At 48.6% G+C, this 72,089-nt stretch overlaps 2 non-coding genes across 2 annotated transcripts; both read left to right on the top strand.

Moving 5' to 3' along the window:
* The first annotated feature begins 52,927 nt into the window (after positions 1-52,927).
* Trnas-aga (transfer RNA serine (anticodon AGA)) lies at positions 52,928-53,001 on the top strand. The gene has a single exon. It is a non-coding gene; the product is annotated as a tRNA-Ser (tRNA).
* A 1,498-nt stretch (positions 53,002-54,499) lies between these two features.
* Positions 54,500-54,573, top strand: Trnas-aga (transfer RNA serine (anticodon AGA)). The gene has a single exon. It is a non-coding gene; the product is annotated as a tRNA-Ser (tRNA).
* The last annotated feature ends 17,516 nt before the right edge of the window (positions 54,574-72,089 follow it).

Genomic DNA, 72,089 nt, shown 5'->3' with positions numbered 1-72,089 from the left:
CCTACAGAGACAGAGCAGCCACACTAGGAGAGCGGCCTAAGCCGTAGGCGAAATGTGCTCATTCGCTTTGGAGCCACGTCGAACTATAAATAAGGCTGTCACTAGCGTGAGCGTTGCGTGACCTTTGTGTAAAGTCGGAAAAGTCGGCTGCATGGGTGATTGCCAAGTTTGGGGAGCGTTTCGTAGTATGATCAGTGCAGTGGAGACGCGGAAAATTGTTGTGTCCCAATGTTTTGCAGTTGGACGACAAGAGTTTTACACAGTAGCAAAGAGCGAGGCACTGAGTTGGCATGAACAATGGAGAGCACAGTGGGGCTCGAGATGTGCTTGTTACCTCAGGTGCTGTGTGATTGTCGACAAGGAGTGAAAAGGACCAATTTGTGACCGCCCTTTCAATTCAAAACAGACGGAATTTGCATTCGTAATACCAGAGCATCGAAACTACTTGGAACTCTTGTGTATATGAACGTGTCCGCGCCTTTGTACTCTGGTACCTTCGCCGCTACAAACCAACCAACCATCGTGTCTGTGCACATCAGAGTCGCAAAGAATGGAGAATAGCCAGGCTTAGTCGTGTGTGTAGCCGTAGCTCAGATGGCAGATCGTTCGCTTAGCGTGTGGAAGGTCTCGGGTTCAAGACCCGGCTTCTCCATGTTTTTTGGTCAGTGCATGGTAAGTGTTGGTCGCGGCGAACATAAAGGCACGCAAGAAGTTGCAAAACCAGCGTCACAGACTGATATGATGTATACTGTCATAAGGAGAGCAAGGTGTAAGTGTGGGGACCGGCTGTTATCGTGGTGTCATCGAGTGCAGACCTGTCTTAGGTATGACGGCTTAACGTCATTGAAGTCTAGAGAGTGGACAACACGTTCGTCTTACTCAGAGCGGTGTCCGAACTCTATTTTCGACGTTATGCGTGCCACTTTCATTGTGGCCAACTACGATTCGATACAGATTGCACGAAACCTGAAAGACACCCTCACTGATACATAGAGAGTAGTGTTTGTCTGCGGAATATTGGGAGTGCAAGGGTCTGTGACGTTGATATGGCTGTATGTAGCACTACTAGTCAACGGGGGGTGGGCGTAGCTCAGATGGCAGTTGCGAGTCAGCCGCCGAGCGGGACGGACGTGTGGCGGAGCTGGACGTCTGGCTGTAGTAAACACAGGCTGAGTCGCTGCGTTTGAGGTTAGTGGTGCTGCTAAGCCGCTATTCGTGTTGCACTTGTATTCATGAAGTTCTAGAATGAATAGGTCGAATTATTTGAGGAAAGACACAATCAAGTTTACTTTCGATCGAAATTTCGTTCGACCTAAAGCATTTGAAATTAAAGCATGGTTTATCGAAAAAGTATTGATTAACGGTGATGATGTTGTCGGAGTTTATCTCTCGTTTGTGACAAATGCTGTGTATCTGAAGATGAAAAGTCCAGAATTATGTAGTTCCATTGTGGATCGTTGCGGAGGTAGCGTGAAGTTTAATCATTCTGATGGGAATGTGAGTGACGTTGCTGTTAGTCATGCTGGGTACGGGATTCGTACGATCAGAGTGTTTGAGCTCCCTTTTGAAATTCCGCCCGAAGAACTTAATGTTGCCCTTCGGCCTTATGGCAGAATTATTTCCAATGTGGCAGAAAGGTGGTCTGAAGCTCATATGTTTCCTGTCTTGAACGGCGTAAGGCAAATTAAGATTGAATTACAGAAGCATGTCCCCTCTTATCTTAATATTTGTGGGTATCGTGCTTTGATTATCTATGATGGGCAACCGCGGACTTGCGCTTTATGCAATTCCACGGAACACATTCGTGCAGAATGTTCACGGAGGCGTGTCCCGCAGTTACCGCGTGACGAGATGCCGAGTTCCGGCCCTGTTGTTGGTATGAAGTTGTCATACGCTGCCGCTGCTGACTTCCGCAGCCGAGGCGAGTCGGTGCCGCCTGTGCGCGGGGAGCCTGCTGCCTCGCGGGCGGTTGTCGATGATACTCCGGCTTCAAGCTCTAGATTTGCGGATGGTTTGCCGATCAGCTCCGCGCCCCTCGAATCTATGCCGACGCCAACTTTTTCCAACTCTCCCACTGTGGTTGCTCGTTCTTCCGCGGACTCGGCCGAAGATCCCCAAATACCCGCAACGGAGGTTTCCTTGCGTCGTCAGGATTCCCACCAACGTGAGGATATTGCCACTAGCTTCCGAGGAGTGGACGCTCCAGGCATCCACTCTGCGGGAACTATGAACGAAGATAGCAATCTGGACATTGGTTTCACGTTGGCGCCCACAGAAGACACTTGCGTCAAGGAAACCACAACGAGCGATAGTGTAGAATTGAAGACTGGGTTGCTACCAGTGGGAGCCATGGAAAAAGATGCGCCTCCTTCTGCCGTTGTGGAATGCGATACGCAGACTTTTGTCCGAAAAAAGGAACAGGCGACGTCAGACGTATCATCCGGTACTTCTCCTGACAGGTCGCAAACTTCATCTCCTGCTAGATCGCCGAAGAGATCTTCGAAGAAAGGCAAGAAGAGGAGATTGGCACACAAAGCAGCAGAGAGTTTAGCTCCTGCATTGCGGGAAAAGTTAAAACATTTAAGGGATAATGAACGACTACGAGAACAATGCCCAGTAGCACGAGTTAACGAGTGTACTGAAGCGGAGATGAGTCGTGCCGATGCAGATGATCTTCAACAACAACCTCGCGCACCGCTTGGCGTCGCAGGTTTGCAGACCGGCACTACTATGGATTTAGACCGAACTGTCTCAGGAAAAGGACTTGATTGGGCCGATGCCCAAGAAGATCGCACCGACCACGGAATGGAGATGGACCTGACACATGCTAGTGGCATTTAATTTTTTTTTTTTTAATGTCTATTTTTCTTTCTGACAGACAGAATGGAATGGTACAGACGTGACTCTGCATGGGGTATACTTCATTAGCCAATTTCTTTTACCTGCACCTATGCCAACGGAACTGACATATAATGTGACCACGATCAATATAAATCGGATTCGCAGTGAAACGAAAGTCTCTTCTTTAAAAGATTTCCTTTACCAGTCGGATACTGATATAGCCCTCCTACAGGAATTTAATGTCCACAACTTTTATGTCCCAGGTTTTCAAGAGATTTTAAATATTGCACCGGAAGCCACATGTGGGACTGCGATCCTTGTCAAAGATGGTATTGATGTGAAGGATATCTGTCTGTTAGAAAATGGGAGGGGCATCAGTTGTAAAATTTTTACTACTACTGTTTTAAATGTATATGTCCCCTCTGGTAACAACGCTAGAGATGATAGGGCTAATTTTTTTAAGAACGATATGGTCTATTTACTTAAGGGGAATCCGGCGGAAGCTTTAATCGGTGGTGACTTTAATTGTGTACTTCACAAAAAGGATCAGCGACCAAATTTTAACTTCTCCAGGGAACTGGCGGCTTTGGTGACAAACATGAAGTGGACAGACGTGTGGGAAAGCAAATACCCCACGTTAGTCAAATTTACGTACATCAGTAGTCGCTCGCAAAGCAGAATAGACAGAATATACGTCACAGCAAACCTGGAAAATAAAATCAGTGGTATCGAAGTAATTCCCACTACCTTTTCGGACCATCTCGCAGTGAAATGCAGCATTCGGTTTCAGAAGCAAGGAACGTATTGGGGTCGCCCCTTATGGAAGCTGAATACCCATATGTTGTTCGAGGGTGCCCTATCAAGAACAGTAGCGGAGGTATGGCAGGCTGCTCTACGTATGCGCCATAAATACAGTTCTCGCCTTGCGTGGTGGACCTCATGTGCTAAAAAGAAATTGAGATCATCCCTAATAGCTTACGGGAGGGAGCGAGCGATGTGGTCTCGCAATACCGTTGAATTTTACTATACATGCTTAAGGGAACTATCAGCTCAGCAGATGACTGATGAGGTTTTCATTGAAATAAAGAAGATCAAGGCTCACCTCATAAGTCTCAAGCGACAACAGCTGGAGGGTTTAAAAATTAAATCTCGTGTCCCGACAACGGCGGAGGACGAAAACGCATCGCTGTACCACTTACTCGAACATGAAAGAAATAGAAGACGAGCGTTTATTGCTTGTCTTAGAGTGGGCGATAACCGGGTGCTGACGGAACACTCTGACATTTTAAATGCAGTTTATGGATTTTATCGTACGTTATATACTGATACCCGGTATAATCTAGACTGTGCGAACGATTTGCTACGAACTACAGGTATCGACAACGTTATCAATGACGAGGACAATGTGTCCCTTACCACTGCGATCACATGTGAGGAGGTGTTTGATATACTTAAATATTCGCCTACCCGTAAGTCCCCAGGGCCTGATGGCTTGCCTGTAGAGTTTTATTGTAAATTTTGGCCTCTCATCGGTAATCAATTCACAGAAGTGATAAATGAAGTGTTGCAAGGTGTTACTGTTCCACGCGAGTTCAAAGAAAGCGTAACTGTGCTAATACCAAAGGGAAGGAACGCGGCAGTTAAAGATCTCAATCAATTGAGACCAATATGTTTGATGAACTCGGATTATAAAATAATTGCACGTGTACTGAAGGAAAGACTGAGACCTCTAATGGAGAAGATCATAGGTGACCACCAAACCTGTCTCTCGGGGCGGAATATTTTTAAAACTGTTTGTGAATATAGGGATGTCTCTGCAATTTTTGCAACGTCATCCTCACCAGGAGGCCTTGCCTTTATCGACTTCTCAAAGGCTTTTGACAGGGTCAACCACTTATTTTTGTTCAGAACGTTGACCTATGTGGGTTTTAGTCAACATTTTGTGCAAGTTTTAATTAACATTGTTGAAGGCATCCAAACACAAGTGTCTGTAAATGGGCATTTCACTCCACCCATTGAAATTCGCAACGGCGTCCCGCAGGGAAGTCCTTTGTCAATGCTCCTGTATGTTGTTGCACTGGAGCCTTTACTAAGGAGACTCGATGTCGATCTTGAGGGCATCACGATATCTGGCGTTAACAACGTCACCAATGCATATGCTGATGACGTTGGAGTGGTTATTCGTAGTAACGAAGATTTAGAGAAATTAACTACGAATATTCAGATCTTTTGTGAAGCTACAGGCGCTAGGGTTAACGAGGTGAAGAGTTCGTTTTTAAATCTTAAAGGTCTTCAAGATGTCCGTTTGGAATGGGCACGCTCCGTCGATCGTCACACCGCTCTGGGTGTCACCTTTTACCGATGTCCGCTTCAGACCATGACCTACAATTGGAAGAAAGTACTGGATACAATCAGAGGAGCCACAATACTCAATCAGACCAGACATCTGAACATTAAACAACGAATCAGAATAATTAATTGGTCCATTTTATCAAAAGCTATATATATAGGTCAAATATTGCCAGTTTCGAAACCCATTGCCAAACGTATAATGAGTATCATTTGCCGATTTATATGGACAGGGAATATTTTTAGAGTAGCAGTCGATACAGTTACGTTACCTTCCGCTGAAGGTGGCCTAGGTTTAACAGATATATGGCGGAAGACTACGGCGTTATATATAAAGAGGACCCTACAAATTATAGAAAAACATCCACATAGTATTACAGCCAGGCTGTATCGACTCCTACAGCCAGAAAATTTACGTCCACCCATAAATATAGGCGGAATTAATTATAAATTGAAATATATTCGCCAGTTCTTTTTAGAGATTAGCTACATGGACAGTATTGTCACGAATCCACAATCAAGGAATTGCAGGAAATTAATGGAACTCTTACCAACGAAAGAACATGTCAACAAAATGGAGTGCAGATATCCCGACAAAGACTGGAAAAGAATTTGGAAAAATATTAGTAATCGTGAACTGTCTTCCGACATTCAGGCAACCTGGTACCGAGTTGTTAATAACGTAGTTTCCACTAACGAAAAGTTGCACTCCATTGGTCTTAGTGACACGATTGTGTGCACCCGATGTGACGCAGTTGACACATTGATCCACCGCTTTCTCTGTGGCGGATACGCCGAAATATGGAGGGGACTCCAACGGCGGGTAGCCTTTATAACCAGAACTGTTAGTACTGAGATCAATGTTGAAAAATTACTCTTCCCCGATGGTGTTTTCTTCCCTGTCCAGAAAACCAATGCTGTGTTGTGGTTGTTTGGCAATTATGTACATTACGTTATATCTGAACACGGCAATGACCGTGTTGTAGAATACGAATTATACGAACGAGCAAAATATTATCAGATATGTACGCGCAGGGACCACAAAAAAACTTTTGGTAACATGTTACACATTCTGTTTCAGAGACAAGGGATTGGATAAACATCTTAATAGCCCTCGTCTACGAAAAATGTAGTCACAGGCCAAAGTAGGGGATCGCTGTTGAGGGTGAAGTACGGTGGGGACTTCGTGTGCCCCAGGGCCGCTACGGTAGCCGTGAAGGCCTCGGACAGAACCCCGAAACGGCACTGCGGCTTCACACTTACTGCTGGATGAACCCCATATCTCCGGCAACTACTTTCATCTATGATGATTTTCCAGGATCTCGGTAATATCGGAAGGTGGTTTCGTTGCACACAATGCAGTGGAAGCTTCTTGCACGTGTTCCTCAGTTACAATCTTTCTATTTTTGTTTAATTTTTTTCAGTATGAAGCAAGAGTGACAATTATTAATTCCCAAGAAGCCTTAATTTTTCAATTTTCAGTTCTACGGAGGAGAAGCCTCACATGGCGAAGAAGCCAAACATCATTTCATTTCCCTAACTGTCACAGTAAATTTGAAAAAAAATCAGTCGATATAGCATAGAAGCTCGCCGAAGAAGGCATAAAAGGAGAGCGAATGGATGGGCTGTGTGGGGAGAAGGGAGGCCCAAAGAAAAAGAAAAAAAAAAAAAAAAAAAAGATGGTAGAGCGCTCGCTTAGCGTGTGAGAGGTACTGGGATCGATACCCAGCGCCTCCAGAATTTTTAACACACCTACATGCGCACCTTGCCATGCAAGTGGAATAATTCCCAACCAGCAGAGGTGTCTAGGCAGATACAAACGAACGATTAGCATCCACAATTGGCGAGCGTGATTTTATTCGTGCGCAGGAAGCACCCTCCTCCCACAACTACACTTAACTTAGATACAGTACAAATGTTCCCATAAGATTCTCAAGCGTACGTCGGAAAGATCTGCCTTGCGCCGAGTTCACGTAAATCCCACTGCACGTTCCAATTCTTTGCGTGCAGTCGCCTGCTACTGGTGTTGCTGGTTGTGACTGCTGATAACAGATGCCGTAGCAATCAATTCATGGAGTGAGTTGTATGTTTTGCGATAGTATGTCTCTGACAAGCAAGCACAGGTGATATAGGTGCGAACACAGGAAGCTTGCAGCCCCTCGCTGCCTGCAGACACAGAGCAGCCACACTAGGAGAGCGGCCTAAGCCGTAGGCGAAATGTGCTCATTCGCTTTGGAGCCACGTCGAACTATAAATAAGGCTGTCACTAGCGTGAGCGTTGCGTGACCTTTGTATAAAGTCGGAAAAGTCGGCTGCATGGGTGATTGCCAAGTTTGGGGAGCGTTTCGTAGTATGATCAGTGCAGTGGAGACGCGGAAACTTGTTGTGTCCCAATGTTTTGCAGTTGGACGACAAGAGTTTTACACAGTAGCAATGAGCGAGGCACTGAGTTGGCATGAACAATGGAGAGCACAATGGGGCTCGAGATGTGCTTGTTACCTCAGGTGCTGTGTGATTGTCGACAAGGAGTGAAAAGGACCAATTTGTGACCGCCCTTTCAATTCAAAACAGACGGAATTTGCATTCGTAATACCAGAGCATCGAAACTACTTGGAACTCTTGTGTATATGAACGTGTCCGCGCCTTTGTACTCTGGTACCTTCGCCGCTACAAACCAACCAACCATCGTGTCTGTGCACATCAGAGTCGCAAAGAATGGAGAATAGCCAGGCTTAGTCGTGTGTGTAGCCGTAGCTCAGATGGCAGATCGTTCGCTTAGCGTGTGGAAGGTCTCGGGTTCAAGACCCGGCTCCTCCATGTTTTTTGGTCAGTGCATGGTAAGTGTTGGTCGCAGCGAACATAAAGGCACGCAAGAAGTTGCAAAACCAGCGTCACAGACTGATATGATGTATACTGTCATAAGGAGAGCAAGGTGTAAGTGTGGGGACCGGCTGTTATCGTGGTGTCATCGAGTGCAGACCTGTCTTAGGTATGACGGCTTAACGTCATTGAAGTCTAGAGAGTGGACAACACGTTCGTCTTACTCAGAGCGGTGTCCGAACTCTATTTTCGACGTTATGCGTGCCACTTTCATTGTGGCCAACTACGATTCGATACAGATTGCACGAAACCTGAAAGACACCCTCACTGATACATAGAGAGTAGTGTTTGTCTGCGGAATATTGGGAGTGCAAGGGTCTGTGACGTTGATATGGCTGTATGTAGCACTACTAGTCAACGGGGGGTGGGCGTAGTTCAGATGGTAGAGCGCTCGCTTAGCGTGTGAGAGGTACTGGGATCGATACCCAGCGCCTCCAGAATTTTTAACACACTTACATGCGCACCTTGCCATGCAAGTGGAATAATTCCCAACCAGCAGAGGTGTCTAGGCAGATACAAGCGAACGATTAGCATCCACAATTGGCGAGCGTGATTTTAACCGTGCGCAGGAAGCACCCTCCGCCCCCAACTACACTTAATTTAGATACAGTACAAATGTTCCCATAAGATTCTCAAGCCTACGTCGGAAAGATCTGCCTTGCGCCGGGTTCACGTCAATCCCACTGCACGTTCCCATTCTTTGCGTGCAGTCGCCTGCTACTGGTGTTGCTGGTTGTGACTGCTGATAACAGAAGCCGTAGCAATCAATTCATGGAGTGAGTTGTATGTTTTGCGATAGTCTGTCTCTGACAAGCAAGCACAGGTGATATAGGTGCGAACACAGGAAGCTTGCAGCCCCTCGCTGCCTGCAGACACAGAGCAGCCACACTAGGAGAGCGGCCTAAGCCGTAGGCGAAATGTGCTCATTCGCTTTGGAGCCACGTCGAACTATAAATAAGGCTGTCACTAGCGTGAGCGTCGTGTAAAGTCGGAAAAGTCGGCTGCATGGGTGATTGCCAAGTTTGGGGAGCGTTTCGTAGTATGATCAGTGCAGTGGAGACGCGGAAACTTGTTGTGTCCCAGTGTTTTGCAGTTGGACGACAAGAGTTTTACACAGTAGCAAAGAGCGAGGCACTGAGTTGGCATGAACAATGGAGAGCACAATGGGGCTCGAGATGTGCTTGTTACCTCAGGTGCTGTGTGATTGTCGACAAGGAGTGAAAAGGACCAATTTGTGACCGCCCTATCAATTCAAAACAGACGGAATTTGCATTCGTAATACCAGAGCATCGAAACTACTTGGAACTCTTGTGTATATGAACGTGCCCGCGCCTTTGTACTCTGGTACCTTCGCCGCTACAAACCAACCAACCATCGTGTCTGTGCACATCAGAGTCGCAAAGAATGGAGAATAGCCAGGCTTAGTCGTTTGTGTAGCCGTAGCTCAGATGGCAGATCGTTCGCTTAGCGTGTGGAAGGTCTCGGGTTCAAGACCCGGCTCCTCCATGTTTTTTGGTCAGTGCATGGTAAGTGTTGGTCGCGGCGAACATAAAGGCACGCAAGAAGTTGCAAAACCAGCGTCACAGACTGATATGATGTATACTGTCATAAGGAGAGCAAGGTGTAAGTGTGGGGACCGGCTGTTATCGTGGTGTCATCGAGTGCAGACCTGTATTAGGTATGACGGCTTAACGTCATTGAAGTCTAGAGAGTGGACAACACGTTCGTCTTACTCAGAGCGGTGTCCGAACTCTATTTTCGACGTTATGCGTGCCACTTTCATTGTGGCCAACTACGATTCGATACAGATTGCACGAAACCTGAAAGACACCCTCACTGATACATAGAGAGTAGTGTTTGTCTGCGGAATATTGGGAGTGCAAGGGTCTGTGACGTTGATATGGCTGTATGTAGCACTAGTAGTGAACGGCGGGGTGGGTGTAGCTCAGATGGTAGAGCGCTCGCTTAGCGTGTGAGAGGTACTGGGATCGATACCCAGCGCCTCCAGAACTTTTAACACACCTACATGCGCACCTTGCCATGCAAGTGGAATAATTCCCAACCAGCAGAGGTGTCTAGGCAGATACAAGCGAACGATTAGCATCCACAATTGGCGAGCGTGATTTTATTCGTGCGCAGGAAGCACCCTCCTCCCACAACTACACTTAACTTAGATACAGTACAAATGTTCCCATAAGATTCTCAAGCCTACGTCGGAAAGATCTGCCTTGCGCCGAGTTCACGTAAATCCCACTGCACGTTCCCATTCTTTGCGTGCAGTCGCCTGCTACTGGTGTTGCTGGTTGTGACTGCTGATAACAGATGCCGTAGCAATCAATTCATGGAGTGAGTTGTATGTTTTGCGATAGTCTGTCTCTGACAAGCAAGCACAGGTGATATAGGTGCGAACACAGGAAGCTTGCAGCCCCTCGCTGCCTGCAGAGACAGAGCAGCCACACTAGGAGAGCGGCCTAAGCCGTAGGCGAAATGTGCTCATTCGCTTTGGAGCCACGTCGAACTATAAATAAGGCTGTCACTAGCGTGAGCGTCGTGTAAAGTCGGAAAAGTCGGCTGCATGGGTGATTGCCAAGTTTGGGGAGCGTTTCGTAGTATGATCAGTGCAGTGGAGACGCGGAAACTTGTTGTGTCCCAGTGTTTTGCAGTTGGACGACAAGAGTTTTACACAGTAGCAAAGAGCGAGGCACTGAGTTGGCATGAACAATGGAGAGCACAATGGGGCTCGAGATGTGCTTGTTACCTCAGGTGCTGTGTGATTGTCGACAAGGAGTGAAAAGCACCAATTTGTGACCGCCCTTTCAATTCAAAACAGACGGAATTTGCATTCGTAATACCAGAGCATCGAAACTACTTGGAACTCTTGTGTATATGAACGTGTCCGCGCCTTTGTACTCTGGTACCTTCGCCGCTACAAACCAACCAACCATCGTGTCTGTGCACATCAGAGTCGCAAAGAATGGAGAATAGCCAGGCTTAGTCGTGTGTGTAGCCGTAGCTCAGACGGCAGATCGTTCGCTTAGCGTGTGGAAGGTCTCGGGTTCAAGACCCGGCTCCTCCATGTTTTTTGGTCAGTGTATGGTAAGTGTTGGTCGCGGCGAACATAAAGGCACGCAAGAAGTTGCAAAACCAGCGTCACAGACTGATATGATGTATACTGTCATAAGGAGAGCAAGGTGTAAGTGTGGGGACCGGCTGTTATCGTGGTGTCATCGAGTGCAGACCTGTCTTAGGTATGACGGCTTAACGTCATTGAAGTCTAGAGAGTGGACAACACGTTCGTCTTACTCAGAGCGGTGTCCGAACTCTATTTTCGACGTTATGCGTGCCACTTTCATTGTGGCCAACTACGATTCGATACAGATTGCACGAAACCTGAAAGACACCCTCACTGATACATAGAGAGTAGTGTTTGTCTGCGGAATATTGGGAGTGCAAGGGTCTGTGACGTTGATATGGCTGTATGTAGCACTACTAGTCAACGGGGGGTGGGCGTAGCTCAGATGGTAGAGCGCTCGCTTAGCGTGTGAGAGGTACTGGGATCGATACCCAGCGCCTCCAGAATTTTTAACACACCTACATGCGCACCTTGCCATGCAAGTGGAATAATCCCCAACCAGCAGAGGTGTCTAGGCAGATACAAGCGAACGATTAGCATCCACAATTGGCGAGCGTGATTTTATTCGTGCGCAGGAAGCACCCTCCGCCCACAAATACACTTAATTTAGATACAGTACAAATGTTCCCATAAGATTCTCAAGCCTACGTCGGAAAGATCTGCCTTGCGCCGAGTTCACGTAAATCCCACTGCACGTTCCCATTCTTTGCGTGCAGTCGCCTGCTACTGGTGTTGCTGGTTGTGACTGCTGATAACAGATGCCGTAGCAATCAATTCATGGAGTGAGTTGTATGTTTTGCGATAGTCTGTCTCTGACAAGCAAGCACAGGTGATATAGGTGCGAACACAGGAAGCTTGCAGCCCCTCGCTGCCTGCAGACACAGAGCAGCCACACTAGGAGAGCGGCCTAAGCCGTAGGCGAAATGTGCTCATTCGCTTTGGAGCCACGTCGAACTATAAATAAGGCTGTCACTAGCGTGAGCGTCGTGTAAAGTCGGAAAAGTCGGCTGCATGGGTGATTGCCAAGTTTGGGGAGCGTTTCGTAGTATGATCAGTGCAGTGGAGACGCGGAAACTTGTTGTGTGCCAGTGTTTTGCAGTTGGACGACAAGAGTTTTACACAGTAGCAAAGAGCGAGGCACTGAGTTGGCATGAACAATGGAGAGCACAATGGGGCTCGAGATGTGCTTGTTACCTCAGGTGCTGTGTGATTGTCGACAAGGAGTGAAAAGGACCAATTTGTGACCGCCCTTTCAATTCAAAACAGACGGAATTTGCATTCGTAATACCAGAGCATCGAAACTACTTGGAACTCTTGTGTATATGAACGTGCCCGCGCCTTTGTACTCTGGTACCTTCGCCGCTACAAACCAACCAACTATCGTGTCTGTGCACATCAGAGTCGCAAAGAATGGAGAATAGCCAGGCTTAGCCGTGTGTGTAGCCGTAGCTCAGATGGCAGATCGTTCGCTTAGCGTGTGGAAGGTCTCGGGTTCAAGACCCGGCTCCTCCATGTTTTTTGGTCAGTGCATGGTAAGTGTTGGTCGCGGCGAACATAAAGGCACGCAAGAAGTTGCAAAACCAGCGTCACAGACTGATATGATGTATACTGTCATAAGGAGAGCAAGGTGTAAGTGTGGGGACCGGCTGTTATCGTGGTGTCATCGAGTGCAGACCTGTCTTAGGTATGACGGCTTAACGTCATTGAAGTCTAGAGAGTGGACAACACGTTCGTCTTACTCAGAGCGGTGTCCGAACTCTATTTTCGACGTTATGCGTGCCACTTTCATTGTGGCCAACTACGATTCGATACAGATTGCACGAAACCTGAAAGACACCCTCACTGATACATAGAGAGTAGTGTTTGTCTGCGGAATATTGGGAGTGCAAGGGTCTGTGACGTTGATATGGCTGTATGTAGCACTAATAGTCAACGGGGGGGTGGGCGTAGCTCGGATGGTAGAGCGCTCGCTTAGCGTGTGAGAGGTACTGGGATCGATACCCAGCGCCTCCAGAATTTTTAACACACCTACATGTGCACCTTGCCATGCAAGTGGAATAATTCCCAACCAGCAGAGGTGTCTAGGCAGATACAAGCGAACGATTAGCATCCACAATTAGCGAGCGTGATTTTCTTCGTGCGCAGGAAGCACCCTCCTCCCACACCTACACTTAACTTAGATACAGTACAAATGTTCCCATAAGATTCTCAAGCCTACGTCGGAAAGATCTGCCTTGCGCCGAGTTCACGTAAATCCCACTGCACGTTCCCATTCTTTGCGTGCAGTCGGCTGCTACTGGTGTTGCTGGTTGTGACTGCTGATAACAGATGCCGTAGCAATCAATTCATGGAGTGAGTTGTATGTTTTGCGATAGTCTGTCTCTGACAAGCAAGCACAGGTGATATAGGTGCGAACACAGGAAGCTTGCAGCCCCTCGCTGCCTGCACACAGAGCAGCCACACTAGGAGAGTGGCCTAAGCCGTAGGCGATATGTGCTCATTCGCTTTGGCGCGACGTCGAACTATAAATAAGGCTGTCACTAGCGTGAGCGTCGTGTAAAGTCGGAAAAGTCGGCTGCATGGGTGATTGCCAAGTTTGGGGAGCGTTTCGTAGTATGATCAGTGCAGTGGAGACGCGGAAACTTGTTGTGTCCCAGTGTTTTGCAGTTGGACGACAAGAGTTTTACACAGTAGCAAAGAACGAGGCACTGAGTTGGCATGAACAATGGAGAGCACAATGGGGCTCGAGATGTGCTTGTTACCTCAGGTGCTGCGTGATTGTCGACAAGGAGTGAAGAGGACCAATTTGTGACCGCCCTTTCAATTCAAAACAGACGGAATTTGCATTCGTAATACCAGAGCATCGAAACTACTTGGAACTCTATTGTATATGAACGTGTCCGCGCCTTTGTACTCTGGTACCTTCGCCGATACAAACCAACCAACCATCGTGTCTGTGCACATCAGAGTCGCAAAGAATGGAGAATAGCCAGGCTTAGTCGTGTGTGTAGCCGTAGCTCAGATGGCAGATCGTTCGCTTATCGTGTGGAAGGTCTCGGGTTCAAGACCCGGCTCCTCCATGTTTTTTGGTCAGTGCATGGTAAGTGTTGGTCGCGGCGAACATAAAGGCACGCAAGAAGTTGCAAAACCAGCGTCACAGACTGATATGATGTATACTGTCATAAGGAGAGCAAGGTGTAAGTGTGGGGACCGGCTGTTATCGTGGTGTCATCGAGTGCAGACCTGTCTTAGGTATGACGGCTTAACGTCATTGAAGTCTAGAGAGTGGACAACACGTTCGTCTTACTCAGAGCGGTGTCCGAACTCTATTTTCCACGTTATGCGTGCCACTTTCATTGTGGCCAACTACGATTCGATACAGATTGCACGAAACCTGAAAGACACCCTCACTGATACATAGAGAGTAGTGTTTGTCTGCGGAATATTGGGAGTGCAAGGGTCTGTGACGTTGATATAGCTGTATGTAGCACTACTAGTCAACGTGGGAGGGTGGGCGTAGCTCAGATGGTAGAGCACTCGCTTAGCGTGTGAGAGGTACTGGGATCGATACCCAACGCCTCCAGAATTTTTAACACACCTACATGCGCACCTTGCCATGCAAATGGAATAATTCCCAACCAGCAGAGGTGTCTAGGCAGATAAAAGCGAACGATTAGCATCCACAATTGGCGAGCGTGATTTTATTCGTGTGCAGGAAGCACCCTCCTCCCACAACTACACTTAACTTAGATACAGTACAAATGTTCCCATAAGATTCTCAAGCCTACGTCGGAAAGATCTGCCTTGCGCCGAGTTCACGTAAATCCCACTGCACGTTCCCATTCTTTGCGTGCAGTCGGCTGCTACTGGTGTTGCTGGTTGTGACTGCTGATAACAGGTGCCGTAGCAATCAATTCATGGAGTGAGTTGTATGTTTTGCGATAGTCTGTCTCTGACAAGCAAGCACAGGTGATATAGGCGCGAACACAGGAAGCTTGCAGCCCCTCGCTGCCTGCAGACACAGAGCAGCCACACTAGGAGAGCGGCCTAAGCCGTAGGCGAAATGTGCTCATTCGCTTTGGCGCGACGTCGAACTATAAATAAGGCTGTCACTAGCGTGAGCGTCGTGTAAAGTCGGAAAAGTCGGCTGCATGGGTGATTGCCAAGTTTGGGGAGCGTTTCGTAGTATGATGAGTGCAGTGGAGACGCGGAAACTTGTTGTGTCCCAGTGTTTTGCAGTTGGACGACAAGAGTTTTACACAGTAGCAAAGAGCGAGGCACTGAGTTGGCATGAACAATGGAGAGCACAATGGGGCTCGAGATGTGCTTGTTACCTCAGGTGCTGTGTGATTGTCGACAAGGAGTGAAAAGGACCAATTTGTGACCGCCCTTCCAATTCAAAACAGACGGAATTTGCATTCGTAATACCAGAGCATCGAAACTACTTGAAACTCTTGTGTATATGAACGTGTCCGCGCCTTTGTACTCTGGTACCTTCGCCGCTACAAACCAACCAACCATCGTGTCTGTGCACATCAGAGTCGCAAAGAATGGAGAATAGCCAGGCTTAGTCGTGTGTGTAGCCGTAGCTCAGATGGCAGATCGTTCGCTTAGCGTGTCGAAGGTCTCGGGTTCAAGACCCGGCTCCTCCATGTTTTTTGGTCAGTGCATGGTAAGTGTTGGTCGCGGCGAACATAAAGGCACGCGAGAAGTTGCAAAACAGCGTCACAGACTGATATGATGTATACTGTCATAAGGAGAGCAAGGTGTAAGTGTGGGGACCGGCTGTTATCGTGGTGTCATCGAGTGCAGACCTGTCTTAGGTATGACGGCTTAACGTCATTGAAGTCTAGAGAGTGGACAACACGTTCGTCTTACTCAGAGCGGTGTCCGAACTCTATTTTCGACGTTATGCGTGCCACTTTCATTGTGGCCAACTACGATTCGATACAGATTGCACGAAACCTGAAAGACACCCTCACTGATACATAGAGAGTGGTGTTTGTCTGCGGAATATTGGGAGTGCAAGGGTCTGTGACGTTGATATGGCTGTATGTAGCACTACAAGTCAACGGGGGGGTGGGCGTAGCTCAGATGGTAGAGCGCTCGCTTAGCGTGTGAGAGGTACTGGGATCGATACCCAGCGCCTCCAGAATTTTTAACACACCTACATGCGCACCTTGCCATGCAAGTGGAATAATTCCCAACCAGCAGAGGTGTCTAGGCAGATACAAGCGAACGATTAGCATCCACAATTGGAGAGCGTGATTTTCTTCGTGCACAGGAAGCACCCTCCTCCCACACCTACACTTAACTTAGATACAGTACAAATGTTCCCATAAGATTCTCAAGCCTACGTCGGAAAGATCTGCCTTGCGCCGAGTTCACGTAAATCCCACTGCACGTTCCCATTCTTTGCGTGCAGTCGCCTGCTACTGGTGTTGCTGGTTGTGACTGCTGATAACAGATGCCGTAGCGATCAATTCGTGGAGTGAGTTGTATGTTTTGCGATAGTCTGTCTCTGACAAGCAAGCACAGGTGATATAGGTGCGAACACAGGAAGCTTGCAGCCCCTCGCTGCCTGCAGACACAGAGCAGCCACACTAGGAGAGCGGCCTAAGCCGTAGGCGAAATGTGCTCATTCGCTTTGGCGCGACGTCGAACTATAAATAAGGCTGTCACTAGCGTGAGCGTCGTGTAAAGTCGGAAAAGTCGGCTGCATGGGTGATTGCCAAGTTTGGGGAGCGTTTCGTAGTATGATCAGTGCAGTGGAGACGCGGAAACTTGTTGTGTCCCAGTGTTTTGCAGTTGGACGACAAGAGTTTTACACAGTAGCAAAGAGCGAGGCACTGAGTTGGCATGAACAATGGAGGGCACAATGGGGCTCGAGATGTGCTTGTTACCTCAGGTGCTGTGTGATTGTCGACAAGGAGTGAAAAGGACCAATTTGTGACCGCCCTTTCAATTCAAAACAGACGGAATTTGCATTCGTAATACCAGTGCATCGAAACTACTTGGAACTCTTGTGTATATGAACGTGTCCGCGCCTTTGTACTCTGGTACCTTCGCCGCTACAAACCAACCAACCATCGTGTCTGTGCACATCAGAGTCGCAAAGAATGGAGAATAGCCAGGCTTAGTCGTGTGTGTAGCCGTAGCTCAGATGGCAGATCGTTCGCTTAGCGTGTGGAAGGTCTCGGGTTCAAGACCCGGCTCCTCCATGTTTTTTGGTCAGTGCATGGTAAGTGTTGGTCGCGGCGAACATAAAGGCACGCAAGAAGTTGCAAAACCAGCGTCACAGACTGATATGATGTATACTGTCATAAGGAGAGCAAGGTGTAAGTGTGGGGACCGGCTGTTATCGTGGTGTCATCGAGTGCAGACCTGTCTTAGGTATGACGGCTTAACGTCATTGAAGTCTAGAGAGTGGACAACACGTTCGTCTTACTCAGAGCGGTGTCCGAACTCTATTTTCGACGTTATGCGTGCCACTTTCATTGTGGCCAACTACGATTCGATACAGATTGCACGAAACCTGAAAGACACCCTCACTGATACATAGAGAGTAGTGTTTGTCTGCGGAATATTGGGAGTGCAAGGGTCTGTGACGTTGATATGGCTGTATGTAGCACTACAAGTCAACGGGGGGGTGGGCGTAGCTCAGATGGTAGAGCGCTCGCTTAGCGTGTGAGAGGTACTGGGATCGATACCCAGCGCCTCCAGAATTTTTAACACACCTACATGCGCACCTTGCCATGCAAATGGAATAATTCCCAACCAGCAGAGGTGTCTAGGCAGATACAAGCGAACGATTAGCATCCACAATTGGCGAGCGTGATTTTATTCGTGTGCAGGAAGCACCCTCCTCCCACAACTACACTTAACTTAGATACAGTACAAATGTTCCCATAAGATTCTCAAGCCTACGTCGGAAAGATCTGCCTTGCGCCGAGTTCACGTAAATCCCACTGCACGTTCCCATTCTTTGCGTGCAGTCGCCTGCTACTGGTGTTGCTGGTTGTGACTGCTGATAACAGATGCCGTAGCGATCAATTCGTGGAGTGAGTTGTATGTTTTGCGATAGTCTGTCTCTGACAAGCAAGCACAGGTGATATAGGTGCGAACACAGGAAGCTTGCAGCCCCTCGCTGCCTGCAGACACAGAGCAGCCACACTAGGAGAGCGGCCTAAGCCGTAGGCGAAATGTGCTCATTCGCTTTGGCGCGACGTCGAACTATAAATAGGGCTGTCACTAGCGTGAGCGTCGTGTAAAGTCGGAAAAGTCGGCTGCATGGGTGATTGCCAAGTTTGGGGAGCGTTTCGTAGTATGATCAGTGCAGTGGAGACGCGGAAACTTGTTGTGTCCCAGTGTTTTGCAGTTGGACGACAAGAGTTTTACACAGTAGCAAAGAGCGAGGCACTGAGTTGGCATGAACAATGGAGAGCACAATGGGGCTCGAGATGTGCTTGTTACCTCAGGTGCTGTGTGATTGTCGACAAGGAGTGAAAAGGACCAATTTGTGACCGCCCTTTCAATTCAAAACAGACGGAATTTGCATTCGTAATACCAGTGCATCGAAACTACTTGGAACTCTTGTGTATATGAACGTGTCCGCGCCTTTGTACTCTGGTACCTTCGCCGCTACAAACCAACCAACCATCGTGTCTGTGCACATCAGAGTCGCAAAGAATGGAGAATAGCCAGGCTTAGCCGTGTGTGTAGCCGTAGCTCAGATGGCAGATCGTTCGCTTAGCGTGTGGAAGGTCTCGGGTTCAAGACCCGGCTCCTCCATGTTTTTTGGTCAGTGCATGGTAAGTGTTGGTCGCGGCGAACATAAAGGCACGCAAGAAGTTGCAAAACCAGCGTCACAGACTGATATGATGTATACTGTCATAAGGAGAGCAAGGTGTAAGTGTGGGGACCGGCTGTTATCGTGGTGTCATCGAGTGCAGACCTGTCTTATTTTCGACGTTATGCGTGCCACTTTCATTGTGGCCAACTACGATTCGATACAGATTGCACGAAACCTGAAAGACACCCTCACTGATACATAGAGAGTAGTGTTTGTCTGCGGAATATTGGGAGTGCAAGGGTCTGTGACGTTGATATGGCTGTATGAAGCACTAATAGTCAACAGGGGGTTGGGCGTAGCTCAGATGGTAGAGCGCTCGCTTAGCGTGTGAGAGGTACTGGGATCGATACCCAGCGCCTCCAGAATTTTTAAAACACCTACATGCGCACCTTGCCATGCAAGTGGAATAATTCCCAACCAGCAGAGGTGTCTAGGCAGATACAAGCGAACGATTAGCATCCACAATTGGTGAGCGTGATTTTCTTCGTGCACAGGAAGCACCCTCCTCCCACACCTACACTTAACTTAGATACAGTACAAATGTTCCCATAAGATTCTCAAGCCTACGTCGGAAAGATCTGCCTTGCGCCGAGTTCACGTAAATCCCACTGCACGTTCCCATTCTTTGCGTGCAGTCGGCTGCTACTGGTGTTGCTGGTTGTGACTGCTGATAACAGATGCCGTAGCAATCAATTCATGGAGTGAGTTGTATGTTTTGCGATAGTCTGTCTCTGACAAGCAAGCACAGGTGATATAGGTGCGAACACAGGAAGCTTGCAGCCCCTCGCTGCCTGCACACAGAGCAGCCACACTAGGAGAGTGGCCTAAGCCGTAGGCGAAATGTGCTCATTCGCTTTGGCGCGACGTCGAACTATAAATAAGGCTGTCACTAGCGTGAGCGTCGTGTAAAGTCGGAAAAGTCGGCTGCATGGGTGATTGCCAAGTTTGGGGAGCGTTTCGTAGTATGATCAGTGCAGTGGAGACGCGGAAACTTGTTGTGTCCCAGTGTTTTGCAGTTGGACGACAAGAGTTTTACACAGTAGCAAAGAACGAGGCACTGAGTTGGCATGAACAATGGAGAGCACAATGGGGCTCGAGATGTGCTTGTTACCTCAGGTGCTGCGTGATTGTCGACAAGGAGTGAAAAGGACCAATTTGTGACCGCCCTTTCAATTCAAAACAGACGGAATTTGCATTCGTAATACCAGAGCATCGAAACTACTTGGAACTCTATTGTATATGAACGTGTCCGCGCCTTTGTACTCTGGTACCTTCGCCGCTACAAACCAACCAACCATCGTGTCTGTGCACATCAGAGTCGCAAAGAATGGAGAATAGCCAGGCTTAGTCGTGTGTGTAGCCGTAGCTCAGATGGCAGATCGTTCGCTTATCGTGTGGAAGGTCTCGGGTTCAAGACCCGGCTCCTCCATGTTTTTTGGTCAGTGCATGGTAAGTGTTGGTCGCGGCGAACATAAAGGCACGCAAGAAGTTGCAAAACCAGCGTCACAGACTGATATGATGTATACTGTCATAAGGAGAGCAAGGTGTAAGTGTGGGGACCGGCTGTTATCGTGGTGTCATCGAGTGCAGACCTGTCTTATTTTCGACGTTATGCGTGCCACTTTCATTGTGGCCAACTACGATTCGATACAGATTGCACGAAACCTGAAAGACACCCTCACTGATACACAGAGAGTAGTGTTTGTCTGCGGAATATTGGGAGTGCAAGGGTCTGTGACGTTGATATGGCTGTATGAAGCACTACTAGTCAACAGGGGGTTGGACGTAGCTCAGATGGTAGACCGCTCGCTTAGCGTGTGAGAGGTACTGGGATCGATACCCAGCGCCTCCAGAATTTTTAAAACACCTACATGCGCACCTTGCCATGCAAGTGGAATAATTCCCAACCAGCAGAGGTGTCTAGGCAGATACAAGCGAACGATTAGCATCCACAATTGGTGAGCGTGATTTTCTTCGTGCACAGGAAGCACCCTCCTCCCACACCTACACTTAACTTAGATACAGTACAAATGTTCCCATAAGATTCTCAAGCCTACTTCGGAAAGATCTGCCTTGCGCCGAGTTCACGTAAATCCCACTGCACGTTCCCATTCTTTGCGTGCAGTCGGCTGCTACTGGTGTTGCTGGTTGTGACTGCTGATAACAGATGCCGTAGCAATCAATTCGTGGAGTGAGTTGTATGTTTTGCGATAGTCTGTCTCTGACAAGCAAGCACAGGTGATATAGGTGCGAACACAGGAAGCTTGCAGCCCCTCGCTGCCTGCAGACACAGAGCAGCCACACTAGGAGAGCGGCCTAAGCCGTAGGCGAAATGTGCTCATTCGCTTTGGCGCGACGTCGAACTATAAATTAGGCTGTCACTAGCGTGAGCGTCGTGTAAAGTCGGAGAAGTCGGCTGCATGGGTGATTGCCAAGTTTGGGGAGCGTTTCGTAGTATGATCAGTGCAGTGGAGACGCGGAAACTTGTTGTGTCCCAGTGTTTTGCAGTTGGACGACAAGAGTTTTACACAGTAGCAAAGAGCGAGGCACTGAGTTGGCATGAACAATGGAGAGCACAATGGGGCTCGAGATGTGCTTGTTACCTCAGGTGCTGTGTGATTGTCGACAAGGAGTGAAAAGGACCAATTTGTGACCGCCCTTTCAATTCAAAACAGACGGAATTTGCATTCGTAATACCAGTGCATCGAAACTACTTGGAACTCTTGTGTATATGAACGTGTCCGCGCCTTTGTACTCTGGTACCTTCGCCGCTACAAACAAAGCAACCATCGTGTCTGTGCACATCAGAGTCGCAAAGAATGGAGAATAGCCAGGCTTAGTCGTGTGTGTAGCCGTAGCTCAGATGGCAGATCGTTCGCTTATCGTGTGGAAGGTCTCGGGTTCAAGACCCGGCTCCTCCATGTTTTTTGGTCAGTGCATGGTAAGTGTTGGTCGCGGCGAACATAAAGGCACGCAAGAAGTTGCAAAACCAGCGTCACAGACTGATATGATGTATACTGTCATAAGGAGAGCAAGGTGTAAGTGTGGGGACCGGCTGTTATCGTGGTGTCATCGAGTGCAGACCTGTCTTAGGTATGACGGCTTAACGTCATTGAAGTCTAGAGAGTGGACAACACGTTCGTCTTACTCAGAGCGGTGTCCGAACTCTATTTTCGACGTTATGCGTGCCACTTTCATTGTGGCCAACTACGATTCGATACAGATTGCACGAAACCTGAAAGACACCCTCACTGATACATAGAGAGTAGTGTTTGTCTGCGGAATATTGGGAGTGCAAGGGTCTGTGACGTTGATATGGCTGTATGTAGCACTACTAGTCAACGGGGGGGTGGGCGTAGCTCAGATGGTAGAGCGCTCGCTTAGCGTGTGAGAGGTACTGGGATCGATACCCAGCGCCTCCAGAATGTTTTAACACACCTACATGCGCACCTTGCCATGGAAGTGGAATAATTCCCAACCAGCAGAGGTGTCTAGGCAGATACAAGCGAACGATTAGCATCCACAATTGGCGAGCGTGTTTTTATTCGTGCGCAGGAAGCACCCTCCTCCCACTACTACACTTAATTTAGATACAGTACAAATGTTCCCATAAGATTCTCAAGCCTACGTCGGAAAGATCTGCTCTTGCGCCGAGTTCACGTAAATCCCACTGCACGTTCCCATTCTTTGCGTGCAGTCGGCTGCTACTGGTGTTGCTGGTTGTGACTGCTGATAACAGATGCCGTAGCAATCAATTCATGGAGTGAGTTGTATGTTTTGCGATAGTCTGTCTCTGACAAGCAAGCACAGGTGATATAGGTGCGAACACAGGAAGCTTGCAGCCCCTCGCTGCCTGCAGACACAGAGCAGCCACACTAGGAGGGTGGCCTAAGCCGTAGGCGAAATGTGCTCATTCGCTTTGGCGCGACGTCGAACTATAAATAAGGCTGTCACTAGCGCGAGCGTCGAGTAAAGTCGGAAAAGTCGGCTGCATGGGTGATTGCCAAGTTTGGGGAGCGTTTCGTAGTATGATCAGTGCAGTGGAGACGCGGAAACTTGTTGTGTCCCAGTGTTTTGCAGTTGGACGACAAGAGTTTTACACAGTAGCAAAGAGCGAGGCACTGAGTTGGCATGAACAATGGAGAGCACAATGGGGCTCGAGATGTGCTTGTTACCTCAGGTGCTGCGTGATTGTCGACAAGGGGTGAAAAGGACCAATTTGTGACCGCCCTTTCAATTCAAAACAGACGGAATTTGCATTCGTAATACCAGAGCATCGAAACTACTTGGAACTCTTTTGTATATGAACGTGTCCGCGCCTTTTAATCTGGTACCTTCGCCGCTACAAACCAACCATCCATCGTGTCTGCGCACATCAGAGTCGCAAAGAATGGAGAATAGCCAGGCTTAGTCGTGTGTGTAGCAGTAGCTCAGATGGCAGATCGTTCGCTTAGCGTGTCGAAGGTCTCGGGTTCAAGACCCGGCTCCTCCATGTTTTTTGGTCAGTGCATGGTAAGTGTTGGTCGCGGCGAACATAAAGGCACGCAAGAAGTTGCAAAACCAGCGTCACAGACTGATAGGAGAGCAAGGTGTAAGTGTGGGGACCGGCTGTTATCGTGGTGTCATCGCGTGCAGACCTGTCTTAGGTATGACGGCTTAACGTCATTGAAGTCTAGAGAGTGGACAACACGTTCGTCTTACTCAGAGCGGTGTCCGAACTCTATTTTCGACGTTATGCGTGCCACTTTCATTGTGGCCAACTACGATTCGATACAGATTGCACAAAACCTGAAAGACACCCTCACTGATACATAGAGAGTAGTGTTTGTCTGCGGAATATTGGGAGTGCAAGGGTCTGTGACGTTGATATGACTGTATGTAGCACTACTAGTCAACGGGGAGGTGGTCGTAGCTCAGATGGTAGAGCGCTCGCTTAGCGTGTGAGAGGTACTGGGATCGATACCCAGCGCCTCCAGAATTTTTAACACACCTACATGGGCACCTTGCCATGCAAGTGGAATAATTCCCAACCAGCAGAGGTGTCTAGGCAGATACAAGCGAACGATTAGCTTCCACAATTGGCGAGCGTGATTTTATTCGTGCGCAGGAAGCACCCTCCTCCCACACCTACACTTAACTTAGATACAGTACAAATGTTCCCATAAGATTCTCAAGCCTACGTCGGAAAGATTTGCCTTGCGCCGAGTTCACGTAAATCCCACTGCACGTTCCCATTCTTTGCGTGCAGTCGGCTGCTACTGGTGTTGCTGGTTGTGACTGCTGATAACAGATGCCGTAGCAATCAATTCATGGAGTGAGTTGTATGTTTTGCGATAGTCTGTCTCTGACAAGCAAGCACAGGTGATATAGGTGCGAACACAGGAAGCTTGCAGCCCCTCGCTGCCTGCACACAGAGCAGCCACACTAGGAGAGTGGCCTAAGCCGTAGGCGAAATGTGCTCATTCGCTTTTGCGCGACGTCCAACTGTAAATAAGGCTGTCACTAGCGTGAGCGTCGTGTATAGTCGGAAAAGTCGGCTGCATGGGTGATTGCCAAGTTTGGGGAGCGTTTCGTAGTATGATCAGTGCAGTGGAGACGCGGAAACTTGTTGTGTCCCAGTGTTTTGCAGTTGGACGACTAGAGTTTTACACAGTAGCAAAGAGCGAGGCACTGAGTTGGCATGAACAATGGAGAGCACAATGGGGCTCGAGATGTGCTTGTTACCTCAGGTGCTGCGTGATTGTCGACAAGGAGTGAAAAGGACCAATTTGTGACCGCCCTTTCAATTCAAAACAGACGGAATTTGCATTCGTAATACCAGAGCATCGAAACTACTTGGAACTCTTTTGTATATGAACGTGTCCGCGCCTTTGTAATCTGGTACCTTCGCCGCTACAAACCAACCAACCATCGTGTCTGTGCACATCAGAGTCGCAAAGAATGGAGAATAGCCAGGCTTAGTCGTGTGTGTAGCCGTAGCTCAGATGGCAGATCGTTCGCTTAGCGTATGGAAGGTCTCGGGTTCAAGACCCGGCTTCTCCATGTTTTTTTGTCTGTGCATGGAAAGTGTTGGTCGCGGCGAACATAAAGGCACGCAAGAAGTTGCAAAACCAGCGTCACAGACTGATATGATGTATACTGTCATAAAGAGACCAAGGTGTAAATGTGGGGACCGGCTGTTATTGTGGTGTCATCGACTGCAGACCTGTCTTAGGTATGACGGCTAAACGTCATTGAAGTCTAGAGAGTGGACAACACGTTCGTCTTACTCAGAGCGGTGTCCGAACTCTATTTTCGACGTTATGCGTGCCACTTTCATTGTGGCCAACTACGATTCGATACAGATTGCACGAAACCTGAAAGACACCCTCACTGATACATAGAGAGTAGTTTTTGTCTGCGGAATATTGGGAGTGCAAGGGTCTGTGACGTTGATATAGCTGTATGTAGCACTACTAGTCAACGTGGGAGGGTGGGCGTAGCTCAGATGGTAGAGCGCTCGCTTAGCGTGTGAGAGGTACTGGGATCGATACCCAGCGCCTCCAGAATTTTTAACACACCTACATGCTCACCTTGCCATGCAAGTGGAATAATTCCCAACCAGCAGAGGTGTCTAGGCAGATACAAGCGAACAATTAGCATCCACAATTGGCGAGCGTGATTTTATTCGTGTGCAGGAAGCACCCTCCTCCCACAACTACACTTAACTTAGATACAGTACAAATGTTCCCATAAGATTCTCAAGCCTACGTCGGAAAGATCTGCCTTGCGCCGAGTTCACGTAAATCCCACTGCACGTTCCCATTCTTTGCGTGCAGTCGGCTGCTACTAATGTTGCTGGTTGTGACTGCTGATAACAGGTGCCGTAGCAATCAATTCATGGAGTGAGTTGTATGTTTTGCGATAGTCTGTCTCTGACAAGCAAGCACAGGTGATATAGGCGCGAACACAGGAAGCTTGCAGCCCCTCGCTGCTTGCAGACACAGAGCAGCCACACTAGGAGAGCGGCCTAAGCCGTAGGCGAAATGTGCTCATTCGCTTTGGCGCGACGTCGAACTATAAATAAGGCTGTCACTAGCGTGAGCGTCGTGTAAAGTCGGAAAAGTCGGCTGCATGGGTGATTGCCAAGTTTGGGGAGCGTTTCGTAGTATGATCAGTGCAGTGGAGACGCGGAAACTTGTTGTGTCCCAGTGTTTTGCAGTTGGACGACAAGAGTTTTACACAGTAGCAAAGAGCGAGGCACTGAGTTGGCATGAACAATGGAGAGCACAATGGGGCTCGAGATGTGCTTGTTACCTCAGGTGCTGTGTGATTGTCGACAAGGAGTGAAATGGACCAATTAGTGACCGCCCTTTCAATTCAAAACAGACGGAATTTGCATTCGTAATACCAGAGCATCGAAACTACTTGAAACTCTTGTGTATATGAACGTGTCCGCGCCTTTATAATCTGGTGCCTTCGCCGCTACAAACCAACCAACCATCGTGTCTGTGCACATCAGAGTCGCAAAGAATGGAGAATAGCCAGGCTTAGTCGTGTGTGTAGCCGTAGCTCAGATGGCAGATCGTTCGCTTAGCGTGTGGAAGGTCTCGGGTTCAAGACCCGGCTCCTCCATGTTTTTTGGTCAGTGCATGGTAAGTGTTGGTCGCGGCGAACATAAAGGCACGCATGAAGTTGCAAAACCAGCGTCACAGACTGATATGGTGTATACTGTCATAAAGAGACCAAGGTGTAAGTGTGGGGACCGGCTGTTATCGTGGTGTCATCGAGTGCAGACCTGTCTTAGGTATGACGGCTTAACGTCATTGAAGTCTAGAGAGTGGACAACACGTTCGTCTTACTCAGAGCGGTGTCCGAACTCTATTATTGACGTTATGCGTGCCACTTTCGTTGTGGCCAACTACGATTCGATACAGATTGCACGAAACCTGAAAGACACCCTCAGTGATACATAGAGAGTAGTGTTTGTCTGCGGAATATTGGGAGTGCAAGGGTCTGTGACGTTGAAATGGCTGTATGTAGCACTACTAATCAACTGGGGGGTGGGCGTAGCTCAGATGGTAGAGCGTTCGCTTAGCGTGTGAGAGGTACTGGGATCGATACCCAGCGCCTCCAGAATTTTTAACACACCTACATGCGCACCTTGCCATGCAAGTGGAATAATCCCCAACCAGCAGAGGTGTCTAGGCAGATACAAGCGAACGATTGTCATCCACAATTGGCGAGCGTGATTTTATTCGTGCGCAGGAAGCACCCTCCTCCCACACCTACACTTAACTCAGATACAGTACAAATGTTCCCATAAGATTCTCAATCCTACGTCGGAAAGATCTGCCTTGCGCCGAGTTCACGTAAATCCCACTGCACGTTCCCATTCTTTGCGTGCAGTCGGCTGCTACTGGTGTTGCTGGTTGTGACTGCTGATAACAGATGCCGTAGCAATCAATTCATGGAGTGAGTTGTATGTTTTGCGATAGTCTGTCTCTGACAAGCAAGCACAGGTGATATAGGTGCGAACACAGGAAGCTTGCAGCCCCTCGCTGCCTGCAGACACAGAGCAGCCACACTAGGAGAGCGGCCTAAGCCGTAGGCGAAATGTGCTCATTCGCTTTGGCGCCACGTCGAACTATAAATAAGGCTGTCACTAGCGTGAGCGTCGTGTAAAGTCGGAAAAGTTGGCTGCATGGGTGATTGCCAAGTTTGGGGAGCGTTTCGTAGTATGATCAGTGCAGTGGAGACGCGGAAACTTGTTGTGTCCCAGTGTTTTGCAGTTGGACGACAAGAGTTTTACACAGTAGCAAAGAGCCGGCACTGAGTTGGAAGGAACAATGGAGAGCACAATGGGGCTCGAGATGTGCTTGTTACCTCAGGTGCTGTGTGATTGTCGACAAGGAGTGAAAAGGACCAATTTGTGACCGACCTTTCTATTCAATACAGACGGAATTTGCATTCGTAATACCAGAGCATCGAAACTACTTGGAACTCTTGTGTATATGAACGTGTCCGCGCCTTTGTAATCTGGTACCTTCGCCGCTACAAACCAACCAACCATCGTGTCTGTGCACATCAGAGTCGCAAAGAATGGAGAATAGCCAGGCTTAGTCGTGTGTGTAGCCGTAGCTCAGATGGCAGATCGTTCGCTTAGCGTGTCGAAGGTCTCGGGTTCAAGACCCGGCTCCTCCATGTTTTTTGGTCAGTGCATGGTAAGTGTTGGTCGCGGCGAACATAAAGGCACGCAAGAAGTTGCAAAACCAGCGTCACAGACTGATATGATGTATACTGTCATAAAGAGACCAAGGTGTAAGTGTGGGGACCGGCTGTTATCGTGGTGTCATCGAGTGCAGACCTGTCTTAGGTATGACGGCTTAACTTTATTGAAGTCTAGAGAGTGGACAACACGTTCGTCTTACTCAGAGCAGTGTCCGAACTCTATTTTTGACGTTATGCGTGCCACTTTCGTTGTGGCCAACTACGATTCGATACAGATTGCACGAAACCTGAAAGACACCCTCACTGATACATAGAGAGTAGTGTTTGTCTGCGGAATATTGGGAGTGCAAGGGTCTGTGACGTTGATATGGCTGTATGTAGCACTACTAGTCAACTGGGGGGTGGGCGTAGCTCACATGGTAAAGCGTTCGCTTAGCGTGTGAGAGGTACTGGGATCGATACCCAGCGCCTCCAGAATTTTTAACACACCTACATGCGCACCTTGCCATGCAAGTGGAATAATCCCCAACCAGCAGAGGTGTCTAGGCAGATACAAGCGAACGATTGTCATCCACAATTGACGAGCGTGATTTTATTCGTTCGCAGGAAGCACCCTCCTCCCACACCTACACTTAACTTAGATACAGTACAAATGTTGCCATAAGATTCTCAAGCCTACGTCGGAAAGATCTGCCTTGCGCCGAGTTCACGTCAATCCCACAGCACGTTCCCATTCTTTGCGTGCAGTCGGCTGCTACTGGTGTTGCTGGTTGTGACTGCTAATAACAGATGCCGTAGCAATCAATTCATGGAGTGAGTTGTATGTTTTGCGATAGTCTGTCTCTGACAAGCAAGCACAGGTGATATAGGTGCGAACACAGGAAGCTTGCAGCCCCTCGCTGCCTGCAGACACAGAGCAGCCACACTAGGAGAGCGGCCTAAGCCGTAGGCGAAATGTGCTGATTCGCTTTGGCGCCACGTCGAACTATAAATAAGGCTGTCACTAGCGTGAGCGTTGCGTGAGCGTCGTGTAAAGTCGGAAAAGTCGGCTGCATGGGTGATTGCCAAGTTTGGGGAGCGTTTCGTAGTATGATCAGTGCAGTGGAGACGCGGAAACTTGTTGTGTCCCAGTGTTTTGCAATTGGACGACAAGAGTTTTACACAGTAGCAAAGAGCGAGGCACTGAGTTGGCATGAACAATGGAGAGCACAATGGGGCTCGAGATGTGCTTGTTACCTCAGGTGCTGTGTGATTGTCGACAAGGAGTGAAAAGGACCAATTTGTGACCGCCCTTTCAATTCAAAACAGACGGAATTTGCATTCGTAATACCAGAGCATCGAAACTACTTGGAACTCTTGTGTACATGAACGTGTCCACGCCTTTGTACTCTGGTACCTTCGCTGCTACAAACCAACCAACCATCGTGTCTGTGCACATCAGAGTCGCAAAGAATGGAGAATAGCCAGGCTTAGTCGTGTGTGTAGCCGTAGCTCAGATGGTAGTTCCGCTTGAGACGCGACAGCGATCGGACGTGCTGTGTATTCGATCCGCCGTTACCCTCGGGTTGTGAATATTTACCTTCTGTGTGTGACGTTTCTTTGTCTTCTGTTTTTCGTTGTTTCTTTGCCTTAGTGTTTGTTTTGTGTCTTGCGTTGTATTGCGGCTTTTGCCGCATTAATTAAGTGTTATGGCTTCCCGGTTGTTTCCGCGGAAGTGTACTCTCAGTTTTCAGTTTAACAAGGCTACCAGGAATGTCCAACCGACATCGTTGGAAATTCACGAATGGATTGTGGACACGATTGGCATTACATCGGACCAGGTACATACGGCGTATTTTGATACAGAATTATACTGCTTTTTTGTGAAATTGCTGAACCCGGTTTTGCTGGATAAGATATTACTTAAACATGGTGAGCAAGTGTCGTTCCGTCATAGGGATGGTTCTGTTAGCAGTGTTACTGTTTCAAATGCTGAAATTACGTATACCACAGTTCGGGTTTATAATTTACCCCCTGAAGTTGACAACAGCTATCTTAAGGAAGCTTTGCTTGGTTATGGTACTGTTCGGTCAATTCGAAATGAACGTTGGTCTGCACAACATAAGCTGCAATGTTATAATGGTGTCAGATCAGTTGAAATGCATATTAAGTCTAATATACCGTCCCATCTGATTGTATGTGGTTATCGTGTACATCTTACTTATGAGGGGCAGCTTGGTACATGTTTCCTATGTAATGAACATGGTCATGTTCGAGCTAATTGCCCTAAGCGGGTATTTGTGCTTAAAAATGGCCTAGCACAGCGCCGCAAATTAACGGTTGCCGATCTTGTGCCAGCAGCTTCCTCCACTGTTTCCTATCTGCCTCCTGCAGTAGCTTCTTCACAACAGGTGTCACCCTCCCCTGATGCAGGGTTTCCTCCGCTACCCACTCGCCCAGACGTATCGGCTGCTCCTATACCGATTCCGTCTGTTTCCAACAACAAACGCCGTCGTGCTAGTGATACCGGTAGCACTGATGACGAAGCTGCTGTTTCGCAGCCGGTTTGCGAATCTGATGAAAGAATTCCAGAATCTCCCATGCCTGTTTCGGAATCTGTTCCCGCTGTGTCTCCTGCTTTGCCTGATGACGTCAAACTTGCTGCCATGCCGTCGGCGCAAGAGCCACAACATTCGGTCGAGGTGTTGTTGACATCCCCACCGCCACAGGCATCACAACATGTTGACGACACTTCGGTGGAGACGGCTGTTTGTCGGAAAACCGCTCTTAGAACTGCGCGCTCCGCATCAGCAGACTCCAAACCTATCTTACCACCTCCTACACTTCCAATACCTACACATTCTGAAACCGGTGCCGATGTTCCTGATGCAGTTTTCCCCTTGATGGCTCCTCCTTCTGACTCCTCTCGCCCTGCTAATCCTTCGGACGCTTTGGTTGACGTGCCTGATCTCGAACCCCCCACTCCACCTGCTCTTGAATCTGGTGTGCATCAGATACGTCGTCGGGTGAAAGTGCCCCCCAATCTCCACGCGGTGCGGAAGAAACATAAGCATGCGAAGGACGACTCTGATTCCGTTGATTCTGGACAATCACCCTCTGCCATGTCTGATGTTGATGATATGGATGTAGTTGCTTCTAGTGTGGTGTAATTTGGGTTCATTTCCCATTTTTTGGTTGATGTTGCAGGCGTACACGTTTATTACCTTAAATATAAATGGCATTCAATCTGCTCTGAAGTTAGCGTCTCTGCAGCAGTTTATTTATGACTCTGCAGCTGATATTGTTTTCCTGCAGGAAGTCTCCGTTGCACACCTGTTTGTTCCTGGTTTTCGCACTATTATAAATTTTGCACCTGAGTTTTCTGCAGGTACTGCTTTCCTAATTCGTGACGGTATCCCCGTTACCGAAATTGAGCTTTTAGACTCGGGACGGGGCATTGGTTGTCGGTTATTTGACACGACCTTGGTTAACATTTACGCCCCCTCTGGTTCCAGCAAGCGGCAGGAAAGGTCTCGTTTTTATAAAGAGGATCTGATTTACCTTTTACGAAAAAATCCTGCGACCTTGATATTGGGGGGCGATTTTAATTGTGTGTTACAAGCTAAAGACCAATCCCCTCATTTTAATTATTGTTTCGAGCTACATTCTCTTGTACGTCAATTACGACTACGCGATGCGTGGGAGGTTAAACACCCCACTTTAGTTAAATTTACATTTTTTACTGCCACCTCAAGTAGTCGACTTGACCGATTGTATATTTCTGATCCCCTTAGTGTTTCTGTTTTAGATGTAGATGTTATTCCAGCCAGTTTTACGGATCATTGTGCCCTTTCTGTTATAATTAATTTGGAGCGTCAACCTCTTAAACTTTATAGGCCGCTGTGGAAATTAAATGTCTCCTTGCTCGATGACCCTGACATCGAACCTCTAATACAGACGGCGTGGGACTTTTGTTTACGTTCTCAGCGATACTATCCGTCTAAGCTTCATTGGTGGATCCACTGTGTGAAGCCAAAACTACGTCGCACTTTAATGTCCTACAGTTATAATAGAGCGCGAGATCTGAAACTGACTTTTGAATATTACTATTCGGTGCTTCGCGAACTTTATGATACTTCTACAATGACATGTGCCCACCTTTCTGAGATTCGGAAAATTAAGGCCAAGCTACTTAGTATTAAGCGGCTTCAGATGGAAGGATTGAAGATTAAATCTAAACCACCGTCCACGTTAGCACATGAAATGACTTCTATGTACCATCTGTTTCGTCACCACAAGAACCGTCGACGTGTATTGATTGACGGCCTTATGGCAGCTGATGGTCGCCGGCTTACCTTACAGAATCAAATAACCCATGAACTTACCTGCTACTATGAGACGTTATATACTGCGGCTGATTCTGATCCGAATGATGTTGACGAGATTTTAACTGTTATCCCATCAGTTTTAACAGAGGACCATAATGCGAAATTTTTAGCTCCTTTTACTGCAGACGAAATTTCAGCTTTCATTGTTTGTTCAGCATCTCACAAATCTCCTGGTCCTGATGGCCTACCTAAGGAGTTTTTTGTTCGCTTTTGGCCTATTATAGGGCCTGTTTTTACGGATATTGTGAATGAAATCTTGAATGGTGGCACAATTCCAGCCGATTTCAAGAGAGGTACGGTTGTCCTGATACCTAAATCTGCTGGTTTGAAGACAGCTAGTGACTTTCGTCCTTTAACCCTATTAAATTTTGACTATAAGACGGCCGCTAGGGCTGTTAATGCACGTCTATCCCTCTTGCTTACACCTGTGATACCTCCTTGTCAAAGCTGCTTTCCAGGGCGCTCTATATTGACGTCTCTGGCGGGGTATCGTGATGTCGTGTCGATTGTCGCTGTCACCAATATTTCCTGTGCGCTTTTATTTGTTGATTTTAGTAAGGCCTTTGATCGTGTGTCCCATTCGTTTTTAGAGCTTCTGCTGCGCCGGCTCGGTTTTAATGAACAGGCGCTGCTGGTACTTAAGAATATGACGACTGGCATTTCTGCTAAGATTGACATTAATGGCCAGCTGACAAAGGTCATTGATATTCAACGTGACTTCCCGCAAGGTAGTCCTTTATCCATGACCCTTTATGCTCTCTCCCTTCAACCAGTCCTTACACGTCTCAACTCGACACTTCGTGGTCTTACGATCTCTGGGGTTACCCAGACGGCAACAGCTTATGCTGATGATTTGGTTGTTTTGCTTCGTTCCACCGCAGAAGTGCCGCAGTTGAAAATGGAACTCGATAAATTTTCTGCGGCCTCAGGTTCTCGTATCAATCCCCGTAAAAGCAAGCTCCTGAATTTGCGGGGCTTTGAACGTGTGGTTGTTCCGTGGGTTACAGCTGTTGAACACCATACACATTTAGGTATCTATCTTGAACGTTGTCCTCTTCGGATGGCTGCAAAAAATTGGCAAGTGGCCATTTCCAAGCTGCAAGGTGTTTTATTAGAACAGTCATGGCGTTCGATACCGCTACTGCAAAAAAAGCGTGTATTAGACACTTATGTTTTATGTAAAGTATATTACGTTGCTCAGCTGTTTCCGCTTCCCCTAATGCAGGGTGCAAAAATGGTCCAGCTTATTAACAGATATATTTGGCGGGGGCATATTTTTAAATTACGTTGTGATGTTCTTACGAAGCCGCGTCTTGAGGGCGGCTTGTCGTTCACCGACGTCCGTGTCAAGGCTGCTGCCCTTTATGTTAAGCGAACCCTCCATCTTTTATTATCTGAGTCCCCGACTGTTACTTCCCGATTATTCCATGTTGTTCGTCCTGCGAGCTTGTCACCGCCCATTAACGTTGGGCCTCTAAATGCGAAGCTACAGCATGTTCGGGACTTCTACACTGAGATTAGTTACCTAGATCTCCACTTACAACGTCGTCCTGTTATTACTACGCTAACCCTGCTTGACAAATGGCGACGGTCTTCTTCTTCCAACCCGATTGTTTTGCATTATCCCAGTTTTAATTGGCGTAACATATGGACGAATATTAGCTTACCCGTTCATTCAGCAACTGTTGCCTCCCTATGGTATAAGGTAGTTAATCAGCTGATTCCTACGAACGAACGCCTTCATCGTATAGGTTTATGTGTCTCTCCGCTTTGTCAAACGTGTGGTTGTGTTGATACACTCCAACACCGATTTACCTGCGCTGACCGTCATCGCATGTGGCACTGGCTGCGCCGACAATTGGCTTTACTCACCAGGAGCTCCGAATCGGCATTTAAGACTGATATTCTCTGCTGGCCGGACACGGTTTTTTATCCCCGGACCAAGAACAACACCGTTATGTGGCTTCTTGGCCGTTACATTTTTGCAGTGGTTGATGATCATGGTATTACCGATTTCATTTCGTTTACTGGTTACATGCTTCATGAGTACTGGACGCAAAAGTCTTTCCCACACCTTAAGAGGGACTTTGCGAATATGCTTACTATTGTTTTCGAAAAGGAAGGAGTTGGTTAAGTTTCAATTTCTATTGATCGCTCCTGCGCCTGAATCATTAATGGAACCGGTATAGGGGCATACTGAGCTAACTTCATGACAGGAAAGACATTCTCGCTAGTTCTTAGGTACAATCTTGGAAAAAAAAAAAAAAAGTGGTAGAGCACTGGTCTAGTAAACCAGGGTCGTGAGTTCCCATCCTCAGAGGAGGAAAAAAAAAAAAAAAAAAAAAAAAGAGTGGTAGAGCACTGGTCTAATAAACCAGGGGTCGTAAGTTCCATCCTCACAGGAGAAAGATGAATTTTGGAAATCAGTTGCGCGTCGTGGCCGTATAGCAAACAGTACCTGTGAAAAAAAAAAAAAAAAAAAAAAAGATGGCAGATCGATCGCTTAGCGTGTGGAAGGTCTCGGGTTCAAGACCCGGCTTCTCCATGTTTTTTGGTCAGTGCATAGTAAGTGTTGGTCGCGGCGAACATAAAGGCACGCAAGAAGTTGCAAAACCAGCGTCACAGACTGATATGATGTATACTGTCATAAGGAGAGCAAGGAATAAGTGTGGGGACCGGCTGTTATCGTGGTGTCATCGAGTGCAGACCTGTCTTAGGTATGACGGCTTAACGTCATTGAAGTCTAGAGAGTGGACAACACGTTCGTCTTACTCAGAGCGGTGTCCGAAATCTATTTTCGACGTTATGCGTGCCACTTTCATTGTGGCCAACTACGATTCGATACAGATTGCACGAAACCTGAAAGACACCCTCACTGATACATAGAGAGTAGTGTTTGTCTGCGGAATATTGGGAGTGCAAGGGTCTGTGACGTTGATATGGCTGTATGTAGCACTACTAATCAACGGGGGGGTGGGCGTAGCTCAGATGGTAGAGCGTTCGCTTAGCGTGTGAGAGGTACTGGGATCGATACCCAGCGCCTCCAGAATTTTTAACACACCTACATGCGCACCTTGCCATGCAAGTGGAATAATTCCCAACCAGCAGAGGTGTCTAGGCAGATACAAGCGAACGATTAGCATCCACAATTGGCGAGCGTGATTTTATTCGTGCGCAGGAAGCACCCTCCTCCCACAACTACACTTAATTTAGATACAGTACAAATGTTCGCATAAGATTCTCAAGCCTACGTCGGAAAGATCTGCCTTGCGCCGAGTTCACGTAAATCCCACTGCACGTTCCCATTCTTTACGTGCAGTCGGCTGCTACTGGTGTTGCTGGTTGTGACTGCTGATAACAGATGCCGTAGCAATCAATTCATGGAGTGAGTTGTATGTTTTGCGATAGTCTGTCTCTGACAAGCAAGCAAAGGTGATATAGGTGCGAACACAGCAAGCTTGCAGCCCCTCGCTGCCTGCAGACACAGAGCAGCCACACTAGGAGAGCGGCCTAAGCCGTAGGCGAAATGTGCTCATTCGCTTTGGCGCCACGTCGAACTATAAATAAGGCTGTCACTAGCGTGAGCGTCGTGTAAAGTCGGAAAAGTCGGCTGCATGGGTGATTGCCAAGTTTGGGGAGCGTTTCGTAGTATGATCAGTGCAGTGGAGACGCGGAAACTTGTTGTGTCCCAGTGTTTTGCAATTGGACGACAAGAGTTTTACACAGTAGCAAAGAGCGAGGCACTGAGTTGGCATGAACAATGGAGAGCACAATGGGGCTCGAGATGTGCTTGTTACCTCAGGTGCTGTGTGATTGTCGACAAGGAGTGAAAAGGACCAATTTGTGACCGCCCTTTCAATTCAAAACAGACGGAATTTGCATTCGTAATACCAGAGCATCGAAACTACTTGGAACTCTTGTGTACATGAACGTGTCCACGCCTTTGTACTCTGGTACCTTCGCTGCTACAAACCCACCAACCATCGTGTCTGTGCACATCAGAGTCGCAAAGAATGGAGAATAGCCAGGCTTAGTCGTGTGTGTAGCCGTAGCTCAGATTGCAGATCGATCGCTTAGCGTGTGGAAGGTCTCGGGTTCAAGACCCGGCTTCTCCATGTTTTTTGGTCAGTGCATAGTAAGTGTTGGTCGCGGCGAACATAAAGGCACGCAAGAAGTTGCAAAACCAGCGTCACAGACTGATATGATGTATACTGTCATAAGGAGAGCAAGGTGTAAGTGTGGGGACCGGCTGTTATCGTGGTGTCATCGAGTGCAGACCTGTCTTAGGTATGACGGCTTAACGTCATTGAAGTCTAGAGAGTGGACAACACGTTCGTCTTACTCAGAGCGGTGTCCGAACTCTATTTTCGACGTTATGCGTGCCACTTTCATTGTGGCCAACTACGATTCGATACAGATTGCACGAAACCTGAAAGACACCCTCACTGATACATAGAGAGTAGTGTTTGTCTGCGGAATATTGGGAGTGCAAGGGTCTGTGACGTTGATATGGCTGTATGTAGCACTACTAGTCAACGGGGGGGGTGGGCGTAGCTCAGATGGTAGAGCGCTCGCTTAGCGTGTGAGAAGTACTGGGATCGATACCCAGCGCCTCCAGAATTTTTAACACACCTACATGCGCACCTTGCCATGCAAGTGGAATAATTCCTAACCAGCAGAGGTGTCTAGGCAGATACAAGCGAACGATTAGCATCCACAATTGGCGAGCGTGATTTTATTCGTGCGCAGGAAGCACACTCCTCCCACAACTACACTTAATTTAGATACAGTACAAATGTTCCCATAAGATTCTCAAGCCTACGTCGGAAAGATCTGCCTTGCGCCGAGTTCACGTAAATCCCACTGCACGTTCCCATTCTTTACGTGCAGTCGGCTGCTACTGGTGTTGCTGGTTGTGACTGCTGATAACAGATGCCGTAGCAATCAATTCATGGAGTGAGTTGTATGTTTTGCGATAGTCTGTCTCTGACAAGCAAGCAAAGGTGATATAGGTGCGAACACAGCAAGCTTGCAGCCCCTCGCTGCCTGCAGACACAGAGCAGCCACACTAGGAGAGCGGCCTAAGCCGTAGGCGAAATGTGCTGATTCGCTTTGGCGCCACGTCGAACTATAAATAAGGCTGTCACTAGCGTGAGCGTCGTGTAAAGTCGGAAAAGTCGGCTGCATGGGTGATTGCCAAGTTTGGGGAGCGTTTCGTAGTATGATCAGTGCAGTGGAGACGCGGAAACTTGTTGTGTCCCAGTGTTTTGCAATTGGACGACAAGAGTTTTACACAGTAGCAAAGAGCGAGGCACTGAGTTGGCATGAACAATGGAGAGCACAATGGGGCTCGAGATGTGCTTGTTACCTCAGGTGCTGTGTGATTGTCGACAAGGAGTGAAAAGGACCAATTTGTGACCGCCCTTTCAATTCAAAACAGACGGAATTTGCATTCGTAATACCAGAGCATCGAAACTACTTGGAACTCTTGTGTACATGAACGTGTCCACGCCTTTGTACTCTGGTACCTTCGCTGCTACAAACCCACCAACCATCGTGTCTGTGCACATCAGAGTCGCAAAGAATGGAGAATAGCCAGGCTTAGTCGTGTGTGTAGCCGTAGCTCAGATTGCAGATCGATCGCTTAGCGTGTGGAAGGTCTCGGGTTCAAGACCCGGCTTCTCCATGTTTTTTGGTCAGTGCATAGTAAGTGTTGGTCGCGGCGAACATAAAGGCACGCAAGAAGTTGCAAAACCAGCGTCACAGACTGATATGATGTATACTGTCATAAGGAGAGCAAGGTGTAAGTGTGGGGACCGGCTGTTATCGTGGTGTCATCGAGTGCAGACCTGTCTTAGGTATGACGGCTTAACGTCATTGAAGTCTAGAGAGTGGACAACACGTTCGTCTTACTCAGAGCGGTGTCCGAACTCTATTTTCGACGTTATGCGTGCCACTTTCATTGTGGCCAACTACGATTCGATACAGATTGCACGAAACCTGAAAGACACCCTCACTGATACATAGAGAGTAGTGTTTGTCTGCGGAATATTGGGAGTGCAAGGGTCTGTGACGTTGATATGGCTGTATGTAGCACTACTAGTCAACGGGGGGGGGGGGTGGGCGTAGCTCAGATGGTAGAGCGCTCGCTTAGCGTGTGAGAGGTACTGGGATCGATACCCAGCGCCTCCAGAATTTTTAACACACCTACATGCGCACCTTGCCATGCAAGTGGAATAATTCCTAACCAGCAGAGGTGTCTAGGCAGATACAAGCGAACGATTAGCATCCACAATTGGCGAGCGTGATTTTATTCGTGCGCAGGAAGCACCCTCCTCCCACAACTACACTTAATTTAGATACAGTACAAATGTTCCCATAAGATTCTCAAGCCTACGTCGGAAAGATCTGCCTTGCGCCGAGTTCACGTAAATCCCACTGCACGTTCCCATTCTTTACGTGCAGTCGGCTGCTACTGGTGTTGCTGGTTGTGACTGCTGATAACAGATGCCGTAGCAATCAATTCATGGAGTGAGTTGTATGTTTTGCGATAGTCTGTCTCTGACAAGCAAGCAAAGGTGATATAGGTGCGAACACAGCAAGCTTGCAGCCCCTCGCTGCCTGCAGACACAGAGCAGCCACACTAGGAGAGCGGCCTAAGCCGTAGGCGAAATGTGCTCATTCGCTTTGGCGCCACGTCGAACTATAAATAAGGCTGTCACTAGCGTGAGCGTCGTGTAAAGTCGGAAAAGTCGGCTGCATGGGTGATTGCCAAGTTTGGGGAGCGTTTCGTAGTATGATCAGTGCAGTGGAGACGCGGAAACTTGTTGTGTCCCAGTGTTTTGCAATTGGACGACAAGAGTTTTACACAGTAGCAAAGAGCGAGGCACTGAGTTGGCATGAACAATGGAGAGCACAATGGGGCTCGAGATGTGCTTGTTACCTCAGGTGCTGTGTGATTGTCGACAAGGAGTGAAAAGGACCAATTTGTGACCGCCCTTTCAATTCAAAACAGACGGAATTTGCATTCGTAATACCAGAGCATCGAAACTACTTGGAACTCTTGTGTACATGAACGTGTCCACGCCTTTGTACTCTGGTACCTTCGCTGCTACAAACCCACCAACCATCGTGTCTGTGCACATCAGAGTCGCAAAGAATGGAGAATAGCCAGGCTTAGTCGTGTGTGTAGCCGTAGCTCAGATTGCAGATCGATCGCTTAGCGTGTGGAAGGTCTCGGGTTCAAGACCCGGCTTCTCCATGTTTTTTGGTCAGTGCATAGTAAGTGTTGGTCGCGGCGAACATAAAGGCACGCAAGAAGTTGCAAAACCAGCGTCACAGACTGATATGATGTATACTGTCATAAGGAGAGCAAGGTGTAAGTGTGGGGACCGGCTGTTATCGTGGTGTCATCGAGTGCAGACCTGTCTTAGGTATGACGGCTTAACGTCATTGAAGTCTAGAGAGTGGACAACACGTTCGTCTTACTCAGAGCGGTGTCCGAACTCTATTTTCGACGTTATGCGTGCCACTTTCATTGTGGCCAACTACGATTCGATACAGATTGCACGAAACCTGAAAGACACCCTCACTGATACATAGAGAGTAGTGTTTGTCTGCGGAATATTGGGAGTGCAAGGGTCTGTGACGTTGATATGGCTGTATGTAGCACTACTAGTCAACGGGGGGGTGGGCGTAGCTCAGATGGTAGAGCGCTCGCTTAGCGTGTGAGAGGTACTGGGATCGATACCCAGCGCCTCCAGAATTTTTAACACACCTACATGCGCACCTTGCCATGCAAGTGGAATAATTCCCAACCAGCAGAGGTGTCTAGGCAGATTCAAGCGAACGATTAGCATCCACAATTGGCGAGCGTGATTTTATTCGTGCGCAGGAAGCACCCTCCTCCCACAACTACACTTAATTTAGATACAGTACAAATGTTCCCATAAGATTCTCAAGCCTACGTCGGAAAGATCTGCCTTGCGCCGAGTTCACGTAAATCCCACTGCACGTTCCCATTCTTTACGTGCAGTCGGCTGCTACTGGTGTTGCTGGTTGTGACTGCTGATAACAGATGCCGTAGCAATCAATTCATGGAGTGAGTTGTATGTTTTGCGATAGTCTGTCTCTGACAAGCAAGCAAAGGTGATATAGGTGCGAACACAGCAAGCTTGCAGCCCCTCGCTGCCTGCAGACACAGAGCAGCCACACTAGGAGAGCGGCCTAAGCCGTAGGCGAAATGTGCTCATTCGCTTTGGCGCCACGTCGAACTATAAATAAGGCTGTCACTAGCGTGAGCGTTGCGTGAGCGTCGTGTAAAGTCGGAAAAGTCGGCTGCATGGGTGATTGCCAAGTTTGGGGAGCGTTTCGTAGTATGATCAGTGCAGTGGAGACGCGGAAACTTGTTGTGTCCCAGTGTTTTGCAATTGGACGACAAGAGTTTTACACAGTAGCAAAGAGCGAGGCACTGAGTTGGCATGAACAATGGAGAGCACAATGGGGCTCGAGATGTGCTTGTTACCTCAGGTGCTGTGTGATTGTCGACAAGGAGTGAAAAGGACCAATTTGTGACCGCCCTTTCAATTCAAAACAGACGGAATTTGCATTCGTAATACCAGAGCATCGAAACTACTTGGAACTCTTGTGTACATGAACGTGTCCACGCCTTTGTACTCTGGTACCTTCGCTGCTACAAACCAACCAACCATCGTGTCTGTGCACATCAGAGTCGCAAAGAATGGAGAATAGCCAGGCTTAGTCGTGTGTGTAGCCGTAGCTCAGATGGCAGATCGATCGCTTAGCGTGTGGAAGGTCTCGGGTTCAAGACCCGGCTTCTCCATGTTTTTTGGTCAGTGCATAGTAAGTGTTGGTCGCGGCGAACATAAAGGCACGCAAGAAGTTGCAAAACCAGCGTCACAGACTGATATGATGTATACTGTCATAAGGAGAGCAAGGAATAAGTGTGGGGACCGGCTGTTATCGTGGTGTCATCGAGTGCAGACCTGTCTTAGGTATGACGGCTTAACGTCATTGAAGTCTAGAGAGTGGACAACACGTTCGTCTTACTCAGAGCGGTGTCCGAACTCTATTTTCGACGTTATGCGTGCCACTTTCATTGTGGCCAACTACGATTCGATACAGATTGCACGAAACCTGAAAGACACCCTCACTGATACATAGAGAGTAGTGTTTGTCTGCGGAATATTGGGAGTGCAAGGGTCTGTGACGTTGATATGGCTGTATGTAGCACTACTAGTCAACGGGGGGGTGGGCGTAGCTCAGATGGTAGAGCGCTCGCTTAGCGTGTGAGAGGTACTGGGATCGATACCCAGCGCCTCCAGAATTTTTAACACACCTACATGCGCACCTTGCCATGCAAGTGGAATAATTCCCAACCAGCAGAGGTGTCTAGGCAGATACAAGCGAACGATTAGCATCCACAATTGGCGAGCGTGATTTTATTCGTGCGCAGGAAGCACCCTCCTCCCACAACTACACTTAATTTAGATACAGTACAAATGTTCCCATAAGATTCTCAAGCCTACGTCGGAAAGATCTGCCTTGCGCCGAGTTCACGTAAATCCCACTGCACGTTCCCATTCTTTACGTGCAGTCGGCTGCTACTGGTGTTGCTGGTTGTGACTGCTGATAACAGATGCCGTAGCAACCAATTCATGGAGTGAGTTGTATGTTTTGCGATAGTCTGTCTCTGACAAGCAAGCAAAGGTGATATAGGTGCGAACACAGCAAGCTTGCAGCCCCTCGCTGCCTGCAGACACAGAGCAGCCACACTAGGAGAGCGGCCTAAGCCGTAGGCGAAATGTGCTGATTCGCTTTGGCGCCACGTCGAACTATAAATAAGGCTGTCACTAGCGTGAGCGTCGTGTAAAGTCGGAAAAGTCGGCTGCATGGGTGATTGCCAAGTTTGGGGAGCGTTTCGTAGTATGATCAGTGCAGTGGAGACGCGGAAACTTGTTGTGTCCCAGTGTTTTGCAATTGGACGACAAGAGTTTTACACAGTAGCAAAGAGCGAGGCACTGAGTTGGCATGAACAATGGAGAGCACAATGGGGCTCGAGATGTGCTTGTTACCTCAGGTGCTGTGTGATTGTCGACAAGGAGTGAAAAGGACCAATTTGTGACCGCCCTTTCAATTCAAAACAGACGGAATTTGCATTCGTAATACCAGAGCATCGAAACTACTTGGAACTCTTGTGTACATGAACGTGTCCACGCCTTTGTACTCTGGTACCTTCGCTGCTACAAACCCACCAACCATCGTGTCTGTGCACATCAGAGTCCCAAAGAATGGAGAATAGCCAGGCTTAGTCGTGTGTGTAGCCGTAGCTCAGATTGCAGATCGATCGCTTAGCGTGTGGAAGGTCTCGGGTTCAAGACCCGGCTTCTCCATGTTTTTTGGTCAGTGCATAGTAAGTGTTGGTCGCGGCGAACATAAAGGCACGCAAGAAGTTGCAAAACCAGCGTCACAGACTGATATGATGTATACTGTCATAAGGAGAGCAAGGTGTAAGTGTGGGGACCGGCTGTTATCGTGGTGTCATCGAGTGCAGACCTGTCTTAGGTATGACGGCTTAACGTCATTGAAGTCTAGAGAGTGGACAACACGTTCGTCTTACTCAGAGCGGTGTCCGAACTCTATTTTCGACGTTATGCGTGCCACTTTCATTGTGGCCAACTACGATTCGATACAGATTGCACGAAACCTGAAAGACACCCTCACTGATACATAGAGAGTAGTGTTTGTCTGCGGAATATTGGGAGTGCAAGGGTCTGTGACGTTGATATGGCTGTATGTAGCACTACTAGTCAACGGGGGGGGGGGGGGGGGGGTGGGCGTAGCTCAGATGGTAGAGCGCTCGCTTAGCGTGTGAGAGGTACTGGGATCGATACCCAGCGCCTCCAGAATTTTTAACACACCTACATGCGCACCTTGCCATGCAAGTGGAATAATTCCTAACCAGCAGAGGTGTCTAGGCAGATACAAGCGAACGATTAGCATCCACAATTGGCGAGCGTGATTTTATTCGTGCGCAGGAAGCACCCTCCTCCCACAACTACACTTAATTTAGATACAGTACAAATGTTCCCATAAGATTCTCAAGCCTACGTCGGAAAGATCTGCCTTGCGCCGAGTTCACGTAAATCCCACTGCACGTTCCCATTCTTTACGTGCAGTCGCCTGCTACTGGTGTTGCTGGTTGTGACTGCTGATAACAGATGCCGTAGCAATCAATTCATGGAGTGAGTTGTATGTTTTGCGATAGTCTGTCTCTGACAAGCAAGCAAAGGTGATATAGGTGCGAACACAGCAAGCTTGCAGCCCCTCGCTGCCTGCAGACACAGAGCAGCCACACTAGGAGAGCGGCCTAAGCCGTAGGCGAAATGTGCTCATTCGCTTTGGCGCCACGTCGAACTATAAATAAGGCTGTCACTAGCGTGAGCGTCGTGTAAAGTCGGAAAAGTCGGCTGCATGGGTGATTGCCAAGTTTGGGGAGCGTTTCGTAGTATGATCAGTGCAGTGGAGACGCGGAAACTTGTTGTGTCCCAGTGTTTTGCAATTGGACGACAAGAGTTTTACACAGTAGCAAAGAGCGAGGCACTGAGTTGGCATGAACAATGGAGAGCACAATGGGGCTCGAGATGTGCTTGTTACCTCAGGTGCTGTGTGATTGTCGACAAGGAGTGAAAAGGACCAATTTGTGACCGCCCTTTCAATTCAAAACAGACGGAATTTGCATTCGTAATACCAGAGCATCGAAACTACTTGGAACTCTTGTGTACATGAACGTGTCCACGCCTTTGTACTCTGGTACCTTAGCTGCTACAAACCCACCAACCATCGTGTCTGTGCACATCAGAGTCGCAAAGAATGGAGAATAGCCAGGCTTAGTCGTGTGTGTAGCCGTAGCTCAGATTGCAGATCGATCGCTTAGCGTGTGGAAGGTCTCGGGTTCAAGACCCGGCTTCTCCATGTTTTTTGGTCAGTGCATAGTAAGTGTTGGTCGCGGCGAACATAAAGGCACGCAAGAAGTTGCAAAACCAGCGTCACAGACTGATATGATGTATACTGTCATAAGGAGAGCAAGGTGTAAGTGTGGGGACCGGCTGTTATCGTGGTGTCATCGAGTGCAGACCTGTCTTAGGTATGACGGCTTAACGTCATTGAAGTCTAGAGAGTGGACAACACGTTCGTCTTACTCAGAGCGGTGTCCGAACTCTATTTTCGACGTTATGCGTGCCACTTTCATTGTGGCCAACTACGATTCGATACAGATTGCACGAAACCTGAAAGACACCCTCACTGATACATAGAGAGTAGTGTTTGTCTGCGGAATATTGGGAGTGCAAGGGTCTGTGACGTTGATATGGCTGTATGTAGCACTACTAGTCAACGGGGGGGTGGGCGTAGCTCAGATGGTAGAGCGCTCGCTTAGCGTGTGAGAGGTACTGGGATCGATACCCAGCGCCTCCAGAATTTTTAACACACCTACATGCGCACCTTGCCATGCAAGTGGAATAATTCCCAACCAGCAGAGGTGTCTAGGCAGATTCAAGCGAACGATTAGCATCCACAATTGGCGAGCGTGATTTTATTCGTGCGCAGGAAGCACCCTCCTCCCACAACTACACTTAATTTAGATACAGTACAAATGTTCCCATAAGATTCTCAAGCCTACGTCGGAAAGATCTGCCTTGCGCCGAGTTCACGTAAATCCCACTGCACGTTCCCATTCTTTACGTGCAGTCGGCTGCTACTGGTGTTGCTGGTTGTGACTGCTGATAACAGATGCCGTAGCAATCAATTCATGGAGTGAGTTGTATGTTTTGCGATAGTCTGTCTCTGACAAGCAAGCAAAGGTGATATAGGTGCGAACACAGCAAGCTTGCAGCCCCTCGCTGCCTGCAGACACAGAGCAGCCACACTAGGAGAGCGGCCTAAGCCGTAGGCGAAATGTGCTCATTCGCTTTGGCGCCACGTCGAACTATAAATAAGGCTGTCACTAGCGTGAGCGTTACGTGAGCGTCGTGTAAAGTCGGAAAAGTCGGCTGCATGGGTGATTGCCAAGTTTGGGGAGCGTTTCGTAGTATGATCAGTGCAGTGGAGACGCGGAAACTTGTTGTGTCCCAGTGTTTTGCAATTGGACGACAAGAGTTTTACACAGTAGCAAAGAGCGAGGCACTGAGTTGGCATGAACAATGGAGAGCACAATGGGGCTCGAGATGTGCTTGTTACCTCAGGTGCTGTGTGATTGTCGACAAGGAGTGAAAAGGACCAATTTGTGACCGCCCTTTCAATTCAAAACAGACGGAATTTGCATTCGTAATACCAGAGCATCGAAACTACTTGGAACTCTTGTGTACATGAACGTGTCCACGCCTTTGTACTCTGGTACCTTCGCTGCTACAAACCAACCAACCATCGTGTCTGTGCACATCAGAGTCGCAAAGAATGGAGAATAGCCAGGCTTAGTCGTGTGTGTAGCCGTAGCTCAGATGGCAGATCGATCGCTTAGCGTGTGGAAGGTCTCGGGTTCAAGACCCGGCTTCTCCATGTTTTTTGGTCAGTGCATAGTAAGTGTTGGTCGCGGCGAACATAAAGGCACGCAAGAAGTTGCAAAACCAGCGTCACAGACTGATATGATGTATACTGTCATAAGGAGAGCAAGGAATAAGTGTGGGGACCGGCTGTTATCGTGGTGTCATCGAGTGCAGACCTGTCTTAGGTATGACGGCTTAACGTCATTGAAGTCTAGAGAGTGGACAACACGTTCGTCTTACTCAGAGCGGTGTCCGAACTCTATTTTCGACGTTATGCGTGCCACTTTCATTGTGGCCAACTACGATTCGATACAGATTGCACGAAACCTGAAAGACACCCTCACTGATACATAGAGAGTAGTGTTTGTCTGCGGAATATTGGGAGTGCAAGGGTCTGTGACGTTGATATGGCTGTATGTAGCACTACTAGTCAACGGGGGGGTGGGCGTAGCTCAGATGGTAGAGCGCTCGCTTAGCGTGTGAGAGGTACTGGGATCGATACCCAGCGCCTCCAGAATTTTTAACACACCTACATGCGCACCTTGCCATGCAAGTGGAATAATTCCCAACCAGCAGAGGTGTCTAGGCAGATACAAGCGAACGATTAGCATCCACAATTGGCGAGCGTGATTTTATTCGTGCGCAGGAAGCACCCTCCTCCCACAACTACACTTAATTTAGATACAGTACAAATGTTCCCATAAGATTCTCAAGCCTACGTCGGAAAGATCTGCCTTGCGCCGAGTTCACGTAAATCCCACTGCACGTTCCCATTCTTTACGTGCAGTCGGCTGCTACTGGTGTTGCTGGTTGTGACTGCTGATAACAGATGCCGTAGCAACCAATTCATGGAGTGAGTTGTATGTTTTGCGATAGTCTGTCTCTGACAAGCAAGCAAAGGTGATATAGGTGCGAACACAGCAAGCTTGCAGCCCCTCGCTGCCTGCAGACACAGAGCAGCCACACTAGGAGAGCGGCCTAAGCCGTAGGCGAAATGTGCTGATTCGCTTTGGCGCCACGTCGAACTATAAATAAGGCTGTCACTAGCGTGAGCGTCGTGTAAAGTCGGAAAAGTCGGCTGCATGGGTGATTGCCAAGTTTGGGGAGCGTTTCGTAGTATGATCAGTGCACTGGAGACGCGGAAACTTGTTGTGTCCCAGTGTTTTGCAATTGGACGACAAGAGTTTTACACAGTAGCAAAGAGCGAGGCACTGAGTTGGCATGAACAATGGAGAGCACAATGGGGCTCGAGATGTGCTTGTTACCTCAGGTGCTGTGTGATTGTCGACAAGGAGTGAAAAGGACCAATTTGTGACCGCCCTTTCAATTCAAAACAGACGGAATTTGCATTCGTAATACCAGAGCATCGAAACTACTTGGAACTCTTGTGTACATGAACGTGTCCACGCCTTTGTACTCTGGTACCTTCGCTGCTACAAACCCACCAACCATCGTGTCTGTGCACATCAGAGTCGCAAAGAATGGAGAATAGCCAGGCTTAGTCGTGTGTGTAGCCGTAGCTCAGATTGCAGATCGATCGCTTAGCGTGTGGAAGGTCTCGGGTTCAAGACCCGGCTTCTCCATGTTTTTTGGTCAGTGCATAGTAAGTGTTGGTCGCGGCGAACATAAAGGCACGCAAGAAGTTGCAAAACCAGCGTCACAGACTGATATGATGTATACTGTCATAAGGAGAGCAAGGTGTAAGTGTGGGGACCGGCTGTTATCGTGGTGTCATCGAGTGCAGACCTGTCTTAGGTATGACGGCTTAACGTCATTGAAGTCTAGAGAGTGGACAACACGTTCGTCTTACTCAGAGCGGTGTCCGAACTCTATTTTCGACGTTATGCGTGCCACTTTCATTGTGGCCAACTACGATTCGATACAGATTGCACGAAACCTGAAAGACACCCTCACTGATACATAGAGAGTAGTGTTTGTCTGCGGAATATTGGGAGTGCAAGGGTCTGTGACGTTGATATGGCTGTATGTAGCACTACTAGTCAACGGGGGGGTGGGCGTAGCTCAGATGGTAGAGCGCTCGCTTAGCGTGTGAGAGGTACTGGGATCGATACCCAGCGCCTCCAGAATTTTTAACACACCTACATGCGCACCTTGCCATGCAAGTGGAATAATTCCCAACCAGCAGAGGTGTCTAGGCAGATTCAAGCGAACGATTAGCATCCACAATTGGCGAGCGTGATTTTATTCGTGCGCAGGAAGCACCCTCCTCCCACAACTACACTTAATTTAGATACAGTACAAATGTTCCCATAAGATTCTCAAGCCTACGTCAGAAAGATCTGCCTTGCGCCGAGTTCACGTAAATCCCACTGCACGTTCCCATTCTTTACGTGCAGTCGGCTGCTACTGGTGTTGCTGGTTGTGACTGCTGATAACAGATGCCGTAGCAATCAATTCATGGAGTGAGTTGTATGTTTTGCGATAGTCTGTCTCTGACAAGCAAGCAAAGGTGATATAGGTGCGAACACAGCAAGCTTGCAGCCCCTCGCTGCCTGCAGACACAGAGCAGCCACACTAGGAGAGCGGCCTAAGCCGTAGGCGAAATGTGCTCATTCGCTTTGGCGCCACGTCGAACTATAAATAAGGCTGTCACTAGCGTGAGCGTTGCGTGAGCGTCGTGTAAAGTCGGAAAAGTCGGCTGCATGGGTGATTGCCAAGTTTGGGGAGCGTTTCGTAGTATGATCAGTGCAGTGGAGACGCGAAAACTTGTTGTGTCCCAGTGTTTTGCAATTGGACGACAAGAGTTTTACACAGTAGCAAAGAGCGAGGCACTGAGTTGGCATGAACAATGGAGAGCACAATGGGGCTCGAGATGTGCTTGTTACCTCAGGTGCTGTGTGATTGTCGACAAGGAGTGAAAAGGACCAATTTGTGACCGCCCTTTCAATTCAAAACAGACGGAATTTGCATTCGTAATACCAGAGCATCGAAACTACTTGGAACTCTTGTGTACATGAACGTGTCCACGCCTTTGTACTCTGGTACCTTCGCTGCTACAAACCAACCAACCATCGTGTCTGTGCACATCAGAGTCGCAAAGAATGGAGAATAGCCAGGCTTAGTCGTGTGTGTAGCCGTAGCTCAGATGGCAGATCGATCGCTTAGCGTGTGGAAGGTCTCGGGTTCAAGACCCGGCTTCTCCATGTTTTTTGGTCAGTGCATAGTAAGTGTTGGTCGCGGCGAACATAAAGGCACGCAAGAAGTTGCAAAACCAGCGTCACAGACTGATATGATGTATACTGTCATAAGGAGAGCAAGGAATAAGTGTGGGGACCGGCTGTTATCGTGGTGTCATCGAGTGCAGACCTGTCTTAGGTATGACGGCTTAACGTCATTGAAGTCTAGAGAGTGGACAACACGTTCGTCTTACTCAGAGCGGTGTCCGAACTCTATTTTCGACGTTATGCGTGCCACTTTCATTGTGGCCAACTACGATTCGATACAGATTGCACGAAACCTGAAAGACACCCTCACTGATACATAGAGAGTAGTGTTTGTCTGCGGAATATTGGGAGTGCAAGGGTCTGTGACGTTGATATGGCTGTATGTAGCACTACTAATCAACGAAGGGGTGGGCGTAGCTCAGATGGTAGAGCGTTCGCTTAGAGTGTGAGAGGTACTGGGATCGATACCCAGCGCCTCCAGAATTTTTAACACACCTACATGCGCACCTTGCCATGCAAGTGGAATAATTCCCAACCAGCAGAGGTGTCTAGGCAGATACAAGCGAACGATTAGCATCCACAATTGGCGAGCGTGATTTTATTCGTGCGCAGGAAGCACCCTCCTCCCACAACTACACTTAATTTAGATACAGTACAAATGTTCGCATAAGATTCTCAAGCCTACGTCGGAAAGATCTGCCTTGCGCCGAGTTCACGTAAATCCCACTGCACGTTCCCATTCTTTACGTGCAGTCGGCTGCTACTGGTGTTGCTGGTTGTGACTGCTGATAACAGATGCCGTAGCAATCAATTCATGGAGTGAGTTGTATGTTTTGCGATAGTCTGTCTCTGACAAGCAAGCAAAGGTGATATAGGTGCGAACACAGCAAGCTTGCAGCCCCTCGCTGCCTGCAGACACAGAGCAGCCACACTAGGAGAGCGGCCTAAGCCGTAGGCGAAATGTGCTGATTCGCTTTGGCGCCACGTCGAACTATAAATAAGGCTGTCACTAGCGTGAGCGTCGTGTAAAGTCCGAAAAGTCGGCTGCATGGGTGATTGCCAAGTTTGGGGAGCGTTTCGTAGTATGATCAGTGCAGTGGAGACGCGGAAACTTGTTGTGTCCCAGTGTTTTGCAATTGGACGACAAGAGTTTTACACAGTAGCAAAGAGCGAGGCACTGAGTTGGTATGAACAATGGAGAGCACAATGGGGCTCGAGATGTGCTTGTTACCTCAGGTGCTGTGTGATTGTCGACAAGGAGTGAAAAGGACCAATTTGTGACCGCCCTTTCAATTCAAAACAGACGGAATTTGCATTCGTAATACCAGAGCATCGAAACTACTTGGAACTCTTGTGTACATGAACGTGTCCACGCCTTTGTACTCTGGTACCTTCGCTGCTACAAACCCACCAACCATCGTGTCTGTGCACATCAGAGTCGCAAAGAATGGAGAATAGCCAGGCTTAGTCGTGTGTGTAGCCGTAGCTCAGATGGCAGATCGATCGCTTAGCGTGTGGAAGGTCTCGGGTTCAAGACCCGGCTTCTCCATGTTTTTTGGTCAGTGCATAGTAAGTGTTGGTCGCGGCGAACATAAAGGCACGCAAGAAGTTGCAAAACCAGCGTCACAGACTGATATGATGTATACTGTCATAAGGAGAGCAAGGTGTAAGTGTGGGGACCGGCTGTTATCGTGGTGTCATCGAGTGCAGACCTGTCTTAGGTATGACGGCTTAACGTCATTGAAGTCTAGAGAGTGGACAACACGTTCGTCTTACTCAGAGCGGTGTCCGAACTCTATTTTCGACGTTATGCGTGCCACTTTCATTGTGGCCAACTACGATTCGATACAGATTGCACGAAACCTGAAAGACACCCTCACTGATACATAGAGAGTAGTGTTTGTCTGCGGAATATTGGGAGTGCAAGGGTCTGTGACGTTGATATGGCTGTATGTAGCACTACTAGTCAACGGGGGGGTGGGCGTAGCTCAGATGGTAGAGCGCTCGCTTAGCGTGTGAGAGGTACTGGGATCGATACCCAGCGCCTCCAGAATTTTTAACACACCTACATGCGCACCTTGCCATGCAAGTGGAATAATTCCCAACCAGCAGAGGTGTCTAGGCAGATACAAGCGAACGATTAGCATCCACAATTGGCGTGCGTGATTTTATTCCTGCGCAGGAAGCACCCTCCTCCCACAACTACACTTAATTTAGATACAGTACAAATGTTCCCATAAGATTCTCAAGCCTACGTCGGAAAGATCTGCCTTGCGCCGAGTTCACGTAAATCCCACTGCACGTTCCCATTCGTTGCGTGCAGTCGGCTGCTACTGGTGTTGCTGGTTGTGACTGCTGATAACAGATGCCGTAGCAATCAATTCATGGAGTGAGTTGTATGTTTTGCGATAGTCTGTCTCTGACAAGCAAGCACAGGTGATATAGGGGCGAACACAGGAAGCTTGCAGACCCTCGCTGCCTGCAGACACAGAGCAGCCACACTAGGAGAGCGGCCTAAGCCGTAGGCGAAATGTGCTCATTCGCTTTGGCGCCACGTCGAACTATAAATAAGGCTGTCACTAGCGTGAGCGTCGTGTAAAGTCCGAAAAGTCGGCTGCATGGGTGATTGCCAAGTTTGGGGAGCGTTTCGTAGTATGATCAGTGCAGTGGAGACGCGGAAACTTGTTGTGTCCCAGTGTTTTGCAGTTGGACGACAAGAGTTTTACACAGTAGCAAAGAGCGAGGCACTGAGTTGGCATGAACAATGGAGAGCACAATGGGGCTCGAGATGTGCTTGTTACCTCAGGTGCTGCGTGATTGTCGACAAGGAGTGAAAAGGACCAATTTGTGACCGCCCTTTCAATTCAAAACAGACGGAATTTGCATTCGTAATACCAGAGCATCGAAACTACTTGGAACTCTTTTGTATATGAATGTGTCCGCGCCTTTGTACTCTGGTTCCTTCGCCGCTACAAACCAACCAACCATCGTGTCTGTGCACATCAGAGTCGCAAAGAATGGAGAATAGCCTGGCTTAGTCGTGTGTGTAGCCGTAGCTCAGATGGCAGATCGTTCGCTTAGCGTGTGGAAGGTCTCTGGTTCAAGACCCGGCTCCTCCATGTTTTTTTTTGTCAGTGCATGGTACGTGTTGGTCGCGGCGAACATAAAGGCACGCAAGAAGTTGCAAAACCAGCGTCACAGACAGATATGATGTATAATGTCATAAAGAGACCAAGGTGTAAGTGTGGGGACCGGCTGTTATCGTGGTGTCATCGAGTGCAGACCTGTCTTAGGTATGACGGCTTAACGTCATTGAAGTCTAGAGAGTGGACAACACGTTCGTCTTACTCAGAGCGGTGTCCGAACTCTATTTTTGACGTTATGCGTGCCACTTTCGTTGTGGCCAACTACGATTCGATACAGATTGCACGAAACCTGAAAGACACCCTCACTGATACATAGAGAGTAGTGTTTGTCTGCGGAATATTGGGAGTGCAAGGGTCTGTGACGTTGATATGGCTGTATGTAGCACTACTAGTCAACTGGGGGGTGGGCGTAGCTCAGATGGTAGAGCGTTCGCTTAGAGTGTGAGAGGTCCTGGGATCGATACCCAGCGCCTCCAGAATTTTTAACACACCTACATGCGCACCTTGCCATGCAAGTGGAATAATTCCCAACCAGCAGAGGTGTCTAGGCAGATACAAGCGAACGATTAGCATCCACAATTGGCGTGCGTGATTTTATTCGTGCGCAGGAAGCACCCTCCTCCCACAACTACACTTAATTTAGATACAGTACAAATGTTCCCATAAGATTCTCAAGCCTACGTCGGAAAGATCTGCCTTGCGCCGAGTTCACGTAAATCCCACTGCACGTTCCCATTCTTTGCGTGCAGTCGGCTGCTACTGGTGTTGCTGGTTGTGACTGCTGATAACAGATGCCGTAGCAATCAATTCATGGAGTGAGTTGTATGTTTTGCGATAGTCTGTCTCTGACAAGCAAGCACAGGTGATATAGGGGCGAACACAGGAAGCTTGCAGACCCTCGCTGCCTGCAGACACAGAGCAGCCACACTAGGAGAGCGGCCTAAGCCGTAGGCGAAATGTGCTCATTCGCTTTGGCGCCACGTCGAACTATAAATAAGGCTGTCACTAGCGTGAGCGTCGTGTAAAGTCCGAAAAGTCGGCTGCATGGGTGATTGCCAAGTTTGGGGAGCGTTTCGTAGTATGATCAGTGCAGTGGAGACGCGGAAACTTGTTGTGTCCCAGTGTTTTGCAGTTGGACGACAAGAGTTTTACACAGTAGCAAAGAGCGAGGCACTGAGTTGGCATGAACAATGGAGAGCACAATGGGGCTCGAGATGTGCTTGTTACCTCAGGTGCTGCGTGATTGTCGACAAGGAGTGAAAATGACCAATTTGTGACCGCCCTTTCAATTCAAAACAGACGGAATTTGCATCCGTAATACCAGAGCATCGAAACTACTTGGAACTCTTTTGTATATGAATGTGTCCGCGCCTTTGTACTCTGGTTCCTTCGCCGCTACAAACCAACCAACCATCGTGTCTGTGCACATCAGAGTCGCAAAGAATGGAGAATAGCCTGGCTTAGTCGTGTGTGTAGCCGTAGCTCAGATGGCAGATCGTTCGCTTAGCGTGTGGAAGGTCTCTGGTTCAAGACCCGGCTCCTCCATGTTTTTTTTTGTCAGTGCATGGTACGTGTTGGTCGCGGCGAACATAAAGGCACGCAAGAAGTTGCAAAACCAGCGTCACAGACAGATATGATGTATAATGTCATAAAGAGACCAAGGTGTAAGTGTGGGGACCGGCTGTTATCGTGGTGTCATCGAGTGCAGACCTGTCTTAGGTATGACGGCTTAACGTCATTGAAGTCTAGAGAGTGGACAACACGTTCGTCTTACTCAGAGCGGTGTCCGAACTCTATTTTTGACGTTATGCGTGCCACTTTCGTTGTGGCCAACTACGATTCGATACAGATTGCACGAAACCTGAAAGACACCCTCACTGATACATAGAGAGTAGTGTTTGTCTGCGGAATATTGGGAGTGCAAGGGTCTGTGACGTTGATATGGCTGTATGTAGCACTACTAGTCAACTGGGGGGTGGGCGTAGCTCAGATGGTAGAGCGTTCGCTTAGAGTGTGAGAGGTCCTGGGATCGATACCCAGCGCCTCCAGAATTTTTAACACACCTACATGCGCACCTTGCCATGCAAGTGGAATAATTCCCAACCAGCAGAGGTGTCTAGGCAGATACAAGCGAACGATTAGCATCCACAATTGGCGTGCGTGATTTTATTCGTGCGCAGGAAGCACCCTCCTCCCACAACTACACTTAATTTAGATACAGTACAAATGTTCCCATAAGATTCTCAAGCCTACGTCGGAAAGATCTGCCTTGCGCCGAGTTCACGTAAATCCCACTGCACGTTCCCATTCTTTGCGTGCAGTCGGCTGCTACTGGTGTTGCTGGTTGTGACTGCTGATAACAGATGCCGTAGCAGTCAATTCATGGAGTGAGTTGTATGTTTTGCGATAGTCTGTCTCTGACAAGCAAGCAAAGGTGATATAGGTGCGAACACAGGAAGCTTGCAGCCCCTCGCTGCCTGCAGACACAGAGCAGCCACACTAGGAGAGCGGCCTAAGCCGTAGGCGACATGTGCTCATTCGCTTTGGAGCCACGTCGAACTATAAATAAGGCTGTCACTAGCGTGAGCGTTGCGTGAACGTCGTGTAAAGTCGGAAAAGTCGGCTGCATGGGTGATTGCCAAGTTTGGGGAGCGTTTCGTAGTATGATCAGTGCAGTGGAGACGCGGAAACTTGTTGTGTCCCAGTGTTTTGCAGTTGGACGACAAGAGTTTTACACAGTAGCAAAGAGCGAGGCACTGAGTTGGCATGAACAATGGAGAGCACAATGGGGCTCGAGATGTGCTTGTTACCTCAGGTGCTGTGTGATTGTCGACAAGGAGTGAAAAGGACCAATTAGTGACCGCCCTTTCAATTCAAAACAGACGGAATTTGCATTCGTAATACCAGAGCATCGAAACTACTTGGAACTCTTGTGTACATGAACGTGTCCACGCCTTTGTACTCTGGTACCTTCGCTGCTACAAACCAACCAACCATCGTGTCTGTGCACATCAGAGTCGCAAAGAATGGAGAATAGCCAGGCTTAGTCGTGTGTGTAGCCGTAGCTCAGATGGCAGATCGTTCGCTTAGCGTGTGGAAGGTCTCGGGTTCAAGACACGGCTTCTCCATGTTTTATGGTCAGTGCATAGTAAGTGTTGGTCGCGGCGAACATAAAGGCACGCAAGAAGTTGCAAAACCAGCGTCACAGACAGATATGATGTATACTGTCATAAAGAGACCAAGGTGTAAGTGTGGGGACCGGCTGTTATCGTGGTGTTATCGAGTGCAGACCTGTCTTAGGTATGACGGCTTAACGTCATTGAAGTCTAGACAGTGGACAACACGTTCGTCTTACTCAGAGCGGTGTCCGAACTCTATTTTTGACGTTATGCGTGCCACTTTCGTTGTGGCCAACTACGATTCGATACAGATTGCACGAAACCTGAAAGACACCCTCACTGATACATAGAGAGTAGTGTTTGTCTGCGGAACATTGGGAGTGCAAGGGTCTGTGACGTTGATATGGCTGTATGTAGCACTACTAGTTAACTGGGGGGTGGGCGTAGCTCAGATGTTAGAGCGTTCGCTTAGAGTGTGAGAGGTCCTGGGATCGATACCCAGCGCCTCCAGAATTTTTAACACACCTACATGCGCACCTTGCCATGCAAGTGGAATAATCCCCAACCAGCAGAGGTGTCTAGGCAGATACAAGCGAACGATTGTCATCCACAATTGGCGAGGGTGACTTTATTCGTGCGCAGGAAGCACCCTCCTCCCACACCTACACTTAACTTAGATACAGTACAAATGTTCCCATAAGATTCTCAAGCCTACGTCGGAAAGATCTGCCTTGCGCCGAGTTCACGTAAATCCCACTGCACGTTCCCATTCTTTGCGTGCAGTCGCCTGCTACTGGTGTTGCTGGTTGTGACTGCTGATAACAGATGCCGTAGCAATCAATTCATGGAGTGAGTTGTATGTTTTGCGATAGTCTGTCTCTGACAAGCAAGCACAGGTGATATAGGGGCGAACACAGGAAGCTTCCAGACCCTCGCTGCCTGCAGACACAGAGCAGCCACACTAGGAGAGCGGCCTAAGCCGTAGGCGAAATGTGCTCATTCGCTTTGGCGCCACGTCGAACTATAAATAAGGCTGTCACTAGCGTGAGCGTTGCGTGCGCGTCGTGTGAAGTCGGAAAAGTCGGCTGCATGGGTGATTGCCAAGTTTGGGGAGCGTTTAGTAGTATTATCAGTGCAGTGGAGACGCGGAAACTTGTTGTGTCCCAGTGTTTTGCAGTTGGACGACAAGAGTTTTACACAGTAGCAAAGAGCGAGGCACTGAGTTGGCATGAACAATGGAGAGCACAATGGGGCTCGAGATGTGCTTGTTACCTCAGGTGCTGTGTGATTGTCGGCAAGGAGTGAAAAGGACCAATTAGTGACCGCCCTTTCAATTCAAAACAGACGGAATTTGCATTCGTAATACCAGAGCATCGAAACTACTTGGAACTCTTGTGTACATGAACGTGTCCACGCCTTTGTACTCTGGTACCTTCGCTGCTACAAACCAACCAACCATCGTGTCTGTGCACATCAGAGTCGCAAAGAATGGAGAATAGCCAGGCTTAGTCGTGTGTGTAGCCGTAGCTCAGATGGCAGATCGTTCGCTTAGCGTGTGGAAGGTCTCGGGTTCAAGACCCGGCTTCTCCATGTTTTTTGGTCAGTGCATAGTAAGTGTTGGTCGCGGCGAACATAAAGGCACGCAAGAAGTTGCAAAACCAGCGTCACAGACTGATATGATGTATACTGTCATAAGGAGAGCAAGGTGTAAGTGTGGGGACCGGCTGTTATCGTGGTGTCATCGAGTGCAGACCTGTCTTAGGTATGACGGCTTAACGTCATTGAAGTCTAGAGAGTGGACAACACGTTCGTCTTACTCAGAGCGGTGTCCGAACTCTATTTTCGACGTTATGCGTGCCACTTTCATTGTGGCCAACTACGATTCGATACAGATTGCACGAAACCTGAAAGACACCCTCACTGATACATAGAGAGTAGTGTTTGTCTGCGGAATATTGGGAGTGCAAGGGTCTGTGACGTTGATATGGCTGTATGTAGCACTACTAGTCAACGGGGGGGTGGGCGTAGCTCAGATGGTAGAGCGCTTGCTTAGCGTGTGAGAGGTACTGGGATCGATACCCAGCGCCTCCAGAATTTTTAACACACCTACATGCGCACCTTGCCATGCAAGTGGAATAATTCCCAACCAGCAGAGGTGTCTAGGCAGATACAAGCGAACGATTAGCATCCACAATTGGCGAGCGTGATTTTATTCGTGCGCAGGTAGCACTCTCCTCCCACAACTACACTTAATTTAGATACAGTACAAATGTTTCCATAAGATTCTCAAGCCTACGTCGGAAAGATCTGCCTTGCGCCGAGTTCACGTAAATCCCACTGCACGTTCCCATTCTTTGCGTGCTGTCGGCTGCTACTGGTGTTGCTGGTTGTGACTGCTGATAACAGATGCCGTAGCAATCAATCCATGGAGTGAGTTGTATGTTTTGCGATAGTCTGTCTCTGACAAGCAAGCACAGGTGACATAGGTGCGAACACAGGAAGCTTGCAGCCCCTCGCTGCCTGCAGACACAGAGCAGCCACACTAGGGGAGCGGCCTAAGACGTAGGCGAAATGTGCTCATTCGCTTTGGCGCGACGTCGAACTATAAATAAGGCTGTCACTAGCGTGAGCGTCGTGTAAAGTCGGAAAAGTCGGCTGCATGGGTGATTGCCAAGTTTGGGGAGCGTTTCGTAGTATGATCAGTGCAGTGGAGACGCGGAAACTTGTTGTGTCCCAGTGTTTTGCAGTTGGACGACAAGAGTTTTACACAGTAGCAAAGAGCGAGGCACTGAGTTGGCATGAACAATGGAGAGCACAATGGGGCTCGAGATGTGCTTGTTACCTCAGGTGCTGCGTGATTGTCGACAAGGAGTGAAAAGGACCAATTTGTGACCGCCCTTTCAATTCAAAACAGACGGAATTTGCATTCGTAATACCAGAGCATCGAAACTACTTGGAACTCTTTTGTATATGAACGTGTCCGCGCCTTTGTACTCTGGTACCTTCGCCGCTACAAACCAACCAACCATCGTGTCTGTGCACATCAGAGTCGCAAAGAATGGAGAATAGCCAGGATTAGTCGTGTGTGTAGCCGTAGCTCAGATGGCAGGTCGTTCGCTTAGCGTGTGGAAGGTCTCGGGTTAAAGACCCGGCTCCTCCATGTTTTTTTTTGTCTGTGCATGGTACGTGTTGGTCGCGGCGAACATAAAGGCACGCAAGAAGTTGCAAAACCAGCGTCACAGACAGATATGATGTATACTGTCATAAAGAGACCAAGGTGTAAGTGTGGGGACCGGCTGTTATCGTGGTGACATCGAGTGCAGACCTGTCTTAGGTATGACGGCTTAACGTCATTGAAGTCTAGAGAGTGGACAACACGTTCGTCTTACTCAGAGCGGTGTCCGAACTCTATTTTCGACGTTATGCGTGCCACTTTCATTGTGGCCAACTACGATTCGATACAGATTGCACGAAACCTGAAAGACACCCTCACTGATACATAGAGAGTAGTGTTTGTCTGCGGAATATTGGGAGTGCAAGGGTCTGTGACGTTGATATGGCTGTATGTAGCACTACTAGTGAACGGGGGGGTGGGCGTAGCTCAGATGGTAGAGCGCTCGCTTAGCGTGTGAGAGGTACAGGGATCGATACCCAGCGCCTCCAGAATTTTTAACACACCTACATGCGCACCTTGCCATGCAAGTGGAATAATTCCCAACCAGCAGAGGTGTCTAGGCAGATACAAGCGAACGATTAGCATCCACAATTGGCGTGCGTGATTTTATTCGTGCGCAGGAAGCACCCTCCTCCCACAACTACACTTAATTTAGATACAGTACAAATGTTCCCATAAGATTTTCAAGCCCACGTCTGAAAGATCTGCCTTGCGCCGAGTTCACGTAAATCCCACTGCACGTTCCCATTCGTTGCGTGCAGTCGGCTGCTACTGGTGTTGCTGGTTGTGACTGCTGATAACAGATGCCGTAGCAATCAATTCATGGAGTGAGTTGTATGTTTTGCGATAGTCTGTCTCTGACAAGCAAGCAAAGGTGATATAGGTGCGAACACAGGAAGCTTGCAGCCCCTCGCTGCCTGCAGACACAGAGCAGCCACACTAGGAGAGCGGCCTAAGCCGTAGGCGACATGTGCTCATTCGCTTTGGAGCCACGTCGAACTATAAATAAGGCTGTCACTAGCGTGAGCGTTGCGTGAGCGTCGTGTAAAGTCGGAAAAGTCGGCTGCATGGGTGATTGCCAAGTTTGGGGAGCGTTTCGTAGTATGATCAGTGCAGTGGAGACGCGGAAACTTGTTGTGTCCCAGTGTTTTGCAGTTGGACGACAAGAGTTTTACACAGTAGCAAAGAGCGAGGCACTGAGTTGGCATGAACAATGGAGAGCACAATGGGGCTCGAGATGTGCTTGTTACCTCAGGTGCTGTGTGATTGTCGACAAGGAGTGAAAAGGACCAATTAGTGACCGCCCTTTCAATTCAAAACAGACGGAATTTGCATTCGTAATACCAGAGCATCGAAACTACTTGGAACTCTTGTGTACATGAACGTGTCCACGCCTTTGTACTCTGGTACCTTCGCTGCTACAAACCAACCAACCATCGTGTCTGTGCACATCAGAGTCGCAAAGAATGGAGAATAGCCAGGCTTAGTCGTGTGTGTAGCCGTAGCTCAGATAGCAGATCGTTCGCTTAGCGTGTGGAAGGTCTCGGGTTCAAGACCCGGCTTCTCCATGTTTTTTGGTCAGTGCATAGTAAGTGTTGGTCGCGGCGAACATAAAGGCACGCAAGAAGTTGCAAAACCAGCGTCACAGACTGATATGATGTATACTGTCATAAGGAGAGCAAGGTGTAAGTGTGGGGACCGGCTGTTATCGTGGTGTCATCGAGTGCAGACCTGTCTTAGGTATGACGGCTTAACGTCATTGAAGTCTAGAGAGTGGACAACACGTTCGTCTTACTCAGAGCGGTGTCCGAACTCTATTTTCGACGTTATGCGTGCCACTTTCATTGTGGCCAACTACGATTCGATACAGATTGCACGAAACCTGAAAGACAATCTCACTGATACATAGAGAGTAGTGTTTGTCTGCGGAATATTGGGAGTGCAAGGGTCTGTGACGTTGATATGGCTGTATGTAGCACTACTAGTCAACGGGGGGTTGGGCGTAGCTCAGATGGTAGAGCGCTCGCTTAGCGTGTGCAGAGGTACTGGGATCGATACCCAGCGCCTCCAGAATTTTTAACACACCTACATGCGCACCTTGCCATGCAAGTGGAATAATTACCAACCAGCAGAGGTGTCTAGGCAGATACAAGCGAACGATTAGCATCCACAATTGGCGAGCGTGATTTTATTCGTGCGCAGGAAGCACCCTCCTCCCACAACTACACTTAATTTAGATACAGTACAAATGTTCCAATAAGATTCTCAAGCCTACGTCGGAAAGATCTGCCTTGCGCCGAGTTCACGTCAATCCCACAGCACGTTCCCATTCTTAGCGTGCAGTCGGCTGCTACTGGTGTTGCTGGTTGTGACTGCTGATAACAGATGCCGTAGCAATCAATTCATGGAGTGAGTTGTATGTTTTGCGATAGTCTGTCTCTGACAAGCAAGCAAAGGTGATATAGGTGCGAACACAGGAAGCTTGCAGCCCCTCGCTGCCTGCAGACACAGAGCAGCCACACTAGGAGAGCGGCCTAAGCCGTAGGCGAAATGTGCTCATTCGCTTTGGAGCCACGTCGAACTATAAATAAGGCTGTCACTAGCGTGAGCGTCGTGTAAAGTCGGAAAAGTCGGCTGCATGGGTGATTGCCAAGTTTGGGGAGCGTTTCGTAGTATGATCAGTGCAGTGGAGACGCGGAAACTTGTTGTGTCCCAGTGTTTTGCAGTTGGACGACAAGAGTTTTACACAGTAGCAAAGAGCGAGGCACTGAGTTGTCATGAACAATGGAGAGCACAATGGGGCTCGAGATGTGCTTGTTACCTCAGGTGCTGTGTGATTGTCGACAAGGAGTGAAAAGGACCAATTTGTGACCGCCCTTTCAATTCAAAACAGACAGAATTTGCATTCGTAATACCAGAGCATCGAAACTACTTGGAACTCTTGTGTATATGAACGTGTCCGCGCCTTTGTACTCTGGTACCTTCGCCGCTACAAACCAACCAACCATCGTGTCTGTGCACATCAGAGTCGCAAAGAATGGAGAATAGCCAGGCTTAGTCGTGTGTGTAGCCGTAGATAACACGCGATCTAGTGTGGTTAGCGTGTGGAAAGTCTCGGGTTCAAGACCCGGCTCCTCCATGTTTTTTTGTCAGTGCATGGTAAGTGTTGGTCGCGGCGAACATAAAGGCACGCAAGAAGTTGCAAAACCAGCGTCACAGACTGATATGATGTATAATGTCATAAAGAGAGCAAGGTGTAAGTGTGGGGACCGGCTGTTATCGTGGTCTCATCGAGTGCAGACCTGTCTTAGGTATGACGGCTTAACGTCATTGAAGTCTAGAGAGTGGACAACACGTTCGTCTTACTCAGAGCGGTGTCCGAACTCTATTTTCGACGTTATGCGTGCCACTTTCATTGTGGCCAACTACGATTCGATACAGATTGCACGAAACCGGAAAGACACCCTCACTGATACATAGAGAGTAGTGTTTGTCTGCGGAATATTGGGAGTGCAAGGGTCTGTGACGTTGATATGGCTGTATGTAGCACTACTAGTCAACGGGGGGTGGGCGTAGCTCAGATGGTAGAGCGCTCGCTTAGCGTGTGAGAGGTACTGGGATCGATACCCAGCGCCTCCAGAATTTTTAACACACATACATGCGCACCTTGCCATGCAAGTGGAATAATTCCCAACCAGCAGAGGTGTCTAGGCAGATACAAGCGAACGATTAGCATCCACAATTGGCGAGCGTGATTTTATTCGTGCGCAGGAAGCACCCTCCTCCCACAACTACACTTAATTTAGATACAGTACAAATGTTCCCATAAGATTCTCAAGCCTACGTCGGAAAGATCTGCCTTGCGCCGAGTTCACGTCAATCCCACAGCACGTTCCCATTCTTAGCGTGCAGTCGGCTGCTACTGGTGTTGCTGGTTGTGACTGCTGATAACAGATGCCGTAGCAATCAATTCATGGAGTGAGTTGTATGTTTTGCGATAGTCTGTCTCTGACAAGCAAGCACAGGTGATATAGGTGCGAACACAGGAAGCTTGCAGCCCCTCGCTGCCTGCAGACACAGAGCAGCCACACTAGGAGAGCGGCCTAAGCCGTAGGCGACATGTGCTCATTCGCTTTGGAGCCACGTCGAACTATAAATAAGGCTGTCACTAGCGTGAGCGTTGCGTGAGCGTCGTGTAAAGTCGGAAAATTCGGCTGCATGGGTGATTGCCAAGTTTGGGGAGCGTTTCGTAGTATGATCAGTGCAGTGGAGACGCGGAAACTTGTTGTGTCCCAGTGTTTTGCAGTTGGACGACAAGAGTTTTACACAGTAGCAAAGAGCGAGGCACTGAGTTGGCATGAACAATGGAGAGCACAATGGGGCTCGAGATGTGCTTGTTACCTCAGGTGCTGTGTGATTGTCGACAAGGAGTGAAAAGGACCAATTAGTGACCGCCCTTTCAATTCAAAACAGACGGAATTTGCATTCGTAATACCAGAGCATCGAAACTACTTGGAACTCTTGTGTACATGAACGTGTCCACGCCTTTGTACTCTGGTACCTTCGCTGCTACAAACCAACCAACCATCGTGTCTGTGCACATCAGAGTCGCAAAGAATGGAGAATAGCCAGGCTTAGTCGTGTGTGTAGCCGTAGCTCAGATGGCAGATCGTTCGCTTAGCGTGTGGAAGGTCTCGGGTTCAAGACCCGGCTTCTCCATGTTTTTTGGTCAGTGCATAGTAAGTGTTGGTCGCGGCGAACATAAAGGCACGCAAGAAGTTGCAAAACCAGCGTCACAGACTGATATGATGTATACTGTCATAAGGAGAGCAAGGTGTAAGTGTGGGGACCGGCTGTTATCGTGGTGTCATCGAGTGCAGACCTGTCTTAGGTATGACGGCTTAACGTCATTGAAGTCTAGAGAGTGGACAACACGTTCGTCTTACTCAGAGCGGTGTCCGAACTCTATTTTCGACGTTATGCGTGCCACTTTCATTGTGGCCAACTACGATTCGATACAGATTGCACGAAACCTGAAAGACAATCTCACTGATACATAGAGAGTAGTGTTTGTCTGCGGAATATTGGGAGTGCAAGGGTCTGTGACGTTGATATGGCTGTATGTAGCACTACTAGTCAACGGGGGGTTGGGCGTAGCTCAGATGGTAGAGCGCTCGCTTAGCGTGTGAGAGGTACTGGGATCGATACCCAGCGCCTCCAGAATTTTTAACACACCTACATGCGCACCTTGCCATGCAAGTGGAATAATTACCAACCAGCAGAGGTGTCTGGGCAGATACAAGCGAACGATTAGCATCCACAATTCGCGAGCGTGATTTTATTCGTGCGCAGGAAGCACCCTCCTCCCACAACTACACTTAATTTAGATACAGTACAAATGTTCCAATAAGATTCTCAAGCCTACGTCGGAAAGATCTGCCTTGCGCCGAGTTCACGTCAATCCCACAGCACGTTCCCATTCTTAGCGTGCAGTCGGCTGCTACTGGTGTTGCTGGTTGTGACTGCTGATAACAGATGCCGTAGCAATCAATTCATGGAGTGAGTTGTATGTTTTGCGATAGTCTGTCTCTGACAAGCAAGCAAAGGTGATATAGGTGCGAACACAGGAAGCTTGCAGCCCCTCGCTGCCTGCAGACACAGAGCAGCCACACTAGGAGAGCGGCCTAAGCCGTAGGCGAAATGTGCTCATTCGCTTTGGAGCCACGTCGAACTATAAATAAGGCTGTCACTAGCGTGAGCGTCGTGTAAAGTCGGAAAAGTCGGCTGCATGGGTGATTGCCAAGTTTGGGGAGCGTTTCGTAGTATGATCAGTGCAGTGGAGACGCGGAAACTTGTTGTGTCCAGTGTTTTGCAGTTGGACGACAAGAGTTTTACACAGTAGCAAAGAGCGAGGCACTGAGTTGGCATGAACAATGGAGAGCACAATGGGGCTCGAGATGTGCTTGTTACCTCAGGTGCTGTGTGATTGTCGACAAGGAGTGAAAAGGACCAATTTGTGACCGCCCTTTCAATTCAAAACAGACAGAATTTGCATTCGTAATACCAGAGCATCGAAACTACTTGGAACTCTTGTGTATATGAACGTGTCCGCGCCTTTGTACTCTGGTACCTTCGCCGCTACAAACCAACCAACCATCGTGTCTGTGCACATCAGAGTCGCAAAGAATGGAGAATAGCCAGGCTTAGTCGTGTGTGTAGCCGTAGATCAGATGGCAGATCGTTGGGTTAGCGTGTGGAAAGTCTCGGGTTCAAGACCCGGCTCCTCCATGTTTTTTTGTCAGTGCATGGTAAGTGTTGGTCGCGGCGAACATAAAGGCACGCAAGAAGTTGCAAAACCAGCGTCACAGACTGATATGATGTATAATGTCATAAAGAGAGCAAGGTGTAAGTGTGGGGACCGGCTGTTATCGTGGTCTCATCGAGTGCAGACCTGTCTTAGGTATGACGGCTTAACGTCATTGAAGTCTAGAGAGTGGACAACACGTTCGTCTTACTCAGAGCGGTGTCCGAACTCTATTTTCGACGTTATGCGTGCCACTTTCATTGTGGCCAACTACGATTCGATACAGATTGCACGAAACCTGAAAGACACCCTCACTGATACATAGAGAGTAGTGTTTGTCTGCGGAATATTGGGAGTGCAAGGGTCTGTGACGTTGATATGGCTGTATGTAGCACTACTAGTCAACGGGGGGGTGGGCGTAGCTCAGATGATAGAGCGCTCGCTTAGTGTGTGAGAGGTACTGGGATCGATACCCTGCGCCTCCAGAATTTTTAACACACCTACATGCGCACCTTGCCATGCAAGTGGAATAATTCCCAACCAGCAGAGGTGTCTAGGCAGATACAAGCGAACGATTAGCATCCACAATTGGCGAGCGTGATTTTATTCGTGCGCAGGAAGCACCCTCCTCCCACAACTACACTTAATTTAGATACATTACAAATGTTCCCATAAGATTCTCAAGCCTACGTCGGAAAGATCTGCCTTGCGCCGAGTTCACGTAAATCCCACTGCACGTTCCCATTCTTTGCGTGCAGTCGGCTGCTACTGGTGTTGCTGGTTGTGACTGCTGATAACAGATGCCGTAGCAATCAATTCATGGAGTGAGTTGTATGTTTTGCGATAGTCTGTCTCTGACAAGCAAGCACAGGTGATATAGGTGCGAACACAGGAAGCTTGCAGCCCCTCGCTGCCTGCAGACACAGAGCAGCCACACTAGGAGAGCGGCCTAAGCCGTAGGCGACATGTGCTCATTCGCTTTGGAGCCACGTCGAACTATAAATAAGGCTGTCACTAGCGTGAGCGTTGCGTGAGCGTCGTGTAAAGTCGGAAAAGTCGGCTGCATGGGAGATTGCCAAGTTTGGGGAGCGTTTCGTAGTATGATCAGTGCAGTGGAGACGCGGAAACTTGTTGTGTCCCAGTGTTTTGCAGTTGCACGACAAGAGTTTTACACAGTAGCAAAGAGCGAGGCACTGAGTTGGCATGAACAATGGAGAGCACAATGGGGCTCGAGATGTGCTTGTTACCTCAGGTGCTGTGTGATTGTCGACAAGGAGTGAAAAGGACCAATTTGTGACCGCCCTTTCAATTCAAAACAGACGGAATTTGCATTCGTAATACCAGAGCATCGAAACTACTTGGAACTCTTGTGTACATGAACGTGTCCACGCCTTTTATACTCTGGTACCTTCGCTGCTACAAACCAACCAACCATCGTGTCTGTGCACATCAGAGTCGCAAAGAATGGAGAATAGCCAGGCTTAGTCGTGTGTGTAGCCGTAGCTCAGATGGCAGATCGTTCGCTTAGCGTGTGGAAGGTCTCGGGTTCAAGACCCGGCTTCTCCATGTTTTTTGGTCAGTGCATAGTAAGTGTTGGTCGCGGCGAACATAAAGGCACGCAAGAAGTTGCAAAACCAGCGTCACAGACTGATATGATGTATACTGTCATAAGGAGAGCAAAGTGTAAGTGTGGGGACCGGCTGTTATCGTGGTGTCATCGAGTGCAGACCTGTCTTAGGTATGACGGCTTAACGTCATTGAAGTCTAGAGAGTGGACAACACGTTCGTCTTACTCAGAGCGGTGTCCGAACTCTATTTTCGACGTTATGCGTGCCACTTTCATTGTGGCCAACTACGATTCGATACAGATTGCACGAAACCTGAAAGACACCCTCACTGATACATAGAGAGTAGTGTTTGTCTGCGGAATATTGGGAGTGCAAGGGTCTGTGACGTTGATATGGCTGTATGTAGCACTACTAGTCAACGGGGGGGTGGGCGTAGCTCAGATGGTAGAGCGCTCGCTTAGCGTGTGAGAGGTACTGGGATCGATACCCAGCGCCTCCAGAATTTTTAACACACCTACATGCGCACCTTGCCATGCAAGTGGAATAATTCCCAACCAGCAGAGGTGTCTAGGCAGATACAAGCGAACGATTAGCATCCACAATTGGCGAGCGTGATTTTATTCGTGCGCAGGAAGCACCCTCCTCCCACAACTACACTTAATTTAGATACAGTACAAATGTTCCCATAAGATTCTCAAGCCTACGTCGGAAAGATCTGCCTTGCGCCGAGTTCACGTCAATCCCACAGCACGTTCCCATTCTTTGCGTGCAGTCGGCTGCTACTGGTGTTGCTGGTTGTGTCTGCTGATAACAGATGCCGTAGCAATCAATTCATGGAGTGAGTTGTATGTTTTGCGATAGTCTGTCTCTGACAAGCAAGCACAGGTGATATAGGTGCGAACACAGGAAGCTTGCAGCCCCTCGCTGCCTGCAGTCACAGAGCAGCCACACTAGGAGAGCGGCCTAAGCCGTAGGCGAAATGTGCTCATTCGCTTTGGAGCCACGTCGAACTATAAATAAGGCTGTCACTAGCGTGAGCGTCGTGTAAATTCGGAAAAGTCGGCTGCATGGGTGATTGCCAAGTTTGGGGAGCGTTTCGTAGTATGATCAGTGCAGTGGAGACGGGGAAACTTGTTGTGTCCCAGTGTTTTGCAGTTGGACGACAAGAGTTTTACACAGTAGCAAAGAGCGAGGCACTGAGTTGGCATGAACAATGGAGAGCACAATGGGGCTCGAGATGTGCTTGTTACCTCAGGTGCTGTGTGATTGTCGACAAGGAGTGAAAAGGACCAATTTGTGACCGCCCTTTCAATTCAAAACAGACAGAATTTGCATTCGTAATACCAGAGCATCGAAACTACTTGGAACTCTTGTGTATATGAACGTGTCCGCGCCTTTGTACTCTGGTACCTTCGCCGCTACAAACCAACCAACCATCGTGTCTGTGCACATCAGAGTCGCAAAGAATGGAGAATAGCCAGGCTTAGTCGTGTGTGTAGCCGTAGCTCAGATGGCAGATCGTTTCGGTTAGCGTGTGGAAGGTCTCGGGTTCAAGACCCGGCTCCTCCATATTTTTTTGTCAGTGCATGGTAAGTGTTGGTCGCGGCGAACATAAAGGCACGCAAGAAGTTGCAAAACCAGCGTCACAGACTGATATGATGTATACTGTCATAAAGAGAGCAGGGTGTAAGTGTGGGGACCGGCTGTTATCGTGGTCTCATCGAGTGCTGACCTGTCTTAGGTATGACGGCTTAACGTCATTGAAGTCTAGAGAGTGGACAACACGTTCGTCTTACTCAGAGCGGTGTCCGAACTCTATTTTCGACGTTATGCGTGCCACTTTCATTGTGGCCAACTACGATTCGATACAGATTGCACGAAACCTGAAAGACACCCTCACTGATACATAGAGAGTAGTGTTTGTCTGCGGAATATTGGGAGTGCAAGGGTCTATGACGTTGATATGGCTGTATGTAGCACTACTAGTCAACGTGGGGGTGGGCGTAGCTCAGATGGTAGAGCGCTCGCTTAGCGTGTGAGAGGTACTGGGATCGATACCCAGCGCCTCCAGAATTTTTAACACACCTACATGCGCACCTTGCCATGCAAGTGGAATAATTCCCAACCAGCATAGGTGTCTAGGCAGATACAAGCGAACGATTAGCATCCACAATTGGCGAGCGTGATTTTATTCGTGCGCAGGAAGCACCCTCCTCCCACAACTACACTTAATGTAAATACAGTACAAATGTTCCCATAAGATTCTCAAGCCTACGTCGGAAAGATCTGCCTTGCGCCGAGTTCACGTCAATCCCACAGCACGTTCCCATTCTTTGCGTGCAGTCGGCTGCTACTGGTGTTGCTGGTTGTGACTGCTGATAACAGATGCCGTAGCAATCAATTCATGGAGTGAGTTGTATGTTTTGCGATAGTCTGTCTCTGACAAGCAAGCACAGGTGATATAGGTGCGAACACAGGAAGCTTGCAGCCCCTCGCTGCCTGCAGACACAGAGCAGCCACACTAGGAGAGCGGCCTAAGCCGTAGGCGACATGTGCTCATTCGCTTTGGAGCCACGTCGAACTATAAATAAGGCTGTCACTAGCGTGAGCGTTGCGTGAACGTCGTGTAAAGTCGGAAAAGTCGGCTGCATGGGTGATTGCCAAGTTTGGGGAGCGTTTCGTAGTATGATCAGTGCAGTGGAGACGCGGAAACTTGTTGTGTCCCAGTGTTTTGCAGTTGGACGACAAGAGTTTTACACAGTAGCAAAGAGCGAGGCACTGAGTTGGCATGAACAATGGAGAGCACAATGGGGCTCGAGATGTGCTTGTTACCTCAGGTGCTGTGTGATTGTCGACAAGGAGTGAAAAGGACCAATTTGTGACCGCCCTTTCAATTCAAAACAGACAGAATTTGCATTCGTAATACCAGAGCATCGAAACTACTTGGAACTCTTGTGTATATGAACGTGTCCGCGCCTTTGTACTCTGGTACCTTCGCCGCTACAAACCAACCAACCATCGTGTCTGTGCACATCAGAGTCGCAAAGAATGGAGAATAGCCAGGCTTAGTCGTGTGTGTAGCCGTAGCTCAGATGGCATTCCGCCGTGCTGTGCGGACGTGCGGTGCGGCTGTTGCGGTTTTTACATCGTCGCTGCGAGCGGCCGGCGCTGTGTGGTGAGTGCGCGCCTTCTGCGTTAGTCATAGTTCACGATAACATTTTTAGATTGACATAATGGATCAGACAACGCGACGCGATACTTTGAAGTTGATTTTCGATCCGAACTTCACCCGACCGAAATCTTACGAAGTTGAGGCATTTATCGAAGAAACTTTTCAGATCAAAGTGGATGAATTGATTGGAATACACCTGTCGATTGTCAGTCCGACTGTGTTCCTTAAGTTATCCAGTTCTGACAAGTGCGACCAAATTGTAGAAGCATGTGGTGGGGTGGCAAAATTCAAACATTCAGACGGACACATAGGGCAGGTCACGGTTTCGCGTGCCGGAATGGGAATACGAACGGTTCGAATCTTTGAGCTCCCCTTTGAAATAACGCCCGAGGAGATTAACAACAAACTGAGAGACTATGGCACCATTATCAGCAATGTCGCCGAAAAATGGTCTAGCTTGCACAAGTATCCAGTATTAAATGGAGTCAGGCAAGTTAAGATTGACATGCTGAAACATATCCCGTCGTATCTCTGGATTGGTGGATATAGAGCGATCATCATTTACGATGGCCAGCCGAGAACCTGCTCGGGCTGTGGTTCTACGCAACACGTCCGCGCGCAGTGTGTTCAACGGCGTGTGACGCAACTGCCGACTGGGGAGCGAGACCCGCCTAGTCAAATGGCCACGCTACCCGTGACGTACGCCGCCGCACTACGCAGTGAGGTCGCCCCAGACATCTGTATCGACACGGCGGTAGTTGCTTATGCCGACGTTCCCGATGGTAGCGTAGCCATGGATACTAGCAGCACAGAAGCTACAGGTCCAGCACACTCACAAGACGAGGAAACTGACAGGCGTGGAGAACAAGACCAGGCTAAGACGGCAGAAGAAGGCATGTGCAAATCACTCGAAGATGTCGGGCAACACAAAGAAGATACGGTTGCCACGTCGGAGGATAATGACCAGCAGCCTATAACTGTTTCACCAAAGAAACGGAAGAAACGTCGAATAGCCCGTCAGGGAGCAGCAGAAGCCGCGCCAATTCTGCGCGAAAAGGCGAAACAAATAGGCCAAGAACTGGCGGAGACGACACAGGCAACTCCTCTGGAAGATCGAACAACAAAAAGGAAGACTCGAAATGAGGACACTGACCCCGACCGTGGAATCCACATTCAAGACGGTACAGCTAGTCTGAAGGACCTTCCACCTGTACCCAACCCGTACACGCGGGACGTTACGTGCACGCGAGACTGGGCGGATGACATGGAGGAGCAAAGCCATGATGCAGAGATGGCTGACATAGCACAACGTTCAGGACGGACGGCACCAGACCGTCGACAGGATGTGTCCACCCGGCAACAAACCACCATCAAAGACGCTCGTGCGGCAGATGATGATGCCGACTTCTTCTAAGTGGAGCAAGCATCCACTTCCCTTGGCAAACAGTACCCCACCTGACACGCTATAGTCGACATGACGTCTTTACAGGCGTACAGAATTGCAACCTTGAATATAAATAAAATTAGCAGCACCCTCAATCTGAGAAATCTCCAAGATTTTCTGTACGCCGCTGATATTGACATCTTAATGCTGCAAGAAGTAACGGCTATCCGTTTGGACGACATCACTGGCTACAACGCCGTCATCAATCCTGGCAATGACAATAGCCTCGGCACAGCGATTATGACTAAAGAGGGGATCCTTCTTACAGACGTGGCGCAACTGCCTAACAGTAGAGGTCTCGCTGTCACGATAAACAACACCAGGTTTATCAACATATATGCCCCGTCAGGAACCGGAAACAAGCGCCGCAGGGCCGAATTTTACAAAGAGGACATCGCCCCCCTTTTCGCGGTGCGATTTGACCAAATAATTTTTGCGGGTGACTTTAATTGCGTGCTGAGTCCCAAGGATCAGACGCCAAATTTTAACAAATCTCTGGAGCTGGAGGACATCGTCAGAGACTTCCAACTGTTTGATACTTGGGAACTAAAACACGGTGATAGGCTAGGTTTCACCTATATCACCAGCCATTCTGCCAGTCGTATCGACAGAATTTACGCAACATCCAATTTAAGGAGACACGTTTTACAGTCCGAGCTATGGCCCACGATTTTCTCTGATCATATCGCGTACATATGTACGGTAAATTTAGAGAAACAAGGCACTTACAGGGCGAGAGGTCAGTGGAAGCTAAACGTTACTCATCTTTCGGATCCTGGATG

This window comes from Schistocerca gregaria, chromosome 11 (genome assembly GCF_023897955.1).
Source record: "Schistocerca gregaria isolate iqSchGreg1 chromosome 11, iqSchGreg1.2, whole genome shotgun sequence".
Classification (NCBI taxonomy): Eukaryota; Metazoa; Arthropoda; class Insecta; order Orthoptera; family Acrididae; genus Schistocerca; species Schistocerca gregaria.
The sequence above is the reverse complement of the archived record's forward strand: the minus strand, read 5'-3'. Positions and strand labels throughout refer to the sequence as shown.